This window comes from Streptopelia decaocto (genome assembly GCF_964273445.1).
Source record: "Streptopelia decaocto genome assembly, chromosome: 9".
Classification (NCBI taxonomy): domain Eukaryota; kingdom Metazoa; phylum Chordata; class Aves; order Columbiformes; family Columbidae; genus Streptopelia; species Streptopelia decaocto.
In genome coordinates, this window is record NC_138664.1 from 2,667,784 (window position 1) to 2,739,872 (window position 72,089).

Below are 72,089 nucleotides of genomic sequence, written 5' to 3' on the forward strand. Positions count from 1 at the left end.
GGGGACCTTCTCCTCTGCCGGGGGGCACCCTGAGAGCAGCCAGCCAGCTGGCCTGGGGCTGGGCGAGGGGAGGACACTGCCCGTCAGTCAGTCCGTCCATCCGTCAGCCTGCCAGTCAGTCCGTCCGTTCGTCCTTCAGTCAGTCAGTCCATCCATCCGTGCATTCGTCAGCCAGTCAGTCAGCCAGTCTGTCTGCCTATCAGTCAGTCAGTCTGTCTATCTGTCTGTCAGTCAGCCAGTCCGTCTGTTGCCAGTCAGTCAGCCTGTCAGTCAGCCTGTCAGTCAGTCAGCCTGTCAGTCAGTCAGTCAGTCAGCCGCGCGGGGCTGTCACGCGCAGTCCAACGGCCGCGAACGGCACGCGCTCCCTCCCGCCTGCAGGCCCGCGCGTGCCGTCACCAAGGGCCCCTAGCAACCGCTCCCCGCCGAGGAGCCGTCTCCCGCGCACGCTTTTCCGGCCCCCGCTCCCCGCTCCCCGCGGCGGCCGAGCCCGACACTTTCGTTCCGGGGTCTGTGAAGGCCGCAGAGGAAGCCGGCGGCGCTTTGCGGCGAGCGCCCGCCCGCGGAGGGGCTGGAGCCGAGCGAGCGGGTGAGGAGCGGGGCGGTGCGAGGCTCCCCGCCCCACCGCGAGGGCACCAAGGCCAGGGGGGTGGGGGCAAGGAAAGAGCGGGGAGCGCGGCGCGGGGGGAGCGCTTCACCGGGAACCCGCGGCCCGTGAGGTGAGGGGCTGGCGGGGCCGTGCGTGGGGCGGCCTGGCAGCGCTCTCCGCCGTGGGGCGGCCTCGCAGCGCCGCGGCGGCCGCGCCGTGAGGCGGTTTCCGCCTCGGGGGCCTCGGTGTCCCGCGGGGCCGGGCAGTGACGCCCCGGCAGGAGAAGCGCTTTGTTGTTTTGTGCAGACATCCCCGCGGCGGAGCTCGGGGCCCTCAGAGCCCGTTCCGCTTCCCGCGGGCCGCTTTGTGCTCCTCAGGTCCCTGTTGTCACAGGAGGTCCCGGTGCCCTGAGACGGCCGAGCTGCCGCCGCAGGGCTGCGCACCGAGCGCGGAGCGGGCACCGGCAGGACCGCGGGGAACGCGCGTTCCGGCGCTCCGGGAGCTTCTCACAAAACCTCCATATCCTGAGGTTCGGAGCTGTCATAGAATTAAGAACGTGGAGGGTACCTTCCATCGGTAGGGACTGATCTGGGCTTTGGAGATCAGTTGGAGACAGACTTATTTAGTCTTAAAATGTCAGAATGGACATCTGGCTCTTACAAGTTGTGTGAGCTCTATTTAAAAAAAAAGTAAACTGCGTGTACACTGCTGTAACTTTGTGAACAGCTGTGACTTGGAGACCACAGAGGTTTTGCTGTGCGGTTAGAGCAGCATCTCTCCTGTCAGGACCGATAATGAAAGCGCTTGGGGTGTCACAGCCGAAGGTCACAGTGCCACGGGCATCCCATGGAAAAGAACCAGTTTGCGGCTGGGAGCGCGCGGCGAGTGACGGGGCCTCTTGCCCCCTGTGCTTCTTGGGGACACTTGGTAACAGGATGGGCTAGGCTGAGATAACGGGTATATTTGCTTTATCTCAGAGATTCTTAACAGCAAATTGCACTATGTACATATTAGATTTTGTGTTTATTTGAATGGATAGCCCTGACCTTTAAAAAGTCAGAGCTTCTTGGCGCGGAGGGAGAAGTATCATAGCATAGTATTTAATTTTACCAGAAAATAACAACTAATTTCTCTGGGATTAATTTTAATTTTTTATTGGAAAGTTAGCAGAGTGTTTTGGTTTTGTTATTTTTTCAATTAAATTACACTTGGTTTTATTTAAACACTTAATTTTGGATCACGTCTCAGGAATTATTGTTTGTTTGTTTTTGTTAAACATGACTGTTTTGTTACATCATTTCACAAGTGTGATCCCTGACATGAAAAAGTAAACCCAAATTAGCTGAAAGTAAATACCCAGAATGGCTTTTTCCATTTTAAGTGATGCAGCGCAGAGCACAAAAGTCAGTTTATAAGCACTGCAGGCTCTGAGCGGGGGCTGCGTTGGAGACCAGGGGACCCTGAGTGATTAGTCAGAAGGGCTTCACTGCAACTGTGACTACGAACCTCTGCGCGCAGCTGTACGAACGCTGTCTGGTTCGGGTGGGGGCCCACAGTCGTGTTTCTGATATATTACAGTGAAAATTCTATGCCAGCTGCAGAGGGGGAGACAACATCTGTCCTGAAGAAAGCCTGAAAAAAATCCATCACTGTTAGTACATAAGTACAAGCTCGCAGAATGAGTCTAGACTGGGTCAGCACTTATTATCTGGGATATGGAGCAGCAAAGGGGTATTTTAGCTTGTCAGATTAATTTTTCATTCTCAAGCCTTACTCCTGGAAGATTTCTTTTCAATAAATTTGTACAATTACCTTTTCTCTTACAGATTTCTGCCCTGTAGACATTTAAGTCATTGTAAATAGTCACACCGAAGGGTAAAGGGAGTGCTCATCCAGGTAAATAGTGTCTACTAGTGTTTTCACATCTTTTAGATGCTGATCCTAACAATAGGAAAAAAAAATACCATGCTGCATGAGTTAAGTGAGTGGGTTACGTTATCTTAGTAAAATGATAAATGTGCACATACGTGCATTAAGAATACAGATCTCAAGTTCTTTCTACCTGTTTATCTCATACCTTCCTCAAATCTAGAGTTCTTGGTGCGATAACAACCGAATATGATGATTTTATTATTCTTTTTGTTATAGAAAATATCTTCTTTGAGGAGTATTTCTTGCTAAGTATGATCAAATGGAATAATTTCTGGTAAATTAGTCCATAGTATATTGGATTTTTATTTAACAGCTGTTGTCTGTTTCAGCTAACCATGTCTTTAAATTCGTCTGCACTTTTAAATGAAGAAAACCCTCAAGGACCAAAAAGAAATACTGAACGTTTGGAACGTCTAGAATTGCAGACTCCATCATCATTTCAAGATAACCCACTTCAACAGTTACAATTGGCATCGCACGAAGTACTTGAAAAGGCCAAAAAGAATGGGAGATCGAAATGCCCCCGCTGCAGTAGTTCACGGATGTTTTATTGTTATACATGCTTTGTTCCTGTTGAAACTGTCCCTCCCAAAGAAATTCCAACTGTGAAGGTTAATGTTCTTATGGATTTTTTATAACATTCATGTGTTTTTTAGTTGCTGGAGACACAGAACAGACTGTGACCATTTCTTTTATGATTCATTCTTTAGGGACATTCATCTTTAACACAGCTATAACTAAGAATAAACTACAGTTGAATAAGCTACAGTTAAATTATTGTTCTTATTGGAGGATTTACATGTGCAAACACTGACTATGTACCAGTCCTCCCATAAACATTTATATAGCTACTAGATAAGAAGACAAGCTGAAGTCACTCAGCTTCTCATGCAAATGAGTATGTTTTCACTTAGTTCTTAAAAGTTACTTTACCCTCTTTCTCCAGTTTCTAAAAACTCTGGCCAGAACAGAGCATATCGTGAACAAACAATATGATTTGTCCATAACCAAGAGTGACTTTTACATAAAATATGAGCTAAAAGCATGTCTAAATATCATGGTTGTATAATTCAGATAACCACTCTTAAATTATTAATAAAGAATAAAAAGTGCAATGCCCTTCAGCTAAAATACTTGGAGAAACCATCAAAGAGGGCCGTGACATTTTGCAAAGTCACCCAGGAGCTAAAATGCATTTTGAAGACACTGTAATTTGAAAGCATTGTGAAAATACTTTAGAAGTACTTTGGAAATTTGATTTAGGTGTATTTTCATTGAAATGGCTGGTTTTGCAATACTTTATACAGATAAACATATGTATTTATGATCATTATGTAGCTCAAATTAAGACGATTTACCTTATTGTTACTATTTCTAGAGGTTTTACCATGCTACTACCACAGCATTCCAATTATATTCATTGTATACTTAAGTACCTTTTACATTACCTGTGAAAATGCAACAGGTGCTCCTTGTCACTTGTCTCTAGCTTAGTTCTAAGCCTATTAAAGGAAAAACATCAAAAATTGTCAAGTATATCTTAATTACATACCTATAGGGTTTTCACCTGGATTTTGCATAAACTTTTGCACCCGTATATATGATCATAAATATTATTTTTTGTTTGTTTCTTACTATAGTTACCTTTGAAGATTGACATTATTAAACACCCAAATGAAACAGATGGCAAAAGCACCGCTGTGCACGCTAAGCTCCTGGCACCTGATGATGTTGCGATTTATAAATACCCTTGCATTCCAGAATATCAAGAAAAAAGACACGAAGTAAGAAATTCTCTATAAATAGCAGGGCTTTGTGCTGGAGAGATGCAGAGGTATCTTCTGTCCTTGCTCCTGCAGTGGTGCTGGAGTCTGCTGGGAGGGAGCGGGAGGAAAGCGCTACTCTGTTTAATCCAGTCCACCCCATCTTGCTTGGGCCTGCAAATATATAGTGGTTGTAGGCTGTTCCAAAGCTTAGAAAAACTGTAGCACTGTCTGACCACCTTGAATTTCCTGTGTTCACCACCTTAGATAATGGATCGTTTGATTCACTGTGTACCATAAGAAATATTTTGCCCAAACACGTGGAAGTGTTCAGCTCACAGCAAGTTAAGCAGCAGTTGGGTGGTGTGCTTATCATATTCAGGAGCTGTGGTATTTAAACTCCCCTGAAATTTGTAACATTTGCGATTACAGCGAAAACCTACTGAAATGTCACTATTGTCTATCACAGTCAGCACCCCGAAAAAAATAAGCTATGCACTTGGATTTACATGCTCATTAGGTACGATTATTCACTCATTAGATGTGATTAAATTCATCAGGTGTTATTAACCTGAAATCTAATATGTACATATTTGATGTCATAATTAGCACTTTCATTATTGTTGGACTACATAAAGAATAAAATAACAGCTTATAGAGATGTTATTTTCTTTCGGGAATGAGCCATCAAGGGAAGCACAGGTGGCAAAAAGGCTGAAAGGGGAGAGGCTGCAGTGACTGTGTTGTCCCTGCTGTCCACCTCACAGCCTCAGAATGCTGCAACAGCTGCTGAAAAAACACTCAGTAAGGCCATCACTGGCCTGTTTCATGTAAGATAGTTGTGGGACCTGCAATACAGAGGAGATTATTTCTTCTGATCTAAAATTTGGGAATGAGGAGCTATTCTTTGTGGCCTTCCTGCTCCACGTACTGCAACGACAAGTGAAGTTTGAACTTCCCCAGGACTGACACAAGTCTTGGCTGAAAAAACTTCTTTTTTGTAGAAGTATTAGAGTTGGTGGCAGAGGGATGGAGGTGACATTTCATTTAAGATCTCTGATAAGTATCTTTATTCAGTATTTTAATATAGTCTTTTATCCTTTTAGAGAATAGAATATTTTTTAAGAGATACTTTTTCATTTTGTCCTTACTTAAATATTTGTGGGCAGGGATAGAAAATTTCTGTTCTTTAATGAAACAATTCTTGTTCATTAGATTTTGACACTTCAATATTTTTCTCTTTTCTCCATTTAGATAGCACTAATATTTCCTGGACCCAATTCTGTTTCAGTAAAAGATATTGTTTTCCATCTCCAAAAGTACACTAAGAAAAGTGGTTGTGGTAATGACGATGACTGTTCCAAAGAGCCATTTCTTAAGCAAGCAAAAATAGAACCTAAAGAAGAAGAAAAAAATCGAAATGAATGCATCTCAAGCAACAGGAGTGAAGGCACTAGACTGAAGAAAATAATATTTATTGACAGTACCTGGAATCAAACTAACAAAATAATAACTGACGAACGACTTCAAGGTAAAAAAAAAAAAAAACTAATATTGAGATGTTATTGCTACAGAAATGAGTAAGGGAAATTTATGTTTATGTAACAGACCAGAGCATGATATGTGTATACTGAGCCCTATACAGGAAAGATTTAACAGCCTGTTTCAGTGCTGGAGACATCCTGAGCCAAAGACTCCATTACTTTTCACTTCATATAAATTGTTTTGCAAAATGATAAGACTGGTACTAAGAAAACATTTATATTTATTTCTCCTGCTTCTCTGTTGGAACAAATTTCCTCAGTCTCACAGAATGGAAGCCGTCATGGTAAGACAACAGAACAGTACCTTGTATGGGCTCTGAAGGAAGCCAGTAAGATTCCCCTTGCAGGTGGCTCTCTGCCGTTTCAGGAGACCCAGGGCAGCATTTTTGAACACGCTAGTGGCAGACAGGCCACAAGAAGGTGAATGAGGGATCTAGGAGATACAGCACAAGCACGTCACAGCTTGGTTTCTCTTTCTGTTGCGGTAAAGTTCTTTGTTTTATGGTCATTTTAACAACCTCACTCCTTTCCAGACAAAAGGGGAATGAACGCCTGCTGGCCCTCTACACCCTCTGAGAGCAAAAACTTGTAATTCTGCAAAGGTTTTTTTTGTCTTAGGTTCATAACAAGTTTACATTTAAGTATTCTAAATAAAAGCCACAAAAGATAAAGCAGTTTATCAATAACATTCCATTTCCTTTGAGATAAATAGGAGTTTGAAAATACTTTCATTAGTGAAAAAGGTGCATTTAGCTGGGAGGCAGGCGATCAAGTTTATATATAATATATACAACTGCTTACTAGTGCCTGCTTTGCACTGGACTCTCCAAGGAACTTCACAGGCTTCTTACAAGATGAATGTTGTCTTGCTGTCTAGTCAGTTCATTAAAGAATCCCACACATTATACTAATGTATTTGCTAATTAAAATCCTGTTACTAAGTAGTTTAACACAACACATACCCTATCAAATAAATTGAAGTATTACTGTAAAGATTAGAATAATTGCATGTTGCAAGTTAGCGTAAAGCAGTTGGAACTTATTTTAAAAGGATGAATCTAAGAAAAGTAACAGGCAGCCAGGGGAACTGAAGATTTCCATGAAAGCTTATGCAGTATATCAGGCAAAAATTTGTGATTGGTGTTACTTTGGAGCTCTTAAAGAACGGTTTCCAGTTACCCCATGTGAATGCTGATCTGGTGGACTCTTCCCTCCTTTCTAGAACTCTGTTTCTATTCCACCTCTATTCCAGTCCTGCTCCCCTGAGCACTTGTCAGGATTGCTGTGAAGTGTGACGGGTGGCATGCAAGTCAGTCTGTCACATCCACACCCAGGGGAGAATTTTACCCTCCATCCAGCAGTTGAACAGTGTGCACAACCCCTGCGTTTCTTGCTTTCCTCAGTGCCTGTCATAAAGGACATAAGTCATATTAATACTCATTTTAGAGATTGCACTTTTGACTTCTAAGATGAATGGGGCAGAAGTTCCTTAGGCATAAACTGATTAAATTTTTATGTCATACGCACTTGAAAAATAGACAACCATTGTCATTTTTCAGTTCAACTGCAAATGATGTCGTCATCCAACAAAATATTCCTCATATATTAAATTTCAAAAAGGAGTGTTTATCATTCCAAATAAAAAGTAATTGCTGTACTTATTCAGAAAGATTAAGTTACAATGAATACTGGATGGAAACATTAACAGAGCCAAGAAAACATAAAGAAAGGCCTTGTGTTTTGTAAGCCTGCTTTTATATGGAGAGTAAATCTAGCGAAAGAGAGTAAATCTAGAGAAAGCAAATGAGTACATCAATCTTAAAAATAAAAGCCTAGAAAACTTGGACAAAAAATACTTCATATCTTCTTGGAAAAGTGGTGTAATGTATCTTTAGAAAGCAGTTAAAGACAGGAAATATTTGAAAGCTGTTAATGGGAACAATTGATTATTTCATTAAAAGTGATCACTAGATGAGAAAGGAATCCGTTGTGTCTAATGTTAATGATTACTTTCTTATATGAGTGATGAAGCTTATTGGCAACATCAACACAGTTCTTAAATGAACAGATTGCTTTGGTATTTTATCCTGTAAGTTTGATCCACTTTGTATTAGCCAAATGTCTTATTTTATTAGCTTATACATTCTCTTGTAAAAGGCTGAATCATACATCTGCTTTAGTTGGGGGATCATACATAACTAACTGCAAAGCAAACAACTAAATCTGTCTTGCAGTTACACTAGAAAGAATTAAACAGTTTGTAAGTAAAAAGTGTAGAATTAATTACAAGTGCTGGGCTAGAGGCCAATTTGCACCTTAAACTTCTGTTCATAAGCAATTCTTAAACCATAGTGTTATTTTTACTATTACTTGTACTAAACCATCCCATGACATACCATCTGACTTTAACATTCAGAAAAAAATTTACCACCTCATCCTGGTATTATTGACAGGTGTATACACTGTTCTTCGTAATCCAACTGTCCATCCTGCTTACAAAGTGATTACACGTTAAGGTGGTTTTAATTTTGAGTAGTTTGTGCATCTCAAGGAACATAAATATCAAGATACACATTTAAAATTAATCTGAATAATAAAACAGACTATAGTAAAGATTTTAATATGCCCTACAGAGACCAAATTTCTTTCTTTCATCTCAAGTGGGAATGGTTTGAGTTTCTAATAAAATTAATGACCAGGTTCCGTCATACTTACTCCTGAGGAATCCCAGTGAGAGTTCAGTTACTTAACAAGCATAAATGAAACGTGTCTGGCTGTTAGCAAATGTTCCTCAGTTTAGCAAAACTAACAGTCTGAGGAATTCTGTTTTACACCTGAAAGGTAATAGCTTTGCAAAAGATGAGGTTTATTAATCATTTTACGAACATTGATGAGTCTGTGTAGGTCAGGGTGTCACTGTTCCCATCTGACGAGCCTCTGCAGTTTACCGAGGGCGGTGGGGCTGTATGAATGAAGGGATAACCGAAATATGCAAACGTGAGGGTTGTAGCCTGCGATTTACAGCACTTGTTCATCAAATTCCAAAGTGGTCCACAAAGGAGGATGAAACTATTGTCTCTGGTTTACGGACACATAATGGAGGTGCAGGAAGGGAAATTGTTTGCATGCAGCCATCTAGTCAGAAAACAAAACTAAACACTTGCTTGGCATCCCACCCATCAATCCACATTGTCTAATTTATGTCATCCTTTTTTTCTTGACAGGCTTGCTGCAAATTGAGTTAAAGACAAGGAAAACTTGCTTTTGGCGTCATCAGAAAGGAAAGCCAGATACATACCTTTCCACAATAGAAGCAATTTATTATTTCCTTGTGGACTATCATCAGGAGATTTTGAAAGAGAACTACAAAGGACAATATGATAATCTGCTTTTTTTCTTTTCATTTATGCACACATTGATTAAAAATGCCAAGTGTTGTGCAGGAAAAGAGTAAGCTGTCTGTCTGAAGGTAAGTAACACTACATTTTATTTTGTTTCTTTTATAATGATAAACTACACAAACATAACTGGTTTTATCTAACAGAAGTCTGGAAATAGATTGTACTCTTAATAATGGCTACAGTGTTTGTCCAAAAGTGAGCTGCAGACCTCATGTCCTGCACGCTTGAGGCTGTAGAACTGCTCAGGTGAGCAGTCCGATCAGAATTACTTATTTGAACGCAGTTACGCTTTGCTGAACATCGCTGTGTTTGACCTACAGACCGGATCTGCTCATCACAGGGTGAGTATTGCCTGAGGTGGGGACAGGAGAACTCGGCCCCTTTTGCCATAAGGAAAGTTCTCTCCAGCTCTAAAAAGGAATTAGTATGGTAGCTTGTTATTGTTATTAATACTTTGTGTTTCACCCAGTAATACCAATTAGGATATTTAATTGGGGTGGGGGGCAAGAGTGCAGCACAAATACAAAATGAAAGACCACATTAATTAAGTGAATAGAATATAAATTATATATTTTCAAGATTAATTCTGGAAAATTGTCCTAGTAACAGAAAAGAGCCATCTCTTTAAACATTGTTATACAGTGCAGGATTTAGATAGTACCATTCACATACTGTTATATTAAGAGAATTCTTAACTTCTTGGATAATTTTAGACTTTTTCAAACAAATTAGTTACGTTTATTATTATATAATATTATTATTTTGGGGAACACTAACTTAAATGTCATAGTGGCATATCATAATAAAATTTTGTAGATGCCACATACTTGTATTCTAAGCAGCTGAAAGGGCTCATTGCACTGCAGGAGTTGTCTGAAAAACAGAGATCTTTTTGTAGGACCCCAAACAAAGTCATTTGCAGAGACAAGAAACAGGGAAGATGGTGGTTCTGACCACAGAATTTCTCACGAGACTTCCTTAATTTAAGCAGACTATGAATCTGCTGTATTTTTTCTTTTGCAGTAATAGTGTAACTTTGAACAGCACAAATAAGACGTGATCTATGCTGATGAATATAAAGATGCATTTCGGTGGACAATGAAAACATCTCCATTTGCAAAAAGAAATGCTTGTTAGTTACACCAGTGCACACAAACAGCACCGTGAGCAACACAGGCTTGAAGTTAGAGTGAAAAAGAACATTTAAAAATATACATATGTATATATTGAGTTTACGTGCCAGGCAATGAGAAGAAATAAGCCATGTCTCAGTGCTATTGAAACAACACATTTCATATTCGTTTGGTTCTTATTGCTATTGAGAGGTTATTTTGGCTTTTTACGATGATTAATGCTATTTCCTTTGGTATGAATTTTGATAGTCTTTTGACATTTCCATCTGTTCTTGTATTTCTTAAACAAAGATTGTTGTAATGTTTCTTAAAAAAAAAGACAGAAGTATAATAGCTTGAAAAGGAAACTTTCACCCACTTTAAACAAACCAGAATAAAATGAACCTACTGACCTAATGTTTTACAAGAACCAGAGAGAAGAATCTGGGGGGAGAGGAGGAGTTACTTCCAAGACACATTTCCCTGAAAACATGTTTTTTTATTTAAGCAGCAGAGGTCAGATAAAAGCTTATATAAGCTGTTCTTTGTTACTTTTGGAAAATAGTTTCATAAGGTTAAAAATGGTTTCAAAATTTAAGTTTTGTGTACCTCACTTTATTTGAACAACGGGAATTAATAGTCTATTCCAAAAGTAAGTTAATTCTCAGGTGAAATCAATGTACAGAAAAGATTTTACATCTGGAACACCATGTCCAGGAATTGGGTTCAGATTCTCCTTCTTCCAGTGCAACCTCAGTGTAATGCAAGAGTCATTCTTATACCAAATGACAGAGGCACATCTAATATCTGTAATTATGTTCTGTTGATATTCCTGTGATAACCTTGTATGAGAGCAGGAAGGAGGTCATTGTCACTTCTGCTGCGAATCTGTTCTGAGCAGCAGATGTAGTTGCTCCTTCTCTCCCATCTCCTGCTCTCCCCTCTGTTAAAATATTTAAATCCTCTAATTGCAATACTGGTATAAAAAGCCAAACCAACCAGGTCATCTACCTCACCCTGAAAATGTCTCAATACCACCAATACATTTTTCCAGCTTTGAGGCTGAAGACTAATTTTGTTCCACCAAATGAAAGCAAACAAGTGGTTAATCCTTTCAAGTGCAATTAGCAGCACTGACCTCCCTGTTCTTTAAAATGAGGGTCATGGGGAGGTAAAGGCCAGTTCTGGGCCTTTTCTTTCATATCAGAATAACCCTTCACTAACTATCTCTTCTGTTTCCAAAAACATCAGAGAGCAAGGAGGAAAACAGGCTTCTACTTCCATTAGCAGTAACTTAAACAGCCATAAGTTAAAGGGGGAGGAAAAGGAAGAGCATCTCTATCTATCTCCTTTCACAACAGAAGACATCTGGCCCCCTGTGGGGAGGCCCCAGATAACAAAGAACCTGTCATTACAAACCTGCGCGATGTGTTCAGAGAACCGTTTTACCTGCAGTCTGGCTCATTCATTTCCTGCCACCAAAGCCATCTGCTTTTGCTTATTGTGGGTATTTTTGTTCTTTGTTTGGCCAGGAGCATGAAGTGGCTTCACTTTAGCATGCCTGTATGCTTGGTCAGAGGGAGTATTTAATCCTTTCTTCAAAATTAATAAGAGGGAGCTGCATAAAACAATTCCTTTCCTGGAAGGCAGCATGAATGTCATCCAAGCCTAGGTTGAATAAAAGGTCATGTCAGTGCATGGGGTAAAGATACATGGAGACTGAAAAGAGATGGCAACTTGTAATCTACAGCAGAACCTTCCAGAGCACTTGTAATCTCACCGGATTTAAATCCTTTGCTACTGCTCGACATTTTTGCTTTTTCCAGTCGAGCTCATCTGGTTTCCCCGTAGGCTTCTTCAGGCCCAGCTGCAGAGTAACACAGCAACCTGTTCTTGCTTTTCTCTTGCACTGAGCTTCAGCATTTTGCTTGAATACTTTAAAAATCAGTCTGTGTTCATAAATATCTTCATAGCACACTCACATAAAATGTGATGTGAAAATCCATTCCACCTATCCCTATCTTTGAAAATACCAAAATGAGGAGGGGGAAAATTTTCCTATTAGTTTCCCATCATTTACTATAATGCATTTATTATACTCCCAGCTACCATTAATTTGTGTCTCAAAGCATTCCAAGAAGCTGCGCAGCAGCTGATTTCGTCAAACTTGTTTTGCAACAAAGCCATTTTGCAGCAAAACCGTGACTGCAGCAGCATTACAACAGGAAAGCTTTTCCACTAAGATGAAAAGATTGTGTGGCAGTAAGATGCTGATCTGTTGATACCAAAAGATGAGATCACAGATTAAGGTATTGAACTACTCAACATAATTCCTGATCCGTTATCCCTTGCCTTGAGACATTATTTTAGTAAAACTCCAATCTTGCCGTTAGTATGAATGTTGATTTTTACTGGTGACACTAATACCAACAATTCAAAGTGTTTATACGAAGAATTTACTACATGCTTCCTGTTCACTCGCTGGGAAAGACAACACATCACTGCCACTTTATGGGTTCTGAAGAGGAATCAGATGCTGTAGAATTTTGAAAGTTGTGCATCACATCAAACTCTAAAACCACTCATAGTGGTGGTGTTGAGTCTCACAGCAAGAGGTGGAAACTGCTTCTCTAATGCAAAACAGACACTGTATTTTCACCTCACTGAAAATGGACATTTTTGTCTTAACTTCAGTAATAGTGGAACTGTTATCACATTCAAATCAACTGTGATTTTTTCTGCTGACTTTTCAGACCACTGGTCTTGCAATAGGATGTTAGAAGATAGCACAGAAGAATGAAGAGAATCCTCCACACCAGTATACCCAAGATTGAGTCCTAATCAATGTAGGATCCTGTGCACTTCACTTACTTGTAGTTCATTTCTGCCTCTGAGTAACATGTCTCTACATATGAAGCTGGGCCCATAAGCCAGTTGAACTCAGCATGGAATCTAAAGGCTGAATATTATTACTTCAAAGGTTCTGATGGTAAAATTTCTGATTTTCTGACAAGAGGGACAGAAGAGCTATACATAAGTATGTGTACCAGTGTAAATATGAATATATACTTCTCTCCCAGCAATAAATGCATTAGGACACAAGCCAAAGATTTTTCTCCTGTGCTGTTTCTGTCTTAGGGAACATAAAGACAATCAAAGTGTGTTATCAGTTTACCAAATTAAATAATAAACCGTTAGATATACAGAGCAAATGTATACTTTAATAAGATACAGACATAGCTGACCCTGTTAATGTAACATGGATATGTAATTTGACTAGGAATTCATTTGTTAAGTTTGGACACAATACCCAGCACAAGCGCTGAATTATCGCTCCAAACAATACACTGGAAAAACAGATAATATTTCATACGTTTTCACCATTGTGAATATTGCTGCTAATAAGTCCAGTGTAATTCCCTACTCTTATCTTGTAAAATATCACGTTTTCTTTGCATATCCAAGCAGCACCAAAGTATTAGATTTGTAAAAGAAAAAAGAAAATAGGGCATGCCAAAAGAGGCCAAAGGGGTAAACAGGTTATTTCAAAACAATTAAAAGAGTAAAACTGCAAAATAAATTTAGAGAGTTTTGAATTTCACAGAAATTCTGCCTCACCTGCATGGCAGCAATGCCATTCGTGCAGCAGAGAGGAGGAGCAGGAGTGCACCCACCCTGCTGCTGAGGAGAAGACGTTTGTCTCCAGTAACCATGTGCACGAACACCTGCAGTGAACACACACACAGGATGGAGAATTCATATTATATATCATGCAACATCATGTTTTCTTTGCTGTCTTGTGATTACGTGCTACCAAATAATCAAACCAGAGTCAACGTTTCTCAGATTTTTTTTTTACTTAGTAATATGCAATCGGTTTATAAATTCTGTGGTTTAGGCCACTATTTACTCAATTTCAATGTGATTTTATTACAAACAACAGTATGTAAATCTATTATGTAACTGTAAATTTTATAATATACCTTCTGTCCTACCAAACTGAGGTAAGACCTGGATTTTACTCTGTGAGAATACATTTTTGTGCATATGATCTGGAATAACATGTAACTTTAATAAACGAAGTTGTCTGGGAGTTAAATAACACAGACCCTTCATTTTTTCCGACATTTGATGTCTCAGTACCATCTTCAACAGACATGCTATCAAAAATTATTAGATACAATCTCTAGTCATATTAACATCTACATCTATTAATGTCTACAAGTCATGGTTTTAAACATAACTTTATGACTTGAGGCTTTCATTGTAATGAGTTAGGCTGGTTACCATATAGAAAACCTTACTTCTACTCAATGAAATATAACAAGGGTGAGTGCAAAGTCTTGCATCTGGGCAGGAACAACGCCAGGTTCCAGTATAAGTTGGGGAATGACCTATTAGAGAGCAGCACAGGAAAAATGGACCTGGGGGTCCTGGGGACAGCAGGGTGACCATGAGCCAGCACTGGGCCCTTGTGGCCAGGAAGCCAATGGGACCTGGGGTGGGTTAGAAGGCGGGGGTCAGTAGGTCAGAGAGGTTCTCCTGCCCCTCTGCTCTGCCCTGGGGAGACCACACCTGGAATATTGTGTCCAGTTGTGGCCCCTCAGTTCCAGCAGGACAGGAAACTGCTGGAGAGAGTCCAGCACAGGGCAACAAAGATGCTGAAGGGAGTGGAGCATCTCCCGTGTGAGGAAAGGCTGAGGGAGCTGGGGCTCTGGAGCTGGACAAGAGGGGACTTAGGGGTGACCTCATTAATGTTTACAGATATCTAAAGGGTGAGTGGCAGGAGGATGGAGCCAGGCTCTTCTCGGTGACAACCAATGGTAGGACAAGGGGTAATGGGTTCAAACTGGAACCCAAAAGGTTCCACTTAAATTTGAGAAGAAACTTCTTCCCGGTGAGGGTGGCAGAGCCTGGCCCAGGCTGCCCAGGGGGGTTGTGGAGTCTCCTTCTGTGCAGACATTCCAACCCGCCTGGACACCTTCCTGTGTAACCTCAGCTGGGTGTTCCTGCTCCATGGGGGGATTGCACTGGATGAGCTTTCCAGGGCCCTTCAACCCCTGACATTCTGGGATTCTGTGATTCAATTAAGATCTAAATTATTTAACACATTCCTAGGATGCACTCCATTTTGAAGTGTCCCATATAATCAGCAAGTCTTTTTAAAGCCATATTTGAATGCCAGCCTCCCAGCCTGAATGTCTGCTTTAGTAGTTTCTGGAGCTATTTGCTTTAGAGACAGATGCTAAAAAATTGAGCAGAATCAGACTTTCTAAGTCGGAAAAAAAGAAGTATCCTTAGTGTTTTTTCTACAGAAGAACAATACTTTAGGTTCCAGGAAAAAAAAGTTTGCTCAAGCTGAAACTACAGACTTAATTTCAAATGTTGCTGCTAATGCTAGATAAAAATTCTGTATTTCAGGAACATCATAAATGTTTTATTTCTTTCAAAAGTCATTTTTGGGGATTCAATTTCATTACTAAATTGTTTGCCAAATGTAGCATGAATTTCAGCTGACCTAAACCTGCATTTTCTAGTGGTTGGCCTATGCAGCTGAAACATTCTAGCCAAGCTTTCTCTGTTCACAGGCTTCCTTTGGGCCAAATAATGCTGCACAGCCAACCTTTTCATATTTACAGCAGACAAGGAAGCAACTTGATACAGCTTCAGTGTTCAGAACCGTCGTGTAAATCAGCTCAGTCTACTTGAAGCAGTTGGATCGTGCTACTTCCTCTTTTAACCTCACCCAAAGTGTTTACAGTATTGGCTTCAATCCGCATACCTGTGTCAGTTCAGAGTACAAAAGCGCTTGCATTCTTTGCCATCATGACAGTTGGCCAAAAATATAACAGAAACCTTTATATTACCAAAATCTGCCTCTTTTCCTTGAATATGACTTACTTTATTCTGGGTAACTGGTTTAAAACCAATGCCTGAAGCAGCTGCCAGGGAATTTGCTGACAAAAATATACTGCCACATTCTTGAGTGCAGAATAATCTGTAACATGGGCATAGCCTAACTGATTTTGCTCATTTTAAAATCAAAACCCATTAAAAAGATATAATGGGATAAGAAAAAAAATCTTGAATCTTTTGAAGCCCCTGAAAACTAACACAGTAGATGAAAGCAAGGTAACATGCAAAACTGTAGCGGTTCCAGCATATGCATGGTCCTATGGAAATGACCAGGATTTCTTTTTCTACACCCCTGCAAAGTTCTGCTCTCCCTGTATAGGCCATTTTCAGTTAAACTTGTGTATATTCATCTTGTGAGACATCAATTTAGAAGAGACATTTGTTGTTTCTATACATGCTGGCACTTTTCTTGTGAGAAACAAATATATCATAACTAACGCTGGACTGAACTCTGTCCCGGGTTTTTAGTACCTTTCTTTGCTTTCCCAAGTTCCAGCACTGCCATGCCAGTGTAACAGAACTGGGATCTTCCTGTGCTGCTGTCATTTGCACCAGTGGCCAGAGCCAAGTCTGTATCTGAGACAAAAAGGAAATATATTACAAAATGTGTTATTATGAAAGGAAAAGCCACTGCTTCAAGTTATCAAGACAACACCAAAGCACATTAATCAAGCCTACAGTAAACAATGACAGTTTGTTGTTTCATCCGAATGAAAATATTAGATCCATCTGTTGGTGTTCAAACCTAGAATTGAATCTTGGCAGATACATGTGCTAATGAAAACTATTTAAAATATTCTGTGCATTCTCTGCGTAAGATATCACGAAAATAAATACTCTTAAGATTTAAGAGGCAGTCTTACACAAGGCTCTTGTGAGGTTGCTAAATAGATCACATATGTGCAATCTGAGGATGACGTCCATTATGTTTTAATGTAGTTTATTTCAACACTTTGCACTTATGGTTCAAATCTACAGTCTATTCTGTTCAGTTCCTCAGCTCCGCATGCAAGAAGCGCTCCATGTACCCACAATCCACTGTCAGTCCAGCAATTCATGGTTTAGCAGTCCAAGAGATTCCGCAGCTTGGGTGAAGATGGTAGAGCACAGCTCTCAAAATTGCTAATAATTCCTCAAACCTCTAGCTACAGTGCTTATGAATGGCCTATTTCTAGACTATTGATCAAGAAATGGGCCTTAGTTTAGAGCTGTAGCACCAGCAGTATCAACTAGATCACCCTTATCCTCTTATTCATTCAATCCTTCAAGGAACTCTTACTAGGTTTGGGAAACATGACATCTGCAAAAGCCACAGTGATTCCCCATGTGTCTACCAATTTTTTTTTTTAAGTTGTTCACAGTTTGCCCAGTAAAGTCAAGCTTAGCAGTCTGTACAGCTGTTCAGTCTCCTAGAGTCCTTATTCAAGTCAGCATCACATTCCAGCTTCCATGTCTCTTACCCATTTAAGCCCAGGGCTGGCTGTGCGTCCCCAAGCCTGGCAGCCACAGACTGCAAGGACGTTCTGCCCGTACCATCTGTATCACTTCTGCAGCAGCCCTCCAAGTGACTGAGATGCACGAGCCAAAGGAATTTAGTGTACTGGTACATGGAGAACAGCTTCCAGGTGTAAACCAACCATAGGTGTACTTTGAGCAAAGAGAGGAATAAAACCAGTCAAACACAGAAATGTCTGTTTTCCTGGCAGTTTTTAAGTTCCTAAAATGCTCACAAATATAATGTCAACAAACTTATATTGTGAGATACAACAACACAAGCAGATTAGCTTCATTTACAGCAATGAAGCTACACCTATTTCAGGTTATGAAAAGTAGATAAAATGATCTTGCATTTCCAGACTGAGTTTACAGGATGGACAGTGAGTCAAACATTTTAAGGCTGTCAGTTGAAAAGGTTTGATATGGAGACAGTGAATTCAAGATCCCATGGTACTAAATTCAGCTCATTAACCCAAGCTATCGCCTGCATATTTGCTTGGAACCAAACTATATGGTTTGACTCCCATCCTTTAAGCTGGGTCCAGTGATGCAAAGCAGCTCTAAAACAGATAAAGCAGCAAAGAATTCTTATGTGAAGGAAATATGGCCAGTGCAAGGTGATGCAAAGATCTGCAAAAGTGCTGTTGAAATTCCCAGATCCCTGCGTGTCATCAGTGGCCTATGTAGCCTCTGCTTTACTAGTTGGCAGCCTCAGAAGGAGGGCGCAGGCCCAGAGGCAGTATAGAGCTAGATTTGCTTTTCTTCCTGCTGCTACAGATCATGTGCATCTCCAGAGAAATTATCACAGCTGTTACGGCCTTCCTTACTTATGCAGTGTGGAAATACATTAAGAAAGATGTGCCATCCTCACAAACTTAGGACTTGTACAGAAAAACAAAATCCAAGAGAGAATAGAGTGAAAATTAGCACCACAAATCATTAACACCCTGAACACTGTTTTTTTTTTGTGTGTGTGTGTGTTTAACACTGCAGCATTCATTTCGAATTCACTATTTTATTGCAAATAAAGCCTCTGACCCTTTTAAAAATAATTTCTTTAATCTTCAGGGGAAGAGTATATAAACATCTTGACTAGTAACAAATTTCTAGGACTTTGAGTGTTTTCTGTTGGATTTTTTAAATGTGACTATAGAAAAACAACAGCACTTACCATTACTCTCTACAGCAGCCTGCTTTGCTAGGGGAGGCACTTTGGCAGTTTTCTTCCATTTTTTCCATATCCTTCTCCTTTCAGAGGCCCCTCATCATGATGACCCATCCATTTGGCTAAGGGCTGCACGCAGCTGCATCGAAAAGAAGCCAACTGTAATCTTGGGTCAGCTGGAGAAGGCTGCTTGATTCCAGCTGTAGGTACACACAGCGCTGCCAGCGCCTGTCACTGGGGAGAGAGGACCCACGGCTCCCCTCGGGGTTCTGCAGAGGTACAAACCAGCTACACAGCAAGTGCTCAATAGCTTCAGCGCATAAGAACTAGTTTAAGTATTTTCTCCTATATATTTAGCGACATAGTCTTTTGTTCACATATATTCATTAAATACTCTTTTTGCAATTCGTTATAATGAAAGAAGAATGATTAGCTGCCACGTTTCACCTCAGGAGCTATGCTGTGCTGTGGACGAGGTGTGTGAAACCTGAATGTTTCCTGATCTCCGTTAATCTTTTCCATGTCTAGCTGTCCTGCAGAAATGAAACTCTCCTAAAATACCATGACACAAAGCTTTTTGGTTTTGTTGCAAATTGAAAATGAATGCTGGCCAAAGCTTGCCATTCCTAGAGAAATCTCAGCCTGAATAGCTGATTACCCCGCATGAATTTTGGCACTGCCAGCTTACCCATTTTTAGGAAAAGGAAGAGATTTTTTATTTTATGAGAATTAGCACAACGAGAGAGGCCCCGTGAAGTAACTTCGTCTCATATTTATTAGCTATAAAACAGTGCCATTCAAAGGGTTAAAAAAAAAAAATCAATTTAAGATTTATGCCCAAATTCTTTGTATTTGCACTATCCCCAGGTTATGCCAGAGGCCTTCACTGCTTTTTAAGATGAGAAAAACTCCCAGCAGAGTTCAGAGATGTAAAGTGAGGCATTGTGCATTAAGGTCTAAACACAAAGAGCAGGTCAGACTTACACAGTAGCTGGAATATGTATCAATAGTAAATCCTCAAAATTCCAGCATGTGACAAAGGTTGTAAACCTGATGAAATTAACATTAGTGTAGTCTTAGGTCTAGGGCCTTGATGAACCCTCTTGCCCTATCATTACAAAAGGATGGGGACGGCAGTACTGCCAAGACATATGCTGTATTATCAAGTGTGATACTTTAGTTAACCAAGGTTTTTCATTAGAACTATAACATCAATGTAGTTGTAATTCACTACATCAGGAAGCATTCAGCTTTCACTAACACCATATACATACAGGACACTGTATCAAATGGCTTTACTAGTGACAAGGGGGCACCAAGTCACAAAAATGTTATACTTTGAGTACATTTGAACAAAAGGTTTCACTGCAAATGTAGGAAAGAAGAAATACAACCTTGTATTTTGTGATCGAACCTTTGTTATAACCCCTTCTTAGTTTATATTGTATTTTTAGTGTCTATAATGCAATTTTTCAAGTCTCTCGCATATTTGTACATCACTAAAATACCAGTTAATACTTGGCATTAGTCTGCAACAGACAGGAAAGCAAAATCTGTGCCCTGAGACAGTTCAAATCAACGATAAAAGTTGGCGTCAAAGACAGCAAGAGTAAACTTGTCAAGGTGAAGCTGGGCAATGCTTTTATAATGTGCACTCAAGGTAGTTCGTGTGTAAATGACTCTGCAGGCTCAGGCTTTCAAAACAGATTTCAAGGTAAAGAAAAATGGTACTCTTGGAAAGTTCAGGACACTCCAGCTTCTGAGGTAGCACAGCATATACACAGGAACAGAAATTACTAGGCATGAAGTTGAGTAATGACTGTAGAGGTCTGTATTTACGGGCAAAGCCTGGGCAGGAATGACTGTTACCATCAGACGAGACACAGGTGGCATATAAGGAAAAAAAGAGATGTTTAACAGTTTTAGTATTTGTATAACAAGTATGAATTGGATAGATCAAAGGAAATGGAAACAAGAGTTTAACATGATTAAAGTGACAGTCAGTGAAATACACAGAGTGTTATGCAAGAACCAAGATAGCTTGAAAAGCCTACTATTGAATAACTGAACAACATATGAACTTTCATCTGGAGTAGTGATAGAATTAGAATCCTTTATCTTTTCAATAGCTTGGTCTAGTTCAGTTTCAGTGCAAGTTCCAAAAATTCCCATAAGTTTCCTTCCTGCTGTAGATGCGGTGTTATATCCACCCAGAAATGGCATTTGGCAAAGATCTGATCATGCCGTAAATGTGAACATATTAAATGAGCACACTAGTCAAAGCAACACTTCTGAGTCCGTTAGAAGAATCCCAAAATAAATAGTTCATTTGCTGTAAATTCCCGTGTAGATTTTTTGGGAAGCAGACTGCATTATTCCTCAGCTCATTGAGGTTTACTTGAACAGGCTGTGAAGCTGACACAGCCATGGTTCAACAGTTCAGTATTGCATGGCCTTTTTTTTAATTGAAAGCCTCAGAATCCCACTTGGCGTAAAAATCACATATTTCAAGCAGATTTTCAGATACACCTTTGAGAAAACCTTGGTTTTCTGCCATTTTTATACAATTTTTCTTCTTCCTAAACTACCTTAACCTTTTGCCCAAGCAAAACAGATTTGTTCTTTGTTTAAATAACATCTCCCCTCTCGCTTGTTATGAAACAGCACATTTCCCATTTCCTCAAAGTCAGTTGCTGGGTGAGATCCTTCCGTGAAGGCCATTCAGCATTTTCTAAAATATTAACTCAGATTGTTGGTTTTACGAGTAAATCGCACTGCAGTTAGCACTTTGCCTGGCTGTTGCTAAAGTTCGCTCGCCAGATTTAATGTACTAGGAACTGTTTACATACAGAAAGGCAACAACTCAGGCAGAGCTATACAAGTTCTCTTACAAGAGCACCACTCCTATCTGAAAGAATGAACTCTCTCAGAGCAGCCGTTTGATCTCCATGCTGACATGTGAGTGCCAGTCAATGCCCAGTCCCCCGTGCCCACAGCCCGCAGGAATTGAATTGAATCGAATTGAATTGTTAGCATATCTATGCTGCTCAGGAAAGTGGCTCGTGGAAGTGCTTGAGCGATGGGTTAAGGAGCTACTGAAAAGCAGAGTACAAACAGGGAAGGGCTCTCCTAGCACATACATCCTGCTTGCAATCTTTGAGCTGGCTGGACACCTCTGTACAGCTCCGCATCATGCAGCCCAGACATATTCCAATTTCTTTGCTGATCTTGGCATTTAAGGACTTCATTTGCGAAATCCTAGTTCTAGAAAAACCCAGACTTCTATCCAGTTGTCATAACTTTTCATTACTTACTAGCAATATGAGGAAAATTCTGCCAGGGAGCCAGTCCAGTCATCCAGTCTCCTGCAACATCTTATTTCTACAAGTTTCCAAAGTAGATGCCCCAGACTTATTTCACACAGAAAAGGGGACAAAGCAGTGGTATTTCCTTACCACACAGACAACCCATGACAGGAAACCTCCATCCAGAGGAACCAGCCCAGGCACCCTCAGTCTTCAGCACTGTTGTCAAGAAGAAATCCTTCTGCACGCAAGACTCAGCCAGAGGAACTGTTTGGTATTTCAGTAACAGGCATATCTGCTCCACTGCCAGTCTCTGCAATTTAGTAAACACTACATAAGAATATTAAGTTCATATTTCAATAAATTGTTTTCACTTATTTCATATTTAGGAACTATATGAAAACAAATAAAAGTTCAAGCACTCAGCAGATGATCATTACCAACTATCAATCATTGGGTCACATCAGTAGATACACCTCTAGAATTTTTGCTGAAAGATTACACAGCAATAATTGGAGCTGAAAAAATTTGATATTTTGCAGGACAAGACTCTTACTGTCTTATTTCTTTCCAAAACTAGTCCCCGGTTACAGCAATGGCTAGGATGACATATACACCTGACCAGATAAACACCCACATCTTTTACAGCGCTGCTGCTAGCTGAAAAGTTCCGATCTCCGCAGTGTGGTTTGTGGGATTCTGCAGTGTGTCTTGCAGACTTGTTACAGGATTTCTATAGGGCTAGCTAAACATTCTGCAGAGTGCTTTGTTGATTCCTCATAATTCAGTTGAGAAAATAAATGAGAAGTTAAAAAAACCCTAGTTTATACTCGCCCTTAGCTAAGAGTGACGCTTTTTGGGAATTCATGTACTTTCATCATCTATTTTCCTATCCTCTCAAAGAGTAGTAAATGAAGTAATAACACTTCCCAAGGGTGCTGAGATTTGAGCGCACATACTGTGCCATGCAGAGCTGTGGCTATAGACATCTGTGTAAGCACTTCTGCTCAGGATTTTGATGCTCTTACTGCTACTTGCTCTTAAGTCTCTGACATCCCAGTTATACCAAGAGCATTCCCAAATCCAGAAGTGTTCTGACTAGCCAACCTTCCAGCACTCCTGCCCAGCACACAACTGAGCCCAAATGCATCAGCTGAAAATCAAATTAAAATATGAACACATAGTATTGCTGCACTTCAAAGCCTTATTCTTCATAAAGGAATGTAAAGGCATTGAAAGTCTTTTAAAAGCTCCAGGAGGACTGAGAACCAACAGTTTAAAGTTGAGAAAGATTTATTCTTTATTAATGCAAGTGAATATCCATTTCTGATTAGAAGACTTCCACACATTCCTCCCTTCACATTTTCTGGTTTCCGTATTTCTTCATGACACCAATCCACCAAGCAACCATGAAAATAATTGACATCCCCAAAACTCCGTTTCAGGATCCATTGACATATATTTGAGCACATGTTTTCAATTAGCATCAACACTGACGTATTGTTTTCTAATATTAGTCTACAATGCCTCAGTTATTGCCTTATTCTTTATTGTTTCCAGGCTTATTTCTTAATACTCTGTCCCAAGAGAAAAATACTGATTGTATTAGTTCAAGTTGAAAGATATTGCACCTTTGCTAGATTTGCTCTGCACTGGACGCATTTAAAACCGTTTTAACTATTATATTCTTTATGGGTAAAACCAGTGTATTTTATCAAGTTAAGTATGAAGCTCTGATTCTCTCTTTTTTAATATTTTGATATAAACAATGCTCTGAAATTCCTACATTTAGCAAACATGTAGTCTTCCTTTTGGAAGTTTGGGGTTACACAGAATAGCTGTATAGCTGTGTTGATATGGCTTGTACTATGGCCAGTGGAAAAGATGTGATATCACAAGAAGCAACATAAGCTTTCCAGAACACACCAAGTACTCGTTTGTAAGACAACTGGATTTTACACCTTACCTTTAAGACGGAACAACACGGCATGTAAGTTTGATCCACTGTTTTTCTAATTATTAACCTGGTCCTCACAATAAATCAGGTCAAAATCAAAGTGTAAGAACTCGAGTCTCCTTCATTTGTATGCAGAATAAAACTGAAAATGTCCGGTACTGCTTCCAACTCAGTCCCAGCTTGCGCAGTCCTTGAGGCACATATTACTTTTCAGATTTAATCAATCCATTCCTTACATGTATTATAGCACAGAGGAAAATGTTTTACTTTATTCTTTTAATACATATGAGCTATTCTCATATGACAATACAACACCATTTCAAAGAATGAGGCTCCAGTGTAAAACTAACTGTGAAACAATCATTTTGAAAATAAGCTTTGTCAATATGTATATTGACTGCCATGGGACCTCCTGATAAATTCCAGGACATCCATCAGATTTCTCTCCAGTTATGGTATTGTTTTAAAAAAACTTTAAAGAATTAATGAAACCCAACACTTCATTTCTTCCAGATATAGTGCTGAACAGTTTTCTAGGCTGTAGGAAGCCTTAAGGGCAGGTAAGAAAACCAGTTCAGGTCTGATTACTATCAGATTGTTTTCTTCCCAAAATATTTCCTTTCTCTGTCTTTACTAATTATATTGCCAATTATTTTCCACCTCTAATAAGAAATAGCTAAGCTTTAATAAATTTTGAACACCACATTCATCTGGAGACGGATTATAGGATAGCAAATAAAAGTATATATGGTCTCTTCCCTGCTACACACTCAAATTAGCTACAGATTGGTACTTCAGCAAATTAATTCAGTGCTTTGATGAATGTGTTGCTGCTTTGTTACTGACTGAATATTACTGAACTGGAAATGCAAAGCTGCTTCCTCTTGAATGAAACACATAGCACAGCCAAAGGGATATGCTCAAATAAGGACAACAGAAAACAAAAAGGCTATAAAATTGTTTCCCTGGCCCTAGGGATAACAGATTCCATGATCTACTGAACAGGCATGGCAAATATTTGCCCATATAAGTGAACAGTTTTCTTGGAGGTTCTGATTCTGCACATACCCCTCATTCCTTGCTGCTTGTAGCGTCAGTATTTTTAGGTAGAATCGGGCTCTTTGCTGCTTGTAGCATCAGTATTTTTAGGTAGAATCGGGCTCTTTGCTGCTTGTATGCCTGGCTTTGCTAGCCAAGACCACCCCCTAGTTTTGGATTGCTTGACTATTGAACAGAAGAAAACGTAACATTGAATAACCTGTCCAATGTTATGTCCGATGACAGAGCGGTACCATATCCTCCTGTAAACTCTGCTTTAGGGAGAAGGCAGAGAAGCCTATTCTGGAGGTTTGGAGCAGCTCTCCTGCGAGGATGGGCTGAGAGAGTTGGGCTGTTCAGCCTGGAGAAGACAAGGCTCTAGGGAGACCTTATAGCAGCCTTTCAGTGCTTAAAGGGGCCTATAAGAAAGATGGGGACAGACTTTTTATTAGGGCCTGTAGCAACAGAAAAAGGGGGAATGGTTTTAAACTAAAAGAGGGGAGATTTAGACTAGATATAAGGAAGAGACAGATATACTCTATGGAAAAAAATTAGTCAATTATCCTAGAAAATGCTTTTTCAGAGCAAAGGTCTTGAACAACTGACTTTTACTACCAAAACAGACTCCTCACACAAAATTGATCATAAGCAGTTGTATTAGAAGAGCAGGTTGTTCTATCTAAAGTTCTAAAAATTAAATCAGAATTAAAATGCTTCTAAGGCCAAACTGAAGTCCACTTGCATTCAGCTTTGCTTAGAACAGAATCCCATTTTAAAATAGTTTTTTTCCACCCTAAATGGAAATTTAAAACAAACAAAAAATTAAAATAAAATCAGGAAGAGTCTACTCCGCAGAATCCTCTACTCCAAGAAACTGACAGTTGGCTCAGTAAGGATGCTGCTCAGATTGTAAATTCCCACATGCAGCTTAGTACTTCTAGATCATAGCAAATACATGTAGTATCTCAATTAGACAAAGTAATGTAGCTACTTGAGTAGCAATGATCTTCGGAACATTTAACCTAGTAGTTTAATCAACCGAAGGAACATTCTCCTTTTTTTGGACATATCTTCCTTTTCGGACAAGACCATGCAGAAATAAATTAGTCCGATGCAGATGAAAAAGGCAAAGGATATAGACACATACCTGAGGTGACAAAGTTTTCTTATCACATCTTCTCACTACTCCCACTAATTCTGTTAAACATTTTCTTCTCTGGTCATTTTATCACTCCTGGAAATATCTATTGTCTCTACAGTAAATATACATATAAACAAAGCAGAGGCTTATATTAGCATTTTTGTATTTACAAGCAGCAATCCTTATACAATCCATTGGTTGCCAGTAGAATTTCTGTGCATTAATATGCATCATGGATCTAAGTAAAGATCCGAAACCAGCATTGTTCAGTGCCTGTAGTAAAAGTTTTGAGGCAGGACCTCAAATTCTAATCGCATTTGTAATTCCCTTTGGGTAAGTCATTAACCTTGTTTTGACTTCCTATAAGTCCCTCCTAACGAAATTGAACTCAAATCTGTCACAATGAAGCATACAAGAGGACAAAGCAGCAGACAGTATAGTTAGCAATAATAACTACAATTTCTGGTATGAGAGGCAAATAGAAGCCAGGTGTAACTCCCTGGGTAGCGTGATAACCACCATTCCAAGTAAGAACAAATCTGGTGACCATTTGAATAAAAGAAGGATTAGGAGAAACAAATATAAAACCTATAAGAAAAAAAGTATACACTCAGGAATAAAAGGCACTTTTCTTCATTAATCATAAAATAAAACCAGGCCTAGATCCCAAGCCCTACTTCCACTGACGTTGTGTCACTGACACCCGTGGCAGCAGAAGGCATTTCCTGCACATGCTTTCACATGCATAACTAGTATATATTGGTTTTGCCAGAAAATTAAATTTGGAATAATAGAATCTTTGTCAACCTGATGATAGTGGGGACCCCAGGATCTGGTACATGCATATGGGACTACCAAAATATTCCACTTGGGCAAATATGGAGAAATAGTTAATTTAAAAAAAAATTAAATGTGTCATAAATTCCCCAGTAACTTCTCACAACCTTTAGTGCTTTAGTAGGAATACAGACCACAGTGTAGCATCTGAACATTGTTAAAAGATGCAGACCACACAACGAGTTCAACAATACTTCCTTGTGAGAAAATATTATTGCTCCCAGTGCTAGTCTCTTTGACCATATGTGTTGGTGGTTTAAGGAAATGTTTTTCCCTCTTTAGGAAGAGACTAGATCATTTCATTAATTCAAGATAATACGATATTTTACTTGGAGATATATTTTGTCATCACTTGCATAATGTTTTGTTAAATATACCCAAGTAAGTGCTAAACAAATCAATGTACAGTACGAATTTCTCCAGTCAAGACAAAGCCCAACATAGAAAGATATTGCAATCTTGTTCTCGGATATCATAAGAGTTTAATTTTCAGTTGTATTATCATTTTAGGAAGTTTTTAATAAAAATTTTAAAACTTGTATACAAATTGCCCAATATTAATCAGAGAAAATAGATCTTCAAACAAAGATGATACTTTGAACAAAACATTTTAAGTCCGTGAACCTGGAAGGAGGCGGCAAGGAAGGTCTTTCAGAACCTGCACAAAGCTTGGGTATAGAGCAGGTCCCTAAGAGAAACAGGCTTCCTTCCTTCTCTTTTTCTTCCTTTAAAATCAACTTTCTGTACCATCACATCTATCTTGAACATAATCTCTGAAGTTAGTGAACCCTTGAGAAGTACTATATGTACCTTTTAGCTTTTGCATTATTCTTTCTACATGCTAACATTATTTTAAAAGCAGTTAATGCAAAGAACCTAACAATCTTGTTTATAAGGAAAATATTATTCAACATAATCAAAGCCTTGTTATACAATTCATTTTCCATTTCAAACATACTTCAACACAGATAATGACATCTGGAGTTCTGCAGTATATACAGGCCCTGACCCAAAAGCTTTTGAGAACAGTCTGTCTTAATTTCTATTGGCCCTGGACTGGGTCCCTAACTATAGCACATTGGCTCTTTATCTCATAGAGAATTAATATCAGAAGTAGTTTGTTGGTAGCAAAAGGCATACGAGGATTCACCAAGGATCCTGAAAAACTGAATTTTTAGCCTTACATTCAATTGGAAAGCAGCATGATGTATTAGCAACCCTGACTTACCACTGCCTGCTGCTTTTCAATGTTAATCCACGCTGCCTTGCAGGAGCTAATTTTATTTTTTACATAATCATTCTTAGCGTGGCTCATTTAAATGCCCAACTGGCAACAAGTAATATAGATAATTCCCTTGTACCTAGTATATAGATTCCAGCTACGGTCACCATTTTCCTATACTGTAAGAGTATGGCTTTTCCTCTGCTTGCCTCTTTTTTTGAACAGAAAGGGATCCTGTCCTTGGGAAGGGTTATTGAAATAACACTACACCTTCCTGTTGCATAACAAAACAATCATTATGATGGATTCCTATTGTATTTTGCCTTTCATTATATTATGGCCTGACCTTTCAGGCAAAGTTCTATCATGGTTACTCATTTGGCCTTCTGAAATTAGTGGGATTACTCACATGAGTAAATAGGATGTGATTTGGCCTTTACCTTATACTGATTACAATCACCCTTGGTCTATAAAATAGCACTGACCATTGAACTCAGTCAGTTGTAAAAACCATCTGTGTGTTCTTACGGCACCAAATTTGGCCTGATATGTTTCAGATGTAATACACTTGACACTGGAGGGGAAAAAATAAAATCAAGAACACACATACAAAAAAAGGCTAGAAAACAAATATTAGACAAGAAAACATACCTAAATACTAGACCACATTCCTTAAAAGCTGAACACAAATATGTTTCTCTTTACAAACACTTTCTTAGCCAAACAGTAATTCCAGTCTGCCAATATTTAAATGTTTAGCACGACTGTACTTCGGTTTAATGCTATCTGCAGGCAAATATGGATTCCTGTCAATCTCTAACTCACCATGACTACAGAAATTCAGCCTTCCTCTTTACTACATCCAAAACAAACTTAAATGAAAAAGAATCAGTCTGTCTCCAGAAACATCTTGCCTACAGAAAAACTGCCGCCAACGTACAAGTAATATCAGTTCCCACAAATCTTCAGGATGCCTCCTAATTTAACTGTGTATCTAGTTCCTTTTCTTCACCCAGAATAAGGGGCCAAAGGATGCAGGAAAGTATGAGGGTTACTGCCGTTACAGAGTCTACACGGGATATAGCCTAATGATGCCATACAAGGGTTGAAATGCATTTCATACTCTGAGGTGAAACCCCTGCTTCTTTTAATAGAAAACCACTGTATTCTATAAAGCAACAATGCTCTACCACTCCTGACCTTGGCACAAAGATGTAGTGTTATTGCACCATTTGGCCTTTGAAGAACTTGCACTACTTGAAGTCCCTCTGAGTATCCCACACAGCTCACCTATTCCTGCTTGTCAGCACTTGTTCACTCCACACTGATCTGAGTCCATAAACTATCTAGCACTTGGAGGCGCATTGCTTGAGGGACAGTTCAGTAGCTCAGGAGATGGGCTGATTCTCAGTAAACATGTTCTTTAAAAACATCAGTTTGAAGTACAACAGTAATTTTACATTAACATTTTTCTAAGTCTATTTTTGCCCCATATTTTAGTGCTTGAAATATACACAAAATTCCTGTCAGTATCTTATCATGTAGGCATTGAATGATAATATTTCCTTGGAACGACTAAACGCACTAAATCACTGCTTTCAGGCAACACATTTTAAACATTTTTGATAAAAACATAAGTGGTGTTGAAACTCACCTTCGTTACTAAAATTCCTCTAACGACATGATCGATAGCTCCATAATCTAAATCATCCTTTTGTTCAAAGTGAAAATATTCTTTCTCAGGAGAAACAGCTTTAATAATTTCAAGATGTTATCGGAATAAAGGCTACTGGCTTGAGTAGCCATTCCACTTGGCAAATCCTTGTAACCAGTGTTTACCACACCCTGATGAGAAAGGAAAATAAATAGTTGTCAAAGCTTTTGCATATTGAAAACTTTCCATATGTTTTCCACAGATCTGATGCCCGTTTTATACATGCTACTAAATCAAATTTGCATATTACTGCAGCCATGAGTTACTAATGCTTTCTTTTACAAGTTAATGATTCTGTTTAAAACTAATAGCTTACTCTGATGCATGACCAAAGTCAGCAATTTTGTCAGGAAGCCAGAGACTAAATGAGCTGGGAGGCCAGTCAGGGAACTAGTTACAAAACCATATGGTGTTTATTTTTGAGAATAAGAAATCAACTACTTCTTCAAATTCGAAAACACCTCATGATTGTCTGATAAGAATCACATTGCACAACGTGTTTCACAGATGAATTGCACTCCAGTCAGTCCCAAGGAAGAAGATAGAGATACCTTCCAAACATAAATTCTTTGCAAGTACATCTGCATTAAGATCATGTTTCTTTAACATCCCTTCACATTATTATGAATGCAGAACATCAAAAAACCACAAAAGAATTCTAATGCCATGCTCTGAAAACAACTTCTCTTGCATTCTGCTCTTGAACACTGTACCCTAAATTAATGTTTCTTTCTGTCATTGTATCATTTCAGGATACCATCTGGACATTGCAGTTGCCAGTTCATCCCATATGCAGCCACACATGTTGGTTTCGATACACATCCTGGAGTAACTCATGACGTGATAGTCAAGTATGGCAGCCACACAAGTAGTTAATACAAGGTAAAGTTGTAATACTTTTAGCTGGACTGTTCTTTTCACCGAGCTTTCCAGAACAGACCAAGGCATTTATCTGCTACCTGGAGGACAGTGAAGGCTGCAAGTATTCTGCTCTTTCTTTGTAGCTCACTTCCCAAGTTCGTTCCTGATGAGACTTTTCCTCCACATGTAAAGTCACAGATACTGAAGTGATAGTATTTTTATTTGCTTCAAATACTGGGTTTTTACAAAGGAAAACACGTTGGCATAGTACATGAAAGAGGGAGGAAAATGCAGCATTATAGCTAAAACTGAGGAGAGTAAGGCAGAGAATAGCAGGTGTATAGAGGATTTTTCTCATGCACAATTATATTTGAAGTGTTTTCCCACTACAAGACTCTCACAACTTGCTCTGGTGACAGACAGATCATTACACCTTTATATCATCTTACTGCTATACAACGCGTGATTTTTCTTCTTCAGATCACACCTGAACTTGGTCTCCATCTAAAAATTGTAATCCTCTTAAAATAATCTGGTAAAATCTACCATTCATTGTAAAACAGTGACATGGGACACTTCAATATGGAAATTAAATTTCTAAACCCATTTTTCTCTTTTTCTATATTTGGAATTGGACACCCAGTTCTTGTTATTAGAGCTCTAGGGATAAGTCTCAGTGCATTTATGAATATCATTGTTAAAAATTATTTTACCATGCTTATAAAAGTCACAATGCAAAATGGATATCATTGTTAAAAATTATGTTACCATGCTTATAAAAGTCACAACGCAAAACAACATTCAAAGATGGAATGGTATCTGGATAATATTCCAATTTGTGGTCTCGTTACTTATGAAAGACTCTGCTTTATGACCCCACATTGGTAAGAATTCCATGACAAACTTGCAGTGGCTTCAAGGAGAGAGTCTTCATTACCATAACATCCCTTTTCATTTGTTAGTGCAACACTGACATGATTTGTATTTTTTCTGCTCATCAGTTATTTCAAAATGATGATTAGAATTGGAGCTTCTCCATTTTCATGTTTAAGAAAGCAAAACAAACAAGTTTAATAATTCTTACTAGAAAAAAGTAAACCAGGAGATATGCAATATTTATAGGTGCTTTCAGAAGTAAACAGAAAAGATTGATCATTTCAAGTCTGAATTGAAAATTTCTAGGAAATAATTAAAGAGAAGAAAATATTCTAAATCATTGAATAATAATTAAATAAAACCTAATCCTAAAGTCTTCACTCAGTAATAATTTTCAGTACATATCTAGATACACGCATATTTCACTGAGCATGTTCTACTCACAGGGACATAGGTTTATGCTCTCCAATAGTTACAATCAGTATCTTACTTGGAATAAGAGTTGTACTAATAGCAATGTCCACTTCTTTACAATTTTTGGCAAATAATACGGCGTTTGCTTCACTATATTCTTGGGACGTTTCTTTTGTGTAGCCCCCATCACCTTTTCCTGTTCCAGCAGTTTTCCTTCCGCAGGTTCTGCTCCAAGAGCTGTAAACTGTTCTGGTGCTGGAGACCCAAGCACAAGCAATGGAGATGACAGATATGGAATCTGATTTTTTTCTATCTTCATAAAAACCATCATTGCACTGTAAACAGAGGCAAGACAACAGCAGTTAAGAATCATCAGAACTAGATCTGTTAAAATAAAAAGACAAGTGTTAGTTTTTTCCTAAGCTAATCAGGTTACACTAACTTATTTATGAGCTTTACCTCAGCAGCTTCTACACTTTTTATTTCAAACTAAAATTAGTTTCATACATGTGAAAATACTTGCCTGGGTGTTTATTTTCCCAAAGAAAAACTGGAGTTAAGTTTTTCCAAACTAAAGAAAGGCTGGTTTTGCCAAGTACTCACGACTCAGAGTGTGTCCCTAGCACATGTCTAAGCATACAGTTTAATAACTTCATTGGAAAAACATAGCTGCTTTCTTAAGTAATGAGAGTTACTGTTGCCTTGGATAAACCACTTATAAGCTCATCAGCAATTAAATGGCACACTTTCTCTGTTGTGCATTAAAGTATATTATAATCTATATGGGTTACCAAAGAGGTTTTGTGCTGCTTTCATTTTTTTGCTGTAGCTGCTGCAGAAGTTAGCCCATAATTCTCTTATATTCATTAATGACCCGTTTAGAAATGCAGTACTACTCATCACTGCCACAATAGCAAGGTCCCAACTCAGTCTTGTACATGCAGTGGAATGGGTGTTGTTGTGTAGTATCTATTTTATCTTGATGGGGGCCAGGAGAACAGTCCCCGACTTCAATACAGAATTGAAGCTGAATCACATCTACAGAACTGTCTGAATAAAATGGATTTTTTTTTTTTAAAGAAAAGGCATTTCCAGATTCCAAAAGGATGTGACAAGAACCACAGAATTTCAGTTGCTTGGGACACAAACTCAATTAGTCAAATAAAAAGGGACTGTAATGGATTACATTGGCAGAGAAATGGACCGAATGACATAAGAGTTTTCTATTCAAAACTATTATGATTTTTTTCCAGTTTTTGAAGGTTTGAATAGGAAGCAGTCTGGCAGAAACACAGGATCTATAGCAGAATGCCAGCTAAAAATCTGCTTACCAATATCTCCTTGCCTGCGACTGGGGAGGAATAACACCACGTACCAGCACAGGCTTGGGACCAATGACTGGAAATCAGCTTTGTAGAAAAAGACCCAAGGCCTTCATGCACACCACATTGACCATGAACCTTCTAGCAAAGATGACCACCAGTATCCTGGACAAATTGCAGTGTTAACACATGAGCACACAATTAATTTACTCATGAACACCCAATTAGTACACACATGGGTGCCCAATCAGCTCAAGTGTGAGTGTTTTAGTGGGCATGAGTTGCAAGGTTCAGCTGCAGGGGTGACCCGCATGGGGAAGCTCCTCAAGTGCCCAGGGATGTCCAGCTGGCTCTGAAACCCACGTAAACACTCTCCCACTCAGCGGCTGCTGGCAGAGCAGCACACAGCACCCCTGCTCACACGTGGGGGCCGCAGCTGCTACAGGAGACATTAAGAGATTTAAGAGAGACACATGGATCACTGAGGCACCTGGGGAGACTCTCCTGGAAGCAGACACTCTGTCCAAAGGGAATCCCGTCTGAGGGACAGCGGCCCAGGGGTGACCCACAGCGGGGTGGGGGCAGAAACACTTGCACACACCCAACGCTTTAAGTAATTGGGATAGACTGAGTATAAGATGCAGGGAAATGAAAGTTGAGACTAAGAAGGGCAAAGGAAGAAGATGATGTTTGGCATAAGTTAGGCCTGGGAGTTAGGGAAGAAGTATATTTATGTGTCTGTAAAAATGATGTTCTCTTTTTCTGAATACTTGAATCAGTAATTTGAAGTTTCTGTTAATTAGTAATACCTTAAGTAAAAATTCTGCAAGTTAAGACTTCTTCCTTTGACACAGAGCAACCTGGCAGACTGGTTTTGAAGGACAACCTTCAGTGCAAAGCAGAGCAGAACTTCAACCAGAATATTTTATAAAGTGTTAAGCAGAATTCTAGACTCTAAGCCATATTTTCTTACTCTACCTGGTATCAAATCTCGACAGTAACTCCCATTGCTTTGGCAGCTCCTGCCGCAGCCAGCCCAGCAACGCCACCACCAATTATCATCATCTAGAGAGATCAAACAGATAGCAAAGTGCATTCTGTGTTCACTTATTCCATCACATGCTGTATCTGCAATATGCCTTATCTTCAAAAGCACTTGAACTTTAAAGAGCATCAGAGACTAAAAACTAAGTAATTCAGGAAAGTATAAAAATTTAAAAAACCTTATCTCAACAAGGCAACATAGTTAAACAGCTGGTTTAAGCTATAAGAGCAGGTGGTCATCTGTACAAAGTGTGCCATATGTTGAAAATAAGATAGAAGTCAGGCAAAAAAGTTAAAACATGACTAGAACCACTTTTTCTGTTCTACAGGACACAGACTTTAAATCAAACTCTGGAAACAAAGGATGCTAACACTATTTGTCCAGCTATGCAAACGTTTTCCCTTACTACAACTCTTTTCAGATACGATTTCTGATAAGTATGCAGAAGCAGAGCCAAAACCTCTTGAGACCAATACATAAACCAAATCAATTTGATGATTAAGAGAAGCCTCATAACAACAATCACATAATGGACATCTTAAAGCAATACATTTTGAAACAATACGTTCAAATATCAATCCAACTTATACCAGTGGCTTGAAAATTATGTTTGATGGAGGACAAATGCTGGGAAAAGAATGCATATTAAAGGTAGCAACTCAGAGCACACGAAGGACTCGCGGCTGCAAGATTCGAATTATTTATTCTTAATTCTGCAGATCAGCTGACATGCTTATACTTGACTGTCATCCCACTTGCACAGAATGTAGACAGCACATAGAGCTATTCCAGAAATTCACAGCACAGATTCCCTTCGTAAAATAACAAGCTGATGGTTATATAAACTTTACATGAACTGGAAAATAGGGCAAACCTTTCAGCTACCTTCAAAAGGAAGTATATTTGAAACAAATAAGCTTCATAGAGAGCTACTGCTACTAAAGAATTCCTGTACAACTTCTCCCTCCCAATACGCTATTGCTCAAAAATCTTTTCAATTTATTGTTCTTTGTTCAGAGAACAGGAGGTGGCCCAGAAAATATTCACTCAAACACTGTCTTGTGTCAACGCTTTGTAGCTATATGGACCACACTAGAATGTATCTTTGTTACAGTAGGCTTTGTTGTTAGCAACATCTAATACTTCGGGGGCTTGGGGTTGAGATGAGTTTTTTGTTGTTTGTTTGCTTTGGGTTTTGTTTTTGTTTGGTTGGTTTGTTTCACTTTAACTTGTTGGGGAGTTAAAGAAATAATTACTGATTTCTTTCAAAGTGCTGCAGGTAATGCTGTAATTTGAAGGGACGCTGCTGTCATTTTGGCCTTCTTTTGTTAAAGAAAGATTTGTCAGGCCAGTTAACTACAGGCTTCTCAGTGCTCTACAGCGTTTTGGCCAAAAGGCCAAGCAGCTTCAAGTTTTTGCTTAGCAAAATTGAACAACTGGAAAGCTTTTTCCATCTCTACAGTTTTCTTAAACCTTTTTCTGCTTCTTTCAAAGCTTAAAATAAAATGAAGCCAGGCATGGGAGTAAAATATTTTTTATCCTAAAAGAGTAACAGAGATAAAACCAATATAACATCAGTGACCTCAATGATGAAGTGGGGTGCATCCAGTGCAATTCTCCCGATCCCCTGGATACAGATGGCAGGGAGTTGGTCCATTGCCAGCACTGCAGACCAAGGTAGGCAGTCATTCTGCAAATTCTGCTACAAACCTACAGAATTAGTATTTTGTAGCTAACGGTGAGTGGTAATTTTTCCCTACTGAAGTTAATGGCAAAATTTCTACTGGCTTCACTGCAGTGAAATTTTACCCGGTGGAAGGAAATGAAAGACTGGCAAAAATGAGAATTGCCAATACCCAAGATGAGCCAGGGCAAGACAGTCATTGTATACACATACTTTCTGTATTAGTCAAAAACTGTTTTTCTTCTGAGGGTACCATCTGCTTCATTGTCATAGCCATAGCATCCTGAGGAAATAATTTATTTTGGTGTATAGGCAAGTAAAAGGATAAATGTAAAAAACAAATATTTTAAGAGAAGTTGGTATTTAAAAAAATTAACATTGTTTAAGGCCTTGTGTTAGAACATTGGAGGGAAATCAGAAAGTTTGACACTAGGTTAATTAGATTTAAATAGCTTCAGGGAGAAAGAGAGAGGGAGAGAGAATGTGCAACAGGAAAATACCATTCATCTTTGTAGCCAGATTGCTTAAATTTACCAGAGCTGTCATCAAGACCTTTTAGAGACTAGTTTCATGATTTTGTTTATGGTTCTGTAAAGGGAAACAATATTGACTGCTGACATTATCATGGCTTGTAATTTCCCCCCCTTAACTTCACTGTGGCTGACCACATGAAAAGTGATTTGTTCAGCTTCATCTCCTCCTGCAACAAAATGATGCCCCTTTAATAAGATATGAAGATTCAATTGAAAGGCCCAATCTAAGTCACGAGGCCCAGCCTCCTCCAATTGCAAACACCACACATAATCCCCATCATAAACATAATTTGGCTTTGGAAAAGAAGGAAATGTTTCCTATTAAAGGCAATTTGAAATGTGAGGTCATAGTCAACATTTCCTTACAAAGATACAAACGAAGCAGCAAATCTACTGAGCCAAACTCCTGCTGTGGATGGAGTCCTTTCTTCATATTTGATCCAATTCAAACTTTACTGAAGTCAGATGAACAACTGCATCAAGTTGGAAAGAAAAGCAGACTTTTTTTTTCCACAGATACGGGACAATGTTTTATTTTGTGTCCATAGAGACATTGGGAGGTGTTTTTTATATATATATATATATATAAAATATTTTTTTTGCATCACAAGAAAGCTTGTCATTTAGGTTGTTTGCATAGAGATATAGACTTCTATTAGTTCTCTAGAGAACTGTTCCATCAGAAGCAGAGTGAGGTTTCTCATTGGGATGGCGTGAGAAACCTTGACATCAGAAAACGTAAACCACAAGACATTAAGCCTGTCTCTTCCCAGCTGCCACATTCTGAAGACAGCACCCTAATATAGTTCCAGCTCCCTCTGTGTAGGATGTGAGACTGAGGACTGAGAGAAGTGCTGGCAACTGAACTTCACTGGAAATCAGGGGTGGCAGCACTATGACAGTAAAGTGAGAAATAGGAGAATATGGTGGAGAGGACTGCATTTGTCTTACCTCCTTTCTCCTTAGCAAATCTAAGCCTGCATATCCATGGCACAGAGCACAAAACCACACATGATGACAGCATTATAATGGTATTGAGACCAGGTTTGAGTGAAAGCTGATGTGACCTCAAGCACTTTCAGGGCACTCCAAGAAGTAACAGCATGAGAATACAGGAATCAAAGTGAAGCAGTTCTCTCCCTTCAATAGCAGCCCGGTGCGCACCACGAGTGAGGAAAAAGGAGAAAAATTGCTCTGCAGAGTACAGTAAGTGCTAAGTCTTTTTGCTAAACAAGTCTCCTATAAAGCAACACAAAATCTTGGTTTGAATTGTTGTTCAGATTCAAAGCAAGCAAACTACTTACGGTTTGATTCAGCTTGGCTCCCTACATGTCCCATTCATCTTTTGCTAGACATACCATAATAAAGGCAGCCTCCGTGTACACCAGGCCAAATGTCTCTTAGTCAGGATGTAAAGAAAGTCTTGCATTAAAATATAGATTTTTAGACAATTTAATACTAAAAGTTAAACTTGCTGATCCTCAAGACACTTAGATATTTGAGTCCTGGACAGGTTTTGCAGAAATAAAAATCTCATGAAAGAGCTATTTGTCTTTTGCATATAGGATGTTAACAGCTAAGCAGGAGTGGCCCATGGATGGGCACAAACATCCTTCTTAACAAATATCCACTTTTTTGATATACAGAGAGGAGAAAAGAAATGCATAAAATTACTTTGCTACAGCATGTTGTGCATGATGTGGAAAACTACATTCACTCTGTACCTCCACAGTGATATCATAACCAGTGATATGAAAAACTGTTTTCAGATTTCTGAATAAAACATCAGTGGCAAAGCAGCAAGCAGCAGGGAAAATGCCTTGCTCAGTGAAGCACTTCTACATTTGATATCTTTACCAAATTGATTCTGCTCAAGATGAACTGGTTCAAATTGTAAACCATTTCAATATGTAGCCTATGTACATAAATAATTGGTTCAGTATTTAAACTAGTTGTTTGTGGGGTTTTTTTAATGAATTCCTTACAGAAATCTAAATGACTTTGAAATCCGTTCCAAATCTGATTGTTTCAAAATGTGTCTAATACTGAATGACAACTGGTCTTGAGTGTTTGGCCACTAATGCAATGTGATAATACAGGGGGAGACAGAGTTCAAAACTAGCAAGGAGGATTTTGCACCTTTAATTGTCAGAGGCTGCTAGTTTAGGAAGAGTAACAGATTCTTTTATGCAGTTCATACTGTCCCCAGGGCCACAGCAACTTCAAAGACAAAGTTATAGGTTCCACTGCAAGCTGAAGACTATCCTGTTTGCATATTGTGATCAGTTCACACTTCCCTTTGCAAACAATCTTATATTACACTCCTACTTATATGAGAAATTATCATGGCAAAATAATTAAAAGTGGTACATTAAAGTCATGCCAAAGATAAGATATTTATCATGCTACCAGTGGAATTTCTTACCATATGTATCCATGGATTTACTAAAATCCATTTGCATTAAGTGACCAGATTTCCACCAGTTGGGCAGGTGGCCTATCTGGCTAGAGGTCACTAACTAGAATGGTCTGAAACATACATAATACAAGAACTCTAGAAAGAAATGTAATAGAAGTCTATAGCACTGGCATACAAATATCCATTCCTTTATTGTAAATATGTAAAGTTACATCTGCTTGCTGAGTTATTTCATACTATAGTTAATTCAACTAATTTGGTAAAAATATGAAAAGAAACTTTGGGTCTTCAGAATATATATGGTTACATTATGCACATCAAATGACAAACTTACCTTCAACACGATACCTGAACCAAACAATTTTCACAACATTAATTACTGCTCCGGCTTGTTTGTATTGCTCAGCAGAGAACTTTGCTGCTTTGTCAGCTTTATGTTCCACTTGCATTTTTAATCCTTGTTTTACCAAGGACTGGGCACAAGTAGGAGAGGCTGCAACCCTCTTCTCACCTTTACATTTCTTTGGTAACTCCCACAACCAGGTCCATATAGTGAACACCTATAAAATAAAAGATACAACTAAATACAAAGACTTTCCCCTCCAAACTCATATCAACTTAGTTTTTATTTAAACCCAGAGGCATAGCTTGCATTTCAACATCCAACTGATGCGAGCAGACATGAGTTATCAAATTCTCTTATGAAGTTTGAAAATTCTATCTGTATCTCAAATCCAGCACAGATTTATGTGCACAAGTCATCCTTAAAGAAGGATAATCACTGACTGACCTTAGTGGGATGGTTAGCGTGAGAGAAAGTGGCAGGATTGGGCCCCAAGTTTTCATAAATAACACAGAACATCTCCAGATGAACATTCCACTGTTAGTTTTTATAGTGTGTCTTCCACAGCCAGCCCACATGGTTTCACACACACATTCAGAGATGCCAAAACAATAACAAATTGAAGTTTGGTTTATAAAAGGGCCCTGGCTCAGATGCTGCTTATACAAGTTTGCACGCTGTTTACCCTGAAAAAGGTGTGGAACTGACCACAATGAGGTGACAACCTCAATTCCACTCACATATGAGGTGGGAAAACCAATAACAAACCAGCAGGATTAGGAAAGGACACTTTGTTTTTCCTGGCTTGTGTGTGAATAAAGAAATGAAGTCACTTTGTAAAGCAGACTAAGAAAAATCTTTTTTCCTTAGCACATATATGCATGTAAACATTTATACATATATATAAAAAAGAAACGTATAAAAATATATATGCCTGATCGTACACACACACACACACTAAATATGATAATCCACAGCAGGCTGAATTCTTGATTATTCTTCTCCTTGCTTGCTATTCCTCGAGGCGGGGAGTGCACAGAAAACGGGATTTCTAAGCATTCCACTCCCCCTGTGCTGAGCACTGGTTCAACAACTATATTACCACCCAAATCCTGCCTGTGCTTTCAAAATGGAGTTTAAGTGATAGAAGGGCTACATACTGCTGCCCTGAACTCTTCAGATTTACCTTAGTGGCTGATCCTCCAGAACACTGTCCAAACCCAGCGCTGTCCATTGAAGCAGTATGCACATAGAACCAGGGAAATGCCTTGAAAGATGAATCTGTTTCATCCAAGTGCTGTTCCTATCTGATTCAACAGGATTGTTCTCACAAACATTGGGTAGACCTGGTATTTAGCCCCAAAATAGACCAATTAAGAGAATTAAATATTTCATCGCACCCACATCATTCCACAGCACTTTTTTTCTGCAAATAATGTTTTTCTTAAACATAGTATACAAATGTCTGACTGCATACATCTCATTAAAACTTGCTTGTGCCCATAACTGAGGATACCCCAAGCTATACATTAATGACTAGCAGAGATGCAAAAACTAAAGCATGCTTGCTTCAACATATGCTGTCAGTTTAATGCCAGAAAACATTCCACAAGAGATTAGACAGATACATGTGGCAAGGCCATTTCTATTAGAAACACTCTAAACAAAGCCATTTAGTACAGAGCACATTTTGCTTAATATATATACATGGCAATGGAGCAAAGCTGGGAAGAACTATAGGGACTTTAATTGACATTAAGGAAATAACTGCCAGTATTTCTAATTTTACAAAGAAAAAGTGTCATAACACGTTCACTGGAAAAATCTCAGTTCCACCCTGTACATATGTGCATGATATTTTCAAGCCACTAAGATAACAAAAACTGAAAGGAAATACTTTTTATTAAAAAGGAAAACCTTCATATGTATAGTGATACAGAAAATAGAAGCTCTGTGTTACAATCCTGGGAAGATACACAACCAACACTGTTAATGAAAGAAAATATGCTTCAGATACACTCCAAATTAATAGCTCTTCCCTGTCCTTTGGGGGAAGACAGTAGTTCATCACCATGAGCAATTTCTGTACACAATGCAATTGCAGTATCTCAGCTGCTTGGTTAATGAGTAGCAGGTAAAGTAAAGCAAAAGTTCCCTCTGATCCTTGCCCATTCACTCTAGGGAGGGAAGAAATAGGCACAGAATATCTCTGGTGCAAGATCTAAGTAATCCAAAGGAAAAGCAGAAATGGAGTCTGGAAATGCTTAACCTATATAATGTTCTGCCCAATAGAGTTAATAGAATTATACAAATATAAGAAGATTTAACCCATAGCAATCTTCATATCCTAGATTCTTCTAAGGTCAAACAGAAAAACACTGTCTTTTCTTTATCCATAAGAACATTCTAATACTTTGCAAACTGGTTGCACAATATAAGAAGAGTTGGGTTTCAGCACGAACCTTCAATCTGCAGACAATTCTACAAGTCATCTGCATCAACTGCCATTTTTTGATGTTATGACAGCACTACAAACCAGCATCTGTTCTTTCAGTATTATTCCTTTCTCTCATACACCTCTTCATTTCACTCGCCAAGCGGGTGATCCATTTCACATTTGTGCACTTGAGCAATATCGCTCACATGATTCATTACATTTGCCTTAAAGGCTTCCTGCCACAGGAAATCTTCTCGTTTTTACATTTTAATTCTTTAAGATTTTCTAAGCATTTTAAATGAAATACACTGTTTAAGTACTCCCTTATTGCAACATGATTTCCATATTATATTGATTTCTCTTCATGTTTTTTTAACTTTTTCATTGAAATGTTCAAAGAATGTCCCAAAGGAAGCAATGGCATATTAATTATTGTTTGGTTTATTCTTACAAGAACAGTAGTTTAGATTATTTTATTATGTTCCAGACAATGATTGCCTAACCAAATAATGTAAGCAAAGTAAAGTAAACTGGAAACAGAGATTAATTACAAAAAATCATTGCTTGGAACTTTGTAGCGATTCATTTGCAGTTGAGAAATACCCAATAATTCAGTTCACAGTGCAGGGAAGATTGCTGTAATGTCACAGTGACAACCAAGTAAGGCACAAAAAAGCTTTACCCAAAAAGTAAATAATGCGGTTGAAGAAAAGATGTAAAAAGAGTAGTGCAATATCACTGCAAGATTGTGTCTCAGATATCATATTAACAGTGGCCAAATAGCTGTTTTAACTTATACCAGATACATTATTCCTGAGGAGGTAGTGTGACATTTGGAAAACACAGACATGCTCTTATCCCCTCCTTATTGGCACCATAGCAATAAAATGGTGTCAGAAATGTCATGTCAACCCAACATACCTCAAGGTGATGATCTAGAAGCACAGACAACTCTGAAAGGCAGCCCACGTTACTGTCAGCACCTAAAGTAGACCCTAGTCACTTGAGAATTCAGACCCCATGTTCATAGAATTGGATACAGACAAATCAATCTCAATTTGACCAAACTCATTGACTTTTATGAAGACATAACAAGATGGATGGATGATGGCAGAGCGGTGGACATGGTCTACCTTGACTTGAGTAAGGCATTTGACACAGTCTCCAACAGCATCCTCACAGCTGAACTGAGGGAGTGCGGTCTGCATGACCGGGTAGTGAGGTGGACTGTGAACTGGCTGAAGGGAGTCGTGGTCAGAGAGTCGTGGTCAATGGGGCAGAGTCCAGTTGGAGGCCTGGACCTAGTGAAGTGCCTCAGGGGGCAGTGCTGGGGCCGGTATTATTCAATATGTTCATCAACTATTTGGATGAGGGAATAGAGTGCACTATCAGCAAGTCTGCTGATGACACCAAGCTGGGAGGAGTGGCGGACACACCAGAGGCTGTGCTGCCATCCAGAGACCTGGACAGGCTGGAGAGTTGGGCAGGGAAAAATTTAATGAAATATAACAAGGGCAAGTGTAGAGTCTTGCATCTGGGCAGGAACAACCCCAGGTTCCAGTATAAGTTGGGGAATGACCTATTAGAGAGCAGTGTAGGGGAAAGGGACCTGGGGGTCCTGGGGACAGCAGGGTGACCATGAGCCAGCACTGGGCCCTTGTGGCCAGGAAGCCAATGGGACCTGGGGTGGGTTAGAAGGGGGTGGTCAGTAGGTCAGAGAGGTTCTCCTGCCCCTCTGCTCTGCCCTGGGGAGACCACACCTGGAATCTTGTGTCCAGTTGTGGCCCCTCAGTTCCAGCAGGACAGGGAACTGCTGGAGAGAGTCCAGCGCAGGGCAACAAAGATGCTGCAGGGAGTGGAGCATCTCCCGTGTGAGGAAAGGCTGAGGGAGCTGGGGCTCTGGAGCTGGACAAGAGGAGACTGAGGGGTGACCTCATTCATGTTTATAAATATATAAATGGTGAGTGTCAGGAGGATGGAGCCAGGCTCTTCTCGGTGACAACCAATGGTAGGACAAGGGGTAATGGGTTCAAACTGGAACACAGGAGGTTCCACTTAAATTTGAGAAGAACCTTCTTCCCGGTGAGGGTGGCAGAGCCTGGCCCAGGCTGCCCAGGGGGGTTGTGGAGTCTCCTTCTGTGCAGACATTCCAACCCGCCTGGACACCTTCCTGTGTAACCTCAGCTGGGTGTTCCTGCTCCATGGGGGGATTGCACTGGATGAGCTTTCCAGGTCCCTTCCGATCCCTGACACTCTGGGGTTTAAAAGAACAAGTATTATACAAATACAAGACTTATAATACAGATGTGCAGACATTAAAGATGTCATGTTATAAATGTTTGAAATGTTAACTTGGAACCCGAAATGCACCCTTGCTTCCCAAAAATAATCTATGAGCACAACAGTATTGTGAAACTAATTTCTTTAGTGAACAGTATCACCAAAACCACACAAACAGAGTGATTCCAAGGGGAAATTGTTAGGCATTCATCTTTATAGATTACTCAGCCACTTAGAAGAGAAATCTACTGAAATCAGTCTGGAACTCTCGACCTATGAAATGTAAGACCAGGTTGTATTTTGGGTTCATTTAGTTGTTCAAGTTTGGTTGTTTTGTTTTGGTTTTTTAATTATTACATTGGGTAAGACTTGTTCTCAGACTTTCCCAAGACAAATGAATAATACCTTATTACGACATCACCACATCCTGTATATTATTGTAAAATATAACTTGGCTAAGTTGTCATTGATGTATTTCACAGAAAGTGAGTGTAGAAAGTTACTTTTTTTCTTTATTCCACAAATAATTTAGCCTTTCAAAAGTATGTATTTCATATACAAATTAAGTATATGTCTTTCATAGCAAATAGTAAAGTTAGCGTCACCTTTCTTCATCTAACCTGACAAAGCTGTTTTGATCACTTGCAAAAGATTTCTATTGCAAAAACAAAGAGCTCACTGATATTTGAGGTTGAGCTTTACTCATCTATCGTTTTCCTCGAGCCTGAAACATTGACATGACATTAATCCTGAGCAGCTGCTTTAAACAACAAAAGGAATTTGCTATGGAGAGCTAATGTAAAAGTTCAAGTAACCAATTAATAAGCAAAAGTATAATTTAACAAAAACTTAACCAAATGCTTGAATTCTTTCCCAGTATAGTTACATTAAGTTTGATGTAAGTTTTAAACTGCAGAAAGGACCAAATGGTCTATCAGACTTCATTGCTCATGAGACATGGATAACAGAAGCTGTACAGCATGAAGCCTGACAAGGTGTCAGAATATTAATTCTTCCTGTTAGACTCAGTTTCAGATTTCTGTCACTACAAGAACTACTCATTGTCTCTGTTGTCCCCTTAAGTAAGTTATCAATCCACTGGTGCTATTATACACGGTCCTCAATTACCCTGACGACAAATATGAGTTGCTGATGTACATATTCCTTCCAGATGTTAAGTTTCTCATAGCCCTTTTGATAAGAAAAATCATAAGCAGATCTAATCAAGCTTGATATTAATCTACATCTTTAAATATGAGCAAAGAGTAAACTGCCTTTATCTACTACACCTTCTTGGGACTTGATTATGTTTAGCACTAGCAGATGAGATGGGCTTTCACACTCTACATCTACATCGTTCTGCCAAAAAAATCTCCCCAGGAATTTCTGTACTATATCCACTCATCACATCCTCAGGACAGGAGGAATCAGGGCAAGAAAGTTATATTGTCAGCAAAAACACAATCCATAAATCCCAAGCTCCTAGATAATTCATTGCTTAAGCTACAGCTAGTATGGTCAAAGCAATCAAAAAGAAAGGAACCTTTACACAGCCTCTTCAAATGCTTGTCACCTGATACTGGGACCACTTTAGAGCTTGTCACAATATTGTTATTATCAAATTACTGCTTTCTGGTCAAATAACCCCATATCTAGTACAGGCAAAATACAGACAATATTTAAACGGCTGATAGGGTTTTTTAACTTCCAAAGCAATTGTATTGAAACATTCTGATTGCCTCATTCTTCTGACTCCCCGTACTTCTGCTTCTAGGTATCCAAAAAGTGCAAGTCACTGTTTTGCTCATTTATAAACCTAAGAAAAGGAAACAAAGCTGAGCAGAGAATTCATGGAAGACAAACCAGAAATGCAGCAGTGTGAAAGCAAGTAGAAGAAATAACACAAGAACTTGGCACATTCTCTCACAAGAATGCCTGCCATGAATCTGCAGGAGCCTCTGAACTGGGCAAATAGTCCCTGGCCGAGGCTGCTTCCCCTCCTTCCTGGCCACAGACACCAACTCCTGTGTGTGCACCTGCAAGCCAAGGGAGAGGCAGCTTACTGCCACTGAAGAGCTGAAAAACAGATGTCAGCTTATTAAGCTACCACATAGACAGTTCCAGACAATAGATATAATTACTGTCAATGGAAAACATTATCCTAGACTACAGGAAATTTGAAATAAGAGCCAAAAGTGTTTATCAAAGAAGAAATGGACTCACATCAATGTTTGCTTTCATGACTCACTTATACAGTTCCTTCTGTCACAGAAGCTTAAGAAGCTCCCTGTGCAAACTACTTTTTAATTAATATTTTTTCACTAATCCACAGTTTCTGATCTTTCTCTTTCCACATCTTCTTTAGTTCTTCCCCCTCCCATTGTTGCCTCTGGAAGAGCATTTCCCCATCGTCCACACAAAAATAGATGAACAAATGCAACTTAATTTCATACTAACTATTAACCTTTTCCCGGGTTTAGATGACAACAGCAAAACTTCAAACTGTTACAAAACAATCTATTTCAGGAATACTTTGTGGAGTCCTATTCTGCTGGCTTTTGTGCTTCAACAATATGCCCCTGGAAACTGATGTTCTGACAAATTTACAGAGCAAGGCTAGTAGAAGGAAAATGAATCAACACAAGCAAGCTCAGGCCATTCTTCATTACGAAGTCATCTTATATAACCTTAAGACTGCCCATCAATTAATTAGAAAGTTATATTTACTGTACAGTCTCACATAGCTATCGTACTCTAAAAAGGAACTTCCAAGTATCTGACAGTAAAATAGGCAGAGCGGTTACTAATATTAAGTATAAAGCATTTTCTATGTTTAATAGTGTCTGATGTTTTGATCCCACCACATTGCATTCTTAATAGGAACAGTCGGTTCGGAAATTTTACAGGTTATCAAAACATAACACTTAAAATAAGAGTATTCTACTTTCTTGAAACATTAATTCTGACTGAGATGCCCGCATGCAATTAAATCAGACCCAAATAAGGATGTTCTCTCCTGCATTCTCAAGCTCATGATGCCACTGAGTGGTAAATACCATAGGAATGCTATCAGGCCCAGTATTTGGGAGTTCAGCTCAGAGTGGGTAAAATAGCTACTTTTTTTGTGCATAAAAGAATAATGGCTATCAGCCTGCCCATTTAAGAAATATGGCAAACTCAAACAAGTCTTTCAGTCATATTCCACTGCTTGTGTTTAATATAAACGTTTAACTTACAGTAACCTTGCATTTTAGGAAAACAACCACCGTTTGGAGGGTGCTCTGGAAGCTATGATTTCCCACATATTCAAAAGGTGACCAAAGTTATTGGACCAAAAAATGTCAACTAGTAAACACAAAGAAAACACACTTCTTCGAGACATGAGTGGAGGTTGCTGCATGAGCCATTTGGAAGGGTTCCCCTGTTCCTTTGCTCTTCCCCCAGCACCTGCTCTTGGTCATTGCTAAAGAAAGGACCCTGGATTAGACAGATTTTTGGTCTGACTCATTTTAAGTTGATCCCAAGCAAATCTATTTATTTCTTTATCAGAGTTCCTTTCAAGTGCCAAATAACAGTATAAAAGTTGGTCTGAATTGTTTTTATTTTTTTCCATGAAAGGAAAAGCAATTCTTCAAAGAAAAAGGGGCTAAGTAATGGGCCTACTAGAAATACAAATGCATAAATAAACCATGACATTTTAAATTCTAGATTTTCCATTTTGATCATGCTGATGTCATTAGCTCCATCTCCTGCTGCCAATGCAACTGCCTTCCTGTGTTTCCTAATCAGCTCTGGAACTCGTGCTTTTTGCAAAGCAGCAGCTCCACAGCAAAGTCACTTTTACACATCCAGTCAAGCTCCAAGAATTCTCTCCAAATCAGCCTCAATAAGCAAGAGCCTGAAAACTTCCGCTAAGTCGGTTGGTTTCATAACCATTGTAAGACAACATAATGTTGGTAATTCCTTGCATTTAATGAACAGGGTATCTTCTTCTGTAGTAAAGTCATAGGAATTTTAAGCAACTGAAGCATTTAGCAGAAAACCTCATTCCTATTCAGCATCATAAATCATCCTCTTACATGTATATAAACACATATATAGCACATATAATCAACACACACAATAAGATTATAAAGCACATTTTCTTGCAAAAATATTTGGTTTCACTTTTACCTAATAAATGCTAAAAAGAAAACAACTCCCTGAAATTGGCTACTTGAGAAAAACATTCAGCTTTCCAGCTGACACTGAGGATTAAAGAGTAAACAAAAAGACTTAGTAAATTGCACTATCAACTCAATAGGCATTTAGAACAGGAATGTGTTTCTCTGATTCAGTACTTGGAAGAACGTCCCGTTGTTAACTTTTGCAATTATCATTACATAACGTTCAGCCATACCCTCAGACAGTTCTCTCTTGGATTTGTATTTAATACTACAGCTAACCACATTTGGAATGTGGCCAGGAACACTAATTCTACAGTACCTGCATATATACCATAAGATTTCATTTATTGTGAAAACTGTTGCATTAAAATATACCCTAAAGAGAAAAATCTTTCTGAAATGAAAAAGTCTGAATCTCAAAAGTTTTGGAGTGCTGTAAATCATGGGATGTGGCAGTCAAATACGAGGAAAAATGCACAGACAGAAGGAAAGCATGCATTGCAGACTCGAGAGGAAACACAGCAGGTGGAGATTAGAACTAACCTGTGTCTTTTAATGCAACTAAATTCTCACGAATGAAGCCAGAACCTCTATTAAATTAGTAAATAAAAACTTTTATTTCTGTTGAACAGTTCAAACCCCAAGCACATGAAAGGAAGACAAGCTTGTTCTTATGACAGGAACCAGATTTTCTAATCAAAGGAAATTGTTTTGACGTTCCCATAAAATGCTGATATTTAGAAAACCCACTGGAGGTAACTTAATGACTTTAATTTGATGAAGTAATGATTCTAAGGTCAAGTTGTGCTCTTAAGCAAAATGAGAAAAAAATAGTTGTACTACACTGCCTACTTGCATTTCAGTTCATGGGCATTTGTCCTGTGCTGCTACTCCCACATAAGCACTTAGCAGCAGCTAGGGTATATTTTAATTAAAAATTGATACAATTGTGTGAAACTTTTTTGACTAGAAGATGATCTTTAGTAAATCTTTAGGAAGCTTTTCAGCTCTTCATTGGGAAGCAGCATTTGGCGGGTACTCGCCGGGCAGGACAGCGGCGGCCGCACCGCTCCGGGGCCGCCACCTGGTGGCCACGGGGCCGCGGCGGAACCGGCCCCGCGGGGGCGGGCCGGGCGGGCAGGGAACGAGCGGCCCCTGGGGAAGGGACGGCGGGCGCGGCTCGGACGGGAGAGCGGCACCGAAGTTATCGGCTGAAGGAGGAAAGTACTTTTACAAGTTCACACATATTTCCACAGACTCGAATGAGAGAGAATACTGTAGAAAAAGTTACTTAAGTAATTTGATATCCAAGGAAGATGTACATTCACTAACAACAACTTTGATACGGATCTTGCAGTGCATGAAAACAGTCTACAGCAACTCCAGCACAGTGGAAGTTACTACAGGATTACAATGACACTATTAAAAGCTTCACAGAGAATGCAGTAGGGAAAGGGATCAGAAGTCATCTGTTCACTCATTCCAAGAGTCTCTATCCTCAGTGATTTCAAACATTTACTTTAAGTTTCAGTAATAAGAAAATTGTCTATATGATTTCTCAGAAATAACTGGGATGGATTTTGGGTTCCTCACTTAAGGAAATCTAGTGCAGAGGAATCCTCCTTACCTTTCTTCTCTTTCCCCTTCTAATTTTTCTTTGGAAGCTGTTCATTCCAAAGAGAAGTGCAGAACAGGCTCACTCGTATGTTTAAAGATGACTTCAGAGAACTGGTGGAATTCAAGTGGATTAAAATACCTGGTGGTAGCACTGACCACTAATAATTTTAAATTTTCTTATGTATAATTTGTTAAACTGCATCATGTTGCTCATTAAAATAATATATACATCACTGGCATTCAGGTCTCTATAATACATAGAGAAAAACACTGTAATAATACATATTGTACCCCCATGAATTTCTTACACTGACATAATTCCAAGAGAAAAAGAACCATTATACTTATACTGTTCCTGTCTCATTCTGTCAATTTGTTTTCTCAAGTCCTAAACCTCCAGGATTAGTATTCATGCTGGATTTTCCTCCTGTATTTTGCATCTGGTTTCCAACAATTTAAATAAGTTATGAAACAGAAAATAAAAGCAATTTAGCAAAACTGATTTTCACAGGCTAAACTATGCATTTTGATGTAAAATATCTTGTCAATACCACATGTATGTTAGAAGCAGAAATGAAAGAGTAGCTCTTGCAAGTATCTATTTTCCATTTTTATATTTCTAGCATACTAACTGTAAAAATAAGACTGAAATGCCTGCAATACTTAGTTCTGTTAAAAAACATTCAAAAAATCAAATGCTGATAAGAGATTGGTTAATGCTCTGGGTGTTTTAAGGTCTGAAGAGTCTGCCTGAGCCTCACAGTCCAAGTACAGTCTTTTGGAAAGCAATTGAGTACTCTTCAGGAATCCATTATCAATAGAACATCTTTAGACGCACAAAGCTTCTCTGTGCATGCATGGGTGGGCTGTGAAGAGGCCACTGAACTGTTAGGCATGGCAAAGCTGAATATTTCAGTGTCTAGGAATCCTTGTTATTTGTGGCACTTGTCACTTTTTGGATGTCATAGGCCACACCGATGAGAATGCTCACACACCATCTCCAAAGAACAAACCAACACATTGTCACTTTAAAAGAGTCAAGAAGTGGCCTGAGCAGCCAACTGTAAGTGCGCACCATGTCCAACGTGCACAGACGGCATCTACTGTACACATGCTGTGCGACTGATGTGTACAAGCAAACGAAGTCTGCCTGCTGGGCACGCAAGCAGCCGGCTGGGAGTGCCCAGGGTCCCCAGCACAACCAGAGAGCAGCTATGGCAACCACACACGGTGACTGCGAGCTCTAGTCAAGGAAGAAATACAGTTTTCCTGAAATATTCTTTTCCTCAGAGCTAAGGCGAACCCAGTCTGAAAAGCGACAGTCTTTGTTATGCATCCTGCCAGCAAGCCGTGTCCTTTCTGATGGTCAAGAGAAAGCCAGCTGACTGAAATGCAAAAATAAGAACCCCACCTAAATCACTGTGGCATTGCAAATGGCTATAGACAGACACTGAAGCAGTTAATATGAAACTACAATCACTGAAAACAGTATGCTCTATTTCTTTAGATCCTTCTGTAACTTATTACTACAATATCTCAGCATACTTCATATTAAGAAATTTATATTCACACTAATCCCAAAAAAAAGCCTTAATCACTCCTGACATTTCTTTCTTCTTTCACGACTGGGGAAGCACACCCCTTGAGATAAAAGCTTAATGCATTAAAAAGCCACAATTCACTTGTGGAACTGTTCTATCCTTCAAAATTAATAAGCATCTTATAAACAGAAATTGTAGACAAGTATTAATAATTAAAGATTGTATTCAGAGAGAGGTAGAACTCAAACAGCTCTTGAAGCTGTCTTTGCATCACTAATAACATAGTTTTTGTGTGTACTACTAAGATGACTGGCAAACAACCAAACCCTGGAACCATATGGGCTTCAGGACACTTCTGTGGGATCAGTCTTACAATAAATTGCATAACTGTCTAAATTTGGAGATTTAGAGCTTGTTATTAAGGACAGATAATCAATTTAGAATATTACTTCCAAGAACTTTCATCATAAACCAGTGTCAACATAATATCCAGACAACATAAAACATAAGATTAGTAGTAATATTCAAAATGACAAAATGAACATGCTGTCCCAGTAAGTTTCCCCTTATAATATCATATATACTCTAAAGATATATTACAATCACACAAATAACTCAGCCTCACACAGTGTAAATTAGTAGCCTCTGCATGTACTATATATCTCCACCAGCAGAACCAGTTACACTCTTACCTTTATGTTATGCCTTAATCAGACCATGCTACAAAAACAGCAGTTACAATAATGATTAAAACATTCAGGGAACTTCTGTTCTCTTGGTGTGCATCACAACTGTTACAAAGGAAGAACATCAACTTTGAAAATTGGGAATTGGTACTATAATACAAGGAAAAAGAGGAACTTCAATCTAGCTATCATCATCAAGCCATCAAAATAACGCTGATGCCCAAATGCATAAGTATTAGAAGAAATGCAATAAATTAAGTCTCTAGAAGTGACAATAGTCTGCAATTAAAACACTTCCACATCACTGTCTCACTGCTGAGTTATTATCTCCTTGCCATAAGCCCCAAGATCATTTTGATCTTTAGTTAACACCTAGGAAAATGAGGATATAATTAGGTAAATATTGGTCAGTACACACAGATGCATATACTTCACTGCCACATTGCAAGACTTCAAAACATATTCAGAAACAGACTTAATGATGATTTTCATCCTTCACATTGATATTCCAAAGACCCATGTCCATTTACAGCTATACCAGGGAAGCTCCTCAAACAGACCACTGGACTGAAAAATCCACAAATAACTTATTTCTTGAATATCAGTATTACTATGCATGTGATGAGATTCCAGACTGATCGTTTACCGTACTCTTCTTCACACATGGCATTTTTATTAAACAAAATATGCAGCATTATTTGTAAGTTAAAATTTCAGTGAGTAAATAAATGTCTTTGGAGTGAAAGAGATCATCAGCAGTTTCATCATTAAAAGGCAAGAGTTCATCAGAAAGTTTTGTAACTAAATAATTGAAATACTAAGGGGAAACTGTACTTGTTTGGGGAAAAAAACAAAATATTTCAGGATTATAGAGGAGAGTAGAAGGAAGGGAGAAGGGAAGAGACAGAAAGGGAAAGGAGAGAGACCGACTATGAAGACACCAATGCAAGCTGACAGAAAGAGGTTAAAGGAACGAGCTGTGTCAGCCACCATCGTCTAATTTGGTGTGTGGCTGTGTGCAATGCGCTGCGGTTTCAGCCGCACCGCCGTGTTGTTCCCTTCCCCGGGTGGCAGCCGTACCCCGGCCACACACGCAGACGTACAAGCCTCCTCTTAACCTTACAGAATAAGTATAGAAACACATGGCTTTAGGAACTGTAAAAAATATCAGCTGCTTATGATTCCAGCTTTGCTTTCATGCAAAACATGTTGGCCTTCTGGAAAAGATTAAAAGAAAGCCAAGAAAGCTCTATTACAGAGAGGAAAACAATAGTTATGTTTGTAAGCCATAGCAAGTATATGTTATGATACTTTAGTAACGTTACAGACATATTTTAAAAATCAAGGAGTGGTTTGTATTAAGCATGGACACTTACAAAGAACATGAATTCCTAAAGAAAGAAATGAGAATGTTATCCAGATTTCCTTCAAGTTCACATTAGAGGACACCACTGAAAACAAGCAAGAAGAGCCTACCTTTAAAAATAACATTAAACTGGATCATTTGGATTCACATTCAGAGACTTACACCGATGTCAAGCTAGGAATTTTGATATATGGATTGTTTGCACAATGTAAATATTCTAAGTGTTTTAAATGTTAGCATAAAACCTCAAAACCTGTATTATTTGATTTCGTTCTCTGATCAGCTCTGGGAACACAAAATACTTAGAACTTTTGGCTAACTTCACAGCAAGATAACATTCTAGTCCTGATTCGGGAAGTCCTCCTGCATTTCAGTATATGTTTACACTAAGAATATTCAAATCATATAATTTCAAGACTCAAATGTAAGTTGAATATGTTAACTGTTTAAGGGGATTTCTGAATTAATCTCTCAAGATCCAAGACAGTTGGATGCCAAAAACATTACTACTCCACTAGATGGATGAAGCTGTGTAAATACAATGGTATCTGCCCCTCTATAATAAAGCTTTATCTGATCATCTGGATTTCCAACTGAGAAAGAAGATAGAAGAATTTAAAACAATAAGTGTTATCATTTTTGTTGGGGTTTTTGTGGGGTTTTTTTAAAGGGTTGTTTGATCTCCCCAGTCTAATTACAATTTTATTGTACATACCGATAAAAAGAAAAGCCACTACACAGAAATAGTCCAAGTATGTTTTTAAAAGGAACATAAGACATCATTATGAAAAACAACATTATTTCAGTGTGAGAAAGGATGTGTAACAGGGAGTGAAACCTCCAGGCTAGCTCCTCTTCCAGATCCAGTTTATTTGTTCCAGGTTCCATAAAAAGTATATTGTCTTGCAAAGTTATTAATATTTGGGGTTATAATTTCACAAGTTGCAAATCATAGCTAATCTTTGCATGGCCCTGGGCCTCTCTAAATCTCAAGTCCAAGAAGGTAACTTTAGCTTAAGCATCCTTCACTTTCAAATCAAATAAAGAGGCTCAGACCATGTGAATTGACTCGTCAATACCTCCTGGGCTCCTCGCATCAGTTGGCTCCGAAAGAGCCTTGTGCTCTACAAGTAAATAACTCTAAATCCACAAATAAAAAACCTAATAAATAGAAAACTGGCCAATAAGATCCATCTCTCTGCTTTTAAGCAAAGATTACAAATAACAAATAACATGTCTCATTACTCTTTAGAGCTCAGGTTCCAGATTCACCTGATAATTCATTTTCACCTACGGAAAAATGTAACTCAAGACATCACAATAGAACAAACCTGCTGTTGGGATCAAGTGGACAGCAATAAGCATGAAATGATGTTACCTGTCCCTTGAAATATCCACATATCAAGCATTTCCCTAAAAAGTTTTCACAGTGAAACCTTCAGATTTTCAAGAAAGCAGGAGGGGAGTAGTTGGGGGGACGGGCAATCACATTTCTAGTATTTTGTTTGTGATTGAGCTCCTAATTCTGTTGTGCCATAAAGTCAGGCTGCATTTTCAGTGGCATCATGATAGAACACTCCTTTTATTTCTCTAAATGTTGTGGCAAAAATAGCAATGATCCTCTGGCTGAATGCTGTATACCGCAGACAGAAAACTGAGGCTCAAGAGAAGCACAGTGCATGTTTAACCATGGAACACAGCTTGTGTTTATTTAAAGAGTGTATTGGAATGCCAGTGATTCTTTTCAGCTGTCCCATTACTTTTTCCCCCTCAACTTTTGTTTAATTTTTTCCATCATCCTAATTATGCAATGCTCAAATTTGGAAAAACCAGCAAACAACATAGAGTACCGTGCAGCAGATGGTGAGATATTCTAAAGAGACTCCATTAACAGCATCTTGGACATCATGTGATGTAAGATAAAAGCAAACACGTGTGGCAGCCAACTGGAATCAATTCTTCTACAGTGACAACAGAGATGGCAGCCTACAGCTCGCAGGGACAGCGCTGAGAGTGAAATCACAGGCCACCCACATGTACGGAGGTCATGTAAATAAAGTACCCCAGGTTTGGTCACTGGATCCAAATTAACAAAGCATTTGTCCTTAATTCACATACCCAGAAGGTTAAGAGTGAAATGCAGTATAAAATGTCACAACTGAACTGTGCTGGTTAATGTAAGATTGCTAAACTGAGTAGCTCAATGCAATGTGCAATAATTGCCTGTTATGCAACCTAAAGCACATTTGGTTTCACCACCCCAAAAAGTATGTGTTTTGTTTTGACAGAAATAAGTTCTTTCATGTCAACATTGTTACTAGACATGTCATCTCAGGTCTCCCATCAAACTGCAATATATCAGACAAATCTTTGTTTTCCTGACAGATTGTTGTCACTTAAACAAAAATCCTCTATAGTGAGCTATATGTTTTGTGTTACGAGCCAGGTTACCTGTTTTCTTCATTAATATTTTCAATGTTTTTAACAAAAGTTTCCTCTAGGCTGATACTTAGATTAATATATACATAATTCACATGAAGTAATTCTTTAATAAGTAAATATTTCAGAAAAAAAGTAAGAACTCTTAGCAGGATAACCAGATTAAGGTTAATTCATTAGACTATTTAATTGATACAGTCAATGTATCCCACACTTATTACAGTCATCTGAATATAAAACACAAACTTTAGAGCTTTAGTTTTAAGCTCTATGCCATACTCTTCAGTTTTAGACAAGTGCATTTGCAGGGTGAACTGGCCTGAAACATCCCCCCCATCTTTAAAACCTCCATCTCTTCATAATCAAATAAATTCCTCTGGAAACTACATTCAGAGACGGTGCTAAAACTGTGGGCACTGAGCAGCCTGTCAGAATAATCTCTTTTGATTTTTTGACATAAAATTAATCTGTGGAGACAAACTGAAGTTGAGTAAAATGAACATACTGCTTTGCTATACTTGCTCTGACTATCATTTACCGGTGCTGGTCAGCTTGACACATCACTGTATTTCCCTCACATATTTCAATTTACACTGGCTAATTACAGTCAAAAGAAAAGCAAAAGTCTTTAAAGATTCATGGAGCTGTTGCTGGATGGGACTGAGCAGTTGACCCCTCAGCAACGCTCCTTTTGATAGGCTGTTTTGTTCCAGCTTTTGCCATTTGTTACAGAACTAAGTCCCAGTTATTCAGTGGTTCCTTTTCCACCAGCACTATGTGAAAACAGAATTTTAAAACATCTCAACACCAGAGTAGAATAACTGTAATGGGGTCTGTTCACAGCTGCCTCAGGCTGATTGCAAGCTAGAATTTCACCTTCATTCCTCTTAAGTGTTATATGACTAGCTTACCCTTTTTTTTTTCCCCTCTGTATTATTTAATTTTAAAATGGCTTTACTGATTTGTAGCCCAAAAGACAACGCACTTAAGTCCCTTTACCATAGGAAAGCAAGGAATTAACAACAAACTTGCAGGTTACGTAATGAGACATCAGCGCAAAGTATAGTTTGTCCAGTCTCACCCATGTCATTTAAGAGAGCACAAAATACCACATGACTAGTAATATGGCAGGGACAGTGAGAGGGTAGTGGGATTTACAACTAATTCCTTGCTAAATCCACACTGGAGTTTGGCTACCCTATGGTTTCATTTGTAAAAATAAGGATTTGTGTTCTGAGGTCTTCCATTTCAGCTCTTATTTTAAGAACTGCTTTAAATTAAGATAAACATAAATACACTTCCAATCGTGTACATTATCAGGGTAATTAAGTACTAAACCATGGATATTTTGCTAAACATAGGTATTTTATTTTTCTCCTTTTTCACTTCATTTTAAGTTGTCAAAATGACCACATGGTTTTGGATGTTTCCTTGTAAAGGACTCCTAAACCTTTTGCTAGTATAGAATTTAGTATTAACATTCACAAAAATATGTAAACTTGCTGTAAGTTACATAAACCAGATCACAGCAGCAGTCAGAAATCAGACCGCTAGGCAAGAGTGTATTCAATGCCAAGTGTCATATACTGTACTTTCATCCAGAAATGAGACCAAAGTATGTGCAGCTTCTGATATTTTTTAGATTACCCTTACTTGGAAAAATTGTAGTGCCTATAAAATTCTAATAAGAACACAAAGAAATTAACTCCAGTTCAGTATAAACATTTGTTCCAGTGTTAAAGTATCTGCATGGGTTTAACAATTATTTAAGTTATAATATTTAGGCAAAACTACCCCTTCTTGTTTTGTAGACCAAAAAATGAGATCTATTCAAGATATCAAGATCATATTTACACTGTTATTAAAAGCCTTCAAATATACCATCACAAGAAGACCCTTTATACTGTCCAGCATAGCCTCTGTGCTTAGTAAATCCCGAAAAAAAAGCTTAAAGTTTGGGGAACTAATAATAATTTAATATTATTCCCACAAAACTGGTTTGTGAAGTCATGGATGAGTTCAGAAATAAATGCCATGTAACATATAAACAGAGCCTTAAGAAACCATTTTCTTTATTCCAAGAAAGAACATAATATTCTTTGAAATTCATCCTGGTTAACATCAAACAACTTTGACTAAAACACAGGAAAACAATGCTTTATTCAAGCTACAAGCATCCCAATAAAATGAAACAAAAGCAATTAGGAAGCCCATATTTGCTACCATGTATTCATGGTAATAGAAAAGCTTTTTTTAAACTCTATTCAAATGAAGCCCTCACATTTACAATGAACATGTAATGAATTACCATCATCCTTCAAGTGAAGTTTAAAACTCACCTTTGCCACACTACTCTCTTGCTACCTCCTCAACTGCTTCTTAAACAACTGTAACAATCTGTTTATCAAAATACACCAGTGAATGAAAATAAACATGGATTAAGCAGCATGCCACAATTCCATTATATTTAAGTGTAACTAGCTTCTAAAACACATGCCATAACTCCAACTAGAATGGAATACAGATAAATCTTCCATGTCTTCTAAAAGAAAGAAGGGTAGCAAACATTTGTGAAGACTTCCAGTATCTTCTCCCATTGGTACAACTTCTGTTAGAGAAAGACTTAACTCAGCTTCACTTCTAGAAATATCACATACCACTTTCACCTGCATTAGGCATTAAGTTGCTTATGCTAGTAGCAAAGCCCTTCTGTTCATATGAAATGGGAAAGAAAAACAAACAAAACGCAAGTCCCAGTTTAGAGCATGAAGGAAAGTCTCCTGATTCTCTCCCAATAAGCAATTAGTAATAGTCAAAAGACCAAAATCATTACCTGACGAGCAACAGGGAGAAAGGAGTAAGACACTTAAAGAGTTCAGCAGAACTCTGCAATATGTAAAAACAACAAGATACCAAGTTCCTATTTCCAAGAGCTCTGTAGAAATTATCTGCAAGTTAATCAACTACTACAGTCCCTAATGGGCAGCCAGACTTCCCACACTCCTTCAGAGCAGGAACCTGGTATTCCAGACAAGACCTCTATGTCAGGTAGTAAGTTACTGTTACTCACACCCCTACACATCAACTCTTAATCTGCCCATCCAGAATAGATGTTCAAAATTATCTTCCTACCGTGAGTGGAACAGAAAACCTGAGCTGAACCACATAAGATTACGAGCAATTCCTTTAATCTCACCTCACTTTCCCTCTTTCACTCTCTAATGTGGTTTGCCCTCAAGCCAGATGACACAAACTCTACTCTCTTGTGAATATAAGGTGACAAAAAAGGACATCTCTGCCTCAGTAAAAGACACCGATAAAGGTTATAGCATGTCATCAATTGTAGAGTTCTGTGGGAGTTATTGTAAAGCCCTCTTTAAAGGTGATTCCTCAAAGAACTGGAAGAATCCAGGACACTCAGAAATGTGGGAGAAAGGAGCCTGAGGAAGATGGGACTTTGCCCTCTGGAGAGGTCTCCCAGGTTACCAGCTGCTCAGAGTCACTCCCATGGTCAGACTGATTCCACTGGCATCCACACCTCTCCAGCCAAACACTCTTGCTACTCCCTGACCTTTTCCTTAGCAACATCCAGAACAACTTTATTTGCCAGCAACCAATAAGCAGCAGTATTTAAGAGGGTGCCAGACCTTCAAAAGATAAGGTTTATGACTGGATCTTATAATAAACCCCAATCAAAATCAGTCAAAAATCAGTTCAGAAAAGCAATAGAATCATTTTTATGTTCTGATATTCAAGAAATAATCAGGGTTTTAGTTAGCCTGAATCAGTTGCTTTAGTTTAATATATTTGTCTGAAGTGTATTTCATCTAAGTTAAAGAACTTTCAGTGTAGCCTGAGTGCAAATAAACAGGAAACGTAAAAGGAATACTAGAAAGGACTCCAAGGAAACCACCAGCCAATAAAAACTGTAATGTAGGCCTACACCTTTTGCATTTCACAGTTAAAAGTGGAAGTGTTTTGGAAAATGATTGTAGGAGGGCCCCGCAAATACTTTCCATGGTCAGAGTAGTGGTGCAAAAGCTATAAATGGAACTAGGAACTTTTTAAGTTAGAATTGAACAATAGGAGTTACGTCATGTCCTTTCCTGGCCTCAGAGAATGAAATTGCAAGCTATTCAAGAAATTTAGAAGACATCAACAGCCCACACAGCAATACATTATACAACTCTGTAGAAGAGTCTGAATATTCAAACAGCCATTCTCCACTCAAGTAATACAGCCTTGCTTTGCATGACCACAGATGAGATGAAGCGCTGTACCATCACAGCCAGGCTGGCTTTAATATGTTACGGATTAACTGAGGTATATGGCATAGCATATATGTGTGCATAATGTATAAATGCATGGCATCACGACTTTGTGTAACAGATGGACACGAGAACCAAATGGCTCTTTTAAATAAAATATAACCTCCTGACCAACAATTTGATCCTACCTGAAAAAAGCTTACATTTTTATAGATATATAAAATATTTATCATGGAAGGCAAGTGATATAATTTTGCAGTTATAATACAGAAGGCTGTGGTATAACTACACCAGTATAATGTATTCCATGTATATAAAATAAGTTTTAATTTAAAATTAGTACTTTATTGCCTGGGAAATACTAGAAGTGTCACATCTGTGGAAAAAATGACAAAGTATCAGTTGGCTCCATCATAAAACTGATGGTTACTACTCTGACCTATGGAATTGATTCCATTTAGAGTTAAAAAAATTCCAAATTTGAGTAAGAAATATGACTTCTGTTAGATATTGTCATAATAAAAGGTCAAACACTCCAGAAAGCAATTTCAAGACAACATATAATGTACAAATATAAGATTATAACCTGGACTTCTGAGACATACTAAAACTTTAAACTTCACTAAAAATTAAAGATTTCTTGTTTGTACAGTTTTTCTACAAGATACCAGAAGATAATATAACTGAGGGAAGAGGACAAAGAATGAACACAAATATTGCTTAAATGTTTGAAGTTAAAGAATAATGAAATCCTGTCTATTGAGAGCAATAGGGCATAATTCAGAATGAACTTACAATGCTAAGGGCCTCTTCAGAACAGTGAAAGCTGAAGGGTTTGTGTCCTGTGTCTTCTCAGGCCACACAGCTACAGCTCCCTCAGGGCTGTGCTTGAGTCAAGGGAAGGGTGCTTCAGATTATTAATGGAAACAAATGGAAGGATTAAGGCTGAAGACACTGGGAAGGAATAGAATGTGTGAGAATTCTCCAATTTATTATTCTGCAGTGTTGAAGGGGAAAAAAACAATCCCTTCATCTGGTCAGCCTAGTTGACTGATGTGGCCTATAAACTACAGTATTGTAATTTCCAAAAGCTTACGAGGTACTTCCCTGGATTTCAACAGGGCAAACTTTGGCCTTTTCAGGCAATTGCTGGGGGAAATCCCATGGGCAAGGCTGCTTGAAGGTAAAGGGGCCCAGGATAGTTGGTTAGTGTTCAGGGACTGTTTCTACTGGGCACAAGATCAGAGCATCCCGACACACAGGAAGTCAAGGAAGGGAGCCAGGAGACCTGAGTGGCTAAACAGGGAACTGCTGGGTATGCTCAAGTGGAAGAGGAGAGTTTATAGATCATGGAAGGAGGGGCTGGCCACCTGGGGAGAACATAAGGCTGTTGTCAGAGGGTGTAGGGAGGCAACTAGGAAAGCTAAGGCCTCCTTAGAATTAAACCTGGCGAGAGGGGTCAAGGACAACAGGAAGAGCTTTTTCCAATACGTGGCAGATAAAACTAACAGCAGAGGCAACGTAGGCCCACTGATGAATGAGGTGGGTGCCCTGGTGACAGAAGATACAGAGAAGGCAGAGTTACTGAATGTTCTTTGTCTCTGTCTGCTCTGCCGGGGGCTGTCCTGAGGATCCCGTACCGCTGAGGCCCCAGAGGAAGGCAGGACAATGGAGGAGTTTGCCTGGGTTGATGAGGACTGGGTTAGGGAGCACTGAGGCAATCTGGACATCCATAAATCCATGGGTCCGGATGGGATCCACCTGCAGGTGCTGAGGGTGCTGGCCAAGGTCATTGCTGGACCGCTCTCCATCATCTTTGCCAAGTCTTGGGGAATGGGAGAGGTGCCTGAGGACTGGAGGAGAGCAAATGTCACTCCAGTCTCCAAAAAGGGCAAGAAGGAGGACCCGGGTAACTATAGACCAGTCAGCCTCATCTCCATCCCTGGGAAACTGATGGAACGACTTATCCTTGGTGCCATCTCAAGGCGTATCAGGGATAAGAGGGTCATTAGGGGCAGGCAACATGGCTTCACCAAGGGGAAGTCGTGCTTGACCAACCTCATTGACTTATGAGGACATAAGATGGATGGATGATTTTGTGATTCTATTTAAAACACATTTTGGGAGTTTAACATAATGATACTACCACAAAACAGCAAAACCAAATACAATACCCTAGCATGTAAGAATATTAGTTCTTAAACAGTCTTCCCAAGCAATAATTCTTACACTTCACAGTAAGAAAAAAGAAAAGTGGCTTTTACTATTTAGACTCATTCATCCCTTCATTCTGACTTAAATGAAAAATCAGGAGGAAAATAAAAAGGATAGGAAAGAAAGTAAGGTGAAAATCCCGACATCAAGCAAATACTTGCCCTAGTGTAAAGACTTGGCCAAAAATAAGCATCAGTGATACCAACTTACTAAGATACCCTGATTTTGTGATGTGCATAATAGAAATGTTTTATTAATAAATAAAACTTCAACATGGAGCTATGTTTCTGAGCAGACCTGCAGTCTTCTTAACCTGTTTAAGGTAGACCTGCACAAATTGGCAAGTTTCCTATACATCCATGTAGCACCTTAGACTACAGGACCTTAAATTTTATCCAGATCATACTGGTGTTTGATCACAATCTTTTTCTGCCACAAGCACTACAAAATATATATAGCTTGAAGATTAATGATGTGAATAACTCTTAAAATAATCCATTTTTCATTCTGTAAGCCATGTAAAATAAAATGTTCACAATTAATGATGTTTTGAGTTACAGATAATTAAACTTCCAGTGGAATAAAAACTGTAGCATGAAAATAGATGCTTAAGATCATCTGCTGAAGTTGACAGTGTGCTTATTTATTAACAAGCTTTCTTTAAGAGAAGGTATGAAATTTCTGGTTTTCTATTGGTGACATAAGCCTGTAACTTTAGCCACAAGATTTCTCAGTGATTCATATAGACTGAAACAGTCTTTGACAAACCACTGCATGCATAAGTGCAAAGCAATAATAGTGGTTGACAGAGAAAGGAAATGAACACAAGCAAAGCAATGTGAGAGATGCAGATAAACAAAATGAAAGCAGAAATGAGACGATAGGCTCTTTTCAATTTCCTTGAGAAATATTTCCTGTTGCCAGCATTTGCAATGATCTTCTCTATTGGCATTTACTATAATGGAGGAAAAAAAAGCCCTGTTCATTGATAAATACTGCTTTAACTTGAAGAAATGAAATCAAGTGGAAACCTATTGACACTTTTACCTAAAGGCACAGTAGATGTAACAAGGCAGCTCTGAGGGGTTCTTGAATGTCAAATAGAGAAGCACATCCCATAGCTTGATTCCTGAAATTGTTAAGAGTGCTTCTCTATAACAGTAATATAACTGCACTGAGCTACTGGAGTCCATTTCAGAGCAAAAACACTTAAGGCAGACAGGTTTGCTTTGCTTTTAGCTTAAACCCTAGTTTACTTGTTTTATGGACTGAAAAAACAGTCTAGGTATTTGTATAACTGTGAAACATGCTCTGCACTATCAATGCACTAGGTCATTTGGCTTAGACATGCACAATACTTCCCTTTAATACTGATCCAAGTACATGCTGTTCTGGAAAGAGTTCAATAGCAGCATTTTCATCTAGAGCCAGAATGCACTCTTTTCCATTTCTATTGTCTTCTGTACTTTATCTTAAGTGGGGAAATGTATATTAGTTGCAGCACATTTAACTTAATTTTATTTAGTTTTACAGGTGTGCTAATGCATTTGGATAATCTTTAAAGAAAACAGTTGTAGGAAACGTAATTATCTTTAGTATTATTTCTCCAGATAATTGTAGAACAAAGCTTAGGTCAAGATAGAAGTTGATCGAGATGGAAGTTTTAATCTTTACTAGCAATCTAAATGGAATCTTAGTTTCACAGTCTTCAGTTTTATATCCCAAATGAATGCTATATATTGTAGTTCAGTCGTATCTAAATGACACTGCCTAGACAATCTACTGTTCATCAGTTAAGTATGAAAACAATTAAAGAGTACTAATCCCAAGAGCTTGGCTACCAAGTTGTACTCAATACAAAAATTAAGCAATCCTGTTCCAGTTAATCAGCATGAAGACACACTGAATTGTGGACTGCCTGCTTTGGAAGTAAAAAGTCACCATGAAACCTGACAGGGACCATTCAAAAGGAACCGATAAGCACTATTAAAAACCCCAACCACTTACTAACAACAGTTGTATATGACATCCTGTGAAACAAAGTCAGATAAGTCAAAGTCATGGTTCTATATTTGGTCCTGGAATCATTTTCTTATGGAAGAAAAGAGCTTTTAAGCAAAGAAACTGTCTGGCTTCACATGATTATGACTTGCAAATAGGAACACATTGTGCTTTTGATTTCTAAATAATCTAGCTCGAGGAATATTTTTAAAAATGTCAAGGTATTAGTAAACCAATAAACCTTTTCCTGTGATTTTCCATCTAAGAAAAATAGCTTTCTCATTAAAGGCCTTTTAAACTAACAGCAGTAGAAGGAATCTACATGAAACTCTTACATGCACAAATTTGGTGTTACAATTAGAAGATGCAAATCATGAAGGTGCTTACACAAGCAGCAAGTAAATTTCTCTCATGATCTGGAAATGATGCCCATTGAATCCACAGATTTCAAAGTGTAAAACTGACTTCCATAAAACAAACACATTTTTATACGTGCAAGTATTTTGTATGGCAATACCAAATACCTCAAGTTCACGTTAAAAGGTATGTGTTCCTGTACAGCTGTTTGGGTACTCATATTTATTTTTGTTGTATAAAATTAAGAAATGTTAACTACATGTTTAACTACATAAAGTATTCATTTAATTTGAGCAATTGAAAAACAAATTTACATATCAAAATATAGCTAAACCCAACATTAATTTCTAACAGTATGCTTCTATACTGTATTCTGTAAGAATCAGTCTCTCTAGCTGACAAAATTAAGCACCTAGCATCATTGTAAGTTTTTTTTGTTCCAAGCTGTAAATATTCATTAGGAAATAAACAAGCCTGGACTTGGACACGTCCAGCATAAAGAGCTTCCTGGACCACTGCTTTTGTGCTCTTTCCCATCTACAGACACTTTTTCCAAAAGTCACTTAACCAGTATTTTCAGCAAGTTTGACAGGAACGTGGAGAGAATTGCAAGGTAGGCACCAAGCAGGTATTCATACATTAAATTTCTGTTAGTAAGGAAACTGTTTGTAAATATGTGGCCTCAATATAAAGTCCGAGTCTGAAGTTTATTATGAAACCCATTTCGTAACATCTTGTTTTCCCTTTAAAATGTAAAATTCCACAGGAGATTCTGCCTGGAAAGCACAGCATCACTAAAGCATCTACACCAAGAATAAAGTCAGACACAGCAGCTTAAGTAAACAGAAGATCATTATTCATATGTGTGAAATACCAAATACTTGAGGTTTTCCACATAGGAAATGAATGGGCTCTTGAATAAGCCATTAATAGCTCAACACAAACCATCCATTCTTTTGGTAAGGGAGAGCACAATACAGTGGCAGTAGAGATATCTTAACTGCTGATGTGTTGACCCTTATTTAGAAGCAGCAAAGTTATATTAGCAGAATGACCTGCACAGGCTGGTTCGCCTTTCCACACTGTGCAGTGCACAGATACCCCTCATTGCAGCATCTGAAGTTTTATTTCTATCTTCTGGTATAACTTTCAAAGTCTCAACAGCATCTTTACACCTCCTACCACTGAAAATCCTTTCTAAGTTAGTTGTTTTTCAGCGTTTTAAGCCATGTTCATTTAAAACATTAAGGCAGGGAAAAGTGGAGCATCTCCTGTGTGAGGAAAGGCTGAGGGAGCTGGGGCTCTGGAGCTGGAGAAGAGGACACTGAGGGGTGACTCATTAATGTGTCAGGAGGATGGAGCCAGGCTCTTCTCGGTGACAACCAATGATAGGACAAGGGGTAATGGGTTCAAACTGGAACACAAGAGGTTCCACTTAAATATGAGAAGAAACTTCTTCCTGGTGAGGGTGGCAGAGCCTGGCCCAGGCTGCCCAGGGGGGTTGTGGAGTCTCCTTCTGTGCAGACATTCCAACCCGCCTGGACACCTTCCTGTGTAACCTCATCTGGGTGTTCCTGCTCCATGGGGGGATTGCACTGGATGAGCTTTCCAGGTCCCTTCCAACCCCTGACATTCTGGGATTCTGTGTAATAAATGTATGTGCTGAACATCCACAGACAGAGGAATTCTAAATAAGCCTTTAGAAAGCTACCTAAACTTTGGGACCTCTGATTATTAAATATTTTTGTTCATAGTAAAACTAATACTTCCCTGGTTAGTTTGACAAACTTATTGATTTTTGGCAGTACTCCTGGAGCAGTAACTATACAGAAAATATTCTTAATTGTTACTCTGCTCCATTCCTAAATGGAATGGAATCACATCTGACTATAAGCACTTCCTTGTCCACAGGGATTATGAAGTGCATTTAAATAAATCACACTTGAAAGTTCTATAACATACACCTGATGCATTCCAATAGTTTTATAGCTTTTAACTAGCTGCATATTGTTAAATATACACAGCAGGTCAGTTCTTACATCTTGCACCAGTTTATAGCCCAAATGACACTACTATTTATTCCAGCCAAGATCCTACTAAAAAGTAGCAATAAGCAAAATACAACTTTATGAATGCTTATAAAATTATAATGTTCCAGTATATAAACAGTCAGAAAATTAAAAGTAAGCAGAATGATCTTTTATTCCTTTTCTGGTAAAAAATAAAAATACTTCAGGCACTTTATATGGGTCTATTTTCATTCATATTATGAACACAATTCCTCCTATTGCTTTGAACAAATCTGTTCTAACACAGTAAGAGAGCAGAATCCAAATTTACAAGAGGAAGCATCACTTTCATAAGACAAAACAGTTTTCACTTAAGTTTCCAAGACAGGCTATATTTTCTGTGTTTTATTAATTCCCCAAAGATATCTGGGGCCCATCAACCTCCTACAAACCATTAAAATAGGTCTTCCATTCCAAAAGAAACAGGAAAAGCAGTAGGAGACAGTACCAGAAATATTCTGTCCATGATAAAGCTGTTGTTTCATTCCTCCTATGGCATGACCAGACAGTCTAAAGCTGTCAGGGAGTTAGAGTGAAAACATAACAGTTGATGTGAAAATGAAAAATAAGTGTTGATGTCTCACAAGCTAAGAATTCGGATCAAAGAGAATCCAAAAGTATCAGCAAAGTTGTCTGTGTATCATCAAGATTCCTATGAGCAGATCCTCAGCTGGAGATCTGCCCCCTACACTTCATCCTGTGTACCAGGCGGATTTGTACAATGATTCTGTTTATCCCCAAACCACTATCTTCCCTACAGTCATATAGAGAAAAAAGAAGTCAATAAAATTTAACCTGTGCAAAAACACTTATGCCAAATCAAATGCTTTACTATATAAATGCCAGTCAAAATAGGCCTGGAGTTACCTGGCATCCAGGTCCTAGTAACACGAGAGCAAGGAATCCTTTTTTTGCAGACCAGGAATACTTAAAGGGGCAGCTGAACAACTTGAACTTTTTAGTTTGAAACAAGACAAGTCCAGAAAATATTGGCATCTGGTACTAGTGCAAGAGAACCTGTTCCGTATACATTAAGTGCCAAAGCGTGCGACACTCAAAAGGTCTGCAAATGGTCATTTTTGAGAGATGAAAAACTCCAGAGGAATTACAAAATAGCAGTGGAATAAAATACTTCAAAATACAATTTAAGTTTTGCTAGTTCAGTAATCAACTCCAGACTGAATCCTCTCACTTTCCTCTTCAATGCCAGATGCCCCTTAAGAGGCATTCTACAAGGTTTCTGGCTTTGAGATCATCAACAGGACATTACTTCAGCTTTCCTTTTCTGACCAGACTCTTATAGCCAGAAAAGCAAGGGTTACATATTTTGCATATTCGTGTTTTAAGACAAAATAACTCTAAAATAAATCTACTTATAAAATACCTGAAGAGCCGTGGGAGATTCTTACAGAAATATACTCAAAACTGTTGATAATGCTTATCTTTTAGAGAAAAGCTTTTAACTCAAATTGTATAATCTTACTGAGTTTGCATGCCTAAATTATGAAAGGAAAAGCAGCTATATTTCTGAAAAAAAGCTTTGAACAATGGAACAATGTGTCTGTGCTGGACAGTAGAAATAAAACAAGATAGCACCACTATCTTCAAGCATTGATTGAGAAGGAACAGAGTTATAAAGAAATTCAGTCCTGAATATCTGGGCAGATGCACAGCATAGATCCATATGGACAGACATTCAAATATAGAACTGCTTCTGAAGATTAAGAACTACCCGCATCATTTACTATATAGGGACAGTGGATCTAAGCTCCATATTATTCAGCTTTCGAACTATTTAATAACAGAATCTGTTGCTAATGAAAAAGTGACCATGTTGCCAGTTTTGTCAAATTTATTAGAAGAGATGTTTGAGATGTTTGAGGAACATTCAAAAAGAAAGAATAGTTCAAGAATAGAGATTGCCTATAATATTCTTCTCAGTAAGGATCCTATTTATTCAGATGTCACTTTATGACGCAAAGGATATAATTGTAATTATGACAGCACACAAAATTCAAATGTGGATTGCTTTTCATTACTGCTCTGTGTGTGAATTACATGTGTCACTAATAACAGCAGCATGAGTTTAATATCATGTGCTATGCAAAGACATTTTAAGAGAAGATTTGAATTAGAAGTGCTAGCATCTGTTTATAAACAAAAATTTTGCTAACAGAGTTGAAGATACCAGAAACTGGGAATTTTGATTTCACTTATCCAGCTATGACTAACTGCATTGATGGCTGCTTGTCTGTTGCATGTGGTGCACAAGTGGCCAAAGATTAAGGGCAAGACATCAGAGAGGACAAGGAATAAGAACACTGGGCATCAAGCAGTTCATCTGCTTTGGCCATACTACAGATACTATCAAGTAACTAAGATGCCAAATTTTAGTCTACTTCAGCAACTGGGTCATCTAAAAAAACATTTCAAATTCTACTCACTAAGATACATTTAAGACTTCACTTAAAACACAGCAAGACAAAAGCAGGCATTCCAGTCCTTCTTAAATATCACTTAAGATCACAGAATCCCAGAATGTCAGGGGTTGCAAGGGACCTCGAAAGCTCATCCAGTGCAATCCCCCCAGGGAGCAGGAACACCCAGATGAGGTTACACAGGAAGGTGTCCAGGCGGGTTGGAATGTCTGCACAGAAGGAGACTCCACAACCTCCCTGGGCAGCCTGGTCCAGTGCTCTGTCACTCTTACTGAGAAGAAGTTTCTTCTCAAATTTAAGTGGAACCTCCTGTGTTCCAGTTTGAACCCATTACCCCTTGTCCTATCACTGGTTGTCACCGAGAAGAGCCTGGCTCCATCCTCCTGACACTCACCCTTTATGTATCTGTAAACATTAATGAGGTCACCCCTCAGTCTCCTCTTGTCCAGCTCCAGAGCCCCAGCTCCCTCAGCCTTTCCTCACACGGGAGATGCTCCACTCCCTTCATCATCTTTGTTGCCCTGCGCTGGACTCTCTCCAGCAGTTCCCTGTCCTGCTGGAACTGAGGGGCCACAACTGGACACAAGATTCCAGGTGTGGTCTCCCCAGGGCAGAGCAGAGGGGCAGGAGAACCTCTGTGACCTACTGACCACCCCCTTCTAATCACCCCAGGTACCATTGGCTTCCTGGCCACAAGGGCCCAGTGCTGGCTCATGGTCACCCTGCTGTCCCCAGGACCCCCAGGTCCGTTTTTCCTGTGCTGCTCTCTAATAGGTCATTCCCCAACTTATACTGGAACTTTCTTTGAAGCTGGTACCTGTAAAATTGCATTTTTAAGAAACTATTTGCTAAAACAAGTTCTCCCATCCAAAGTGATCTATCACTGTCAATCTTCCTACATTACTGTTGCAACAGTAATGGGTTGGGAAGCAACCCAGCTTTTTAAATCAGATGTTTTCCTTTAAATAAACCATAGAAAGAAAACGGCTTTCTTTAATTTATTGCTTTTTCATTTAAATGTCTCCCTTCAAAATCAACGGCTCAAATTCCCCACAAACACTCCGTAAGAGATATGTCAGAAAACCTGTCTTTGATATAACTCTAAAAATAATGTTTCTTTACAGTTAATAGAATGACAATATTTTACTAGTGACTTGAAGCAAAGCCTTGAACTGGAAGCTTGACAACAGCAGCACAGAGACCAGCAATACTGCTGCATCATTTCTTACAGAATCAAGCCTTGTGCCTGTCACCTCAGAACACTCTTGCCATTATGTTTGTCATTTGTGGTTGTTTAGCAACACAGCATCTCCATAGATACTAGAGACATGTCCAACTCATATTTCAATGTGCATATTTTCCCTGCCTCCTGCATGAAAAACAATGCTACTTCCACTTACCCATGGCACCCCGCTGTGTACATTGAAAGGTCCTAAGGCAAGTCTACGTTACAGATTTACTTCAGTATTTAATTTTGCACCGAAATAATCATGTCAGGCACATTAAGCTCTATGACAGCAAGTTACATAATGTGAGATAAATACATTAATGACTACATGGCATTCTGACACCACAGCGATTGCAGTTGTGAGAGGGAGCTTGGTTTATTTTCCTGTCAAGTTGCGTTACTATGTTCTCTGAGCCAACCCAGTGCTTATGTAGTAGGCACTGGTAGAGTAGGGCACTTTTAGTAGCTATGGTAGCTGAGTTTCCATCATGAACAATAAACTTTAAAGCTGTTCCTTTGGAGACAAGATTTTGTTTTGCATGAAATGTACATCTATGCTGCCTGTATGCATATAAGCACAGCAGAGAACTGTTTCTGGGTTTAATTTCATGCACTTTGCAGAGCTCTATGCTGCCACAAACAACCTGCTACTTTTACATATTTTTGTCCGAGATTAAAACTAGCTTGAATTTGTTTACACTACACCTTTGAGACCCCAACTCCTAGCTACTTGTATTGCTGCCAACAGTACTTACTTCGTCTCTCACCACAGGCTCAACAACAGATGTGCCTGCTCTGAGGAAAAAGCATAAATTCTCCAAAAACATGGGAGAATGGACACTTTTTTTCTTCCCCCCAATATTTTATGTATTCCACTTTTTTACATCCTGCTGTGTTTTGTTACAGATTTGACTGGTTATCAGAGGCATCCAAGAGGAAACAAGGGAAAAAGCAAGCTCAGTTGTTAAAAATATTTCAAGCAATTTTTTTTTTTAATCAGAGCAAATTAGAGTTATCTGTTTATAAAAAAAGCCCAGAAAGATCCATAATGGTCACGTAATGCAGGCAGGACCAACTCGTGCTTCTGAGCCACATGCAACCTTGAAGCTGTTCAGGTGAAACTCTAATGGTATTAAACCATATGAACAGCACACAGCTGCCCTGAGCTAGCAAGTTATTATCCATAAAATAAATATACTCTCCATTTATCTCATCAGGTGATAGAAAAAAATATCTGCAAAGCTCTTGAATAAATTTTACCTTGAATAAAGGTAAACACGTTCAAAGTATGTTCATAATGTTACTGCATGACATGATTGAAAATATTTACTTTATTCTCTTCTTCTGTAATATTT

At 38.8% G+C, this 72,089-nt stretch overlaps 1 protein-coding gene across 4 annotated transcripts; it reads left to right on the forward strand.

The window, feature by feature from the left end:
* Positions 1-323: 323 nt before the first annotated feature.
* DTWD1 (DTW domain containing 1) lies at positions 324-14,431 on the forward strand. Of its 4 annotated transcripts, XM_082061148.1 has the most exons (7): positions 325-586; positions 2,413-2,482; positions 2,848-3,129; positions 4,159-4,302; positions 5,536-5,812; positions 9,050-9,294; positions 13,092-14,431. In XM_082061148.1, the coding sequence occupies exons 3-6, from the start codon at positions 2,854-2,856 to the stop codon at positions 9,277-9,279; spliced, it is 927 nt and encodes a 308-aa protein (XP_081917274.1). In that variant the 5' UTR covers positions 325-586; positions 2,413-2,482; positions 2,848-2,853; the 3' UTR covers positions 9,280-9,294; positions 13,092-14,431. The 4 variants fall into 4 exon arrangements, with proteins under 4 accessions (XP_081917275.1, XP_081917276.1, XP_081917274.1 ...); XM_082061149.1 differs by lacking the exon at positions 2,413-2,482 and having other exon boundaries at positions 324-586; positions 11,590-14,431; XM_082061150.1 differs by lacking the exons at positions 2,413-2,482; positions 13,092-14,431 and adding an exon at positions 10,250-11,583 and having other exon boundaries at positions 324-586.
* Positions 14,432-72,089: the final 57,658 nt, after the last annotated feature.

Bases quoted from the DNA above. Each gene is read 5' to 3' on its own strand.
- DTWD1 (XM_082061149.1), top strand. From the start codon at position 2,854: ATGTCTTTAAATTCGTCTGCACTTTTAAATGAAGAAAACCCTCAAGGA. The intron at 3,130-4,158 runs GTTAATGTTCTT...TTCTTACTATAG, and splicing joins AAGAAATTCCAACTGTGAAG to TTACCTTTGAAGATTGACAT. The intron at 5,813-9,049 runs GTAAAAAAAAAA...TTTTCTTGACAG, and splicing joins AACTGACGAACGACTTCAAG to GCTTGCTGCAAATTGAGTTA.